Here is a 72,089-nt window from a genome sequence, read left to right as displayed (position 1 = left end):
TAACTCTCTATTCACATTTTCTAGGATTCATGAAAATGTATGTATTATTTTTGGGCCATATTTTAAAAAAATTTCTTGATTCCCTTTCATGTTTTTAGTACATAGCCATCTTATTTGTGAAAGAACTCTAAAACTAGAGGACTAGTGAGCAGAAGCGGATCTTCCAAATTCCATTATGAAAGAACTGAAGCATTTACAGTCATTCCAAACAAATAATGCTTTAAAGATAAAATTACAACATGCTTCTTAAAGTAAATACAAAAGATCGAGTGATAATGCCTTTGAAGAACCCTTTCTTCACATATTTCCCTCGATCAGTCACCAATGCGTCCAAATATCACGAACGCAATGATCAACTGGAAGATCCTCGATCACCAGCGAGTGAAACTTGATCCTCGATCCTCGAAAAAAACAAGACACCACCAAAAGTTTACCTTAGTATTCTGAGTGTGAGAATCCATGAGTTGTGTGCTCTGTATGATTTTGGATAGAGGGAAGGAGGATGTAAACGATCGAGTAGACAGTCGAGTATGCGATGAACAATCGTATAGAGAAAGAAGTTTATCGTAGACTTGTTACTCGATCTTGTAGTCTCTCAAGCTATCGTCTAGTATACTTGGGGCTATCACATAGTCACACTATTAGAAATCCAATAGAGATTTCTGTAAGATGATTCGTTTGAATGAATTGAAAAACTATTTTTCTTTTTTATCTCACAGTTACCATAAACCGTTCATAACCACCCACCAAGGTTGGTTATTTAGAAAAAGAAATATTAATGATCATATAATTAATAAATTATAAATAAATACAATAACTAACTTATCATATTATATTTATAACCTATGGTTTTAATATTGCAACATATGCAACATATAAACTATAGTTCTTTTCCTGTTTTATGGTATTTAATATAAATCATGTTTATATTAATTCCTCCAATCAAATACATTATATCAATTATATCATATATAATTGAATCAATTTAATTATACCATATATAATAAAATTCCCTTTTGTTAATTTGAACACTTCAAACTAACCCAAAATCTAATTCTCAACTTAAATCCATTGAGCTATCAAGGGGACCTTATGGACTTGTAGCTTGAAGCTCCAATGGTACGTGAATAATTGACTAAACTATTTAATCATGATATCCATCATCCGTTAAGTGTCGAGCACTCCACTAAAGATCGACAGTTTCACTCATCGCACTACAGATATATTTCTGTGTCCATTGGATATAACCAATCAATAGTGTGATGACCCTTCATAAATCGCTCGTAAGTACAGTTAGGTCAATTTACTGTTTTGCCTCTGTAGTTACATCAACTCCTTAAGTACCACTCATTCCTCTAATGAACAATAAATCATAGTCCCACTATGACTAGGTCCTCTCTTCCCAAGAGAGGGTGTGACCACTATGTTCAAGACCCGGAATCAGCCCTTGAGGGAGTAATTTATCTACTTACCCCTACTTCGGAGAAGGAGTGAATTCCATCTTGTGTAGCTGAGTTCCCAGCTCCCCAATCAGGTGAATCTCCAAAATGGTAGGCTTGTTGAGTTGGCAATCTGGCCACTCTCATCCATACAAAGCAAAGGACTGCCTTCATGAGCAAGAGTTCCCAACTCACTCAAGATTCAGGTCATGTCACCTATGGTCATCCTAGTGAAATGTAAATCTCTATTATCAACGGTGTTATATAAAGAGACTAATCATTTCGTGGTCTAGTATTATACAAACTCTTTATGTAAGATACCTCGCTCGCATGTCTCCACATGAATGATCAGGATCAAATCATTTGTAGTACTTTACAACACTTGTAACATCTATAAAGCGGGTCGTATCTATAGTATCACCAAGATAAAGTACCCAACCTTATCCATATACACAGACCATTTAGGTTATTAAATTAAACAAGATCCACTTGTATGTCTATACATACTTGTTTAAATTTACATAAAATAACCTCGGATCTTAGTTTATTTAATTGAGTAAATTATTGTAAAATAACACTTATTTTATTAATAACAATATGTTCATACAGAGTTTACAAACTACGAGACTACAAGAAGATTTAGGACACTATTTCCAACGATCTCCCACTTGTCTTAAAGCTTAAGGAGACTAGTGTACAATACAGAGATAGTACAAAATACAATAAACTAGGGTATACACTATACCCAGTAACATCTTCCACTTGCCTTAGACAAGGTGTCGCATATCCCTTAGACCCAGACTTTTTAGATGACTCTCGAACACTTTAGCCGTGAGAGCCTTTGTAAACGAATTAGCAACATTGTGCACCGACGCGATCTTCGGTGGCTTGATGCACAATCTCCCGGATCAAATGATATTTTCATTCTATGTGTTTTCCTCTTCAGCGACTCCGAGGTTCCTTAGAATTTTCCACAGCACTGTTATTATCACAATAAAGTGTGATCGGCAAAGACATATTTGGAATAACTTCCAAATCAGTAAGGAACTTCTTAAGCCAAACAACCTCTTTAGTAGCTTCACAAGTAGCTACATATTCGACTTCCATATTTGAGTTCGTCATGCATCCTTACTTGATGTTTCACCATACTATAGCTCCTTCATTCAGAGTGAACACTGACCCTGATGTTGACTTTCGAGAATCTCTATCAGTCTGAAAGTCAGAGTCCGTGTATCCTATAAAGATCATATCCTTATCCCCATACACGAGCATATAATTCCTCTTTCTCCGAAGATACTTGAGGATCATTTTGACGGCCGTCTAGTGATCTAACCCGAGGGTCTATGCGATCGAGTAGCCAACACAACACGATTGAGTAAACTATTTACTCGATCGCGTAGCATAAGCTATGCGATCGTTTAGAAAATACTATGCGATCGAGTAGAATTTTTCTACATAATCAGATAGCCAAATCTAAACGACCGTTTAGCTTAAGCCACACGATGCAACCAATGATTGGTCTTCTTCCTTGAAGTAAACAACATCTCTATGTGTTTGAAGCTTCATCACAATGACTCAAACAAGACAAAAACTTGAACATAGACTCAATTGCTTGTTAATTATGCCCAAAAACGCAGAGGCCCTTACAAATTAACTTTGGAAATGTTAAGAAAGATTTAAACAGAGGCAATTATCCCTAAACATCCATAAACAAAATCCACAACCACAGTTAACGCTTAAATGCATTGCAGAATTCATAAAACCCACCAAGACTGTAAATGAAATTTAATACATCAATGAAATTTGGAATATCAGAACATTCTGGCTCTAATACCAATTGAAAGAACTCTAAAACTAGAGAACTAGTGAGTGAAAGTGGATCGTTTCAAACTCCATTATGAAAGAACTCAAACATTTACAGTCATTCCAAACAGATTATGCATTAAAGATAAAATTATAGCATGCTTCTTAAAGTAAATACAAAAGATCGAATGATAATACCTTTGAAGAACCCTTTCTTCATGTATTTCCTTCGATCAGTCACCAATACGTCCAAATAACACTAACGCAATGATCAATTGGAAGATCCTCGATCATCAATGAGTGAAACTCAATCCTCAATCCTCGAACAAAAAAAAGACACCACCACAAGATTACCTTAGTATTCTCAGTGTGAGAATCCAGGAATTGTGGGCTCTGTATGATTTTTTATGGAGAGAAGAAGGAGGTAAACAATCGAGTAGACGATCGAGTATGCGATTAACAATCGTATAGAGGAAGAAGTCTATCATATATACTTACTACTCGATCGTGTAGTCTCTCAAGCTATCGTCTAGTATACTCGGTGCTATCGCATAGTCACTCGATTAGTAATCTGGTAGCAGTTTCTGTGAGATGATTCGTTCGAATGAATTGAAAAACTATTTTTTCTTTTTATCTCACAGTTACTATAAACCATGCATAACAACCCACCAAGGTTGGGTATTTAGAAAAAGAAATATTTATTATCATATAATTAATAAATTATAAATAAATACAATAACTAACTTATCATATTATTTTTATAACCTATAGTTTTAATATGGCAACATATGCAACATATAAACCATAGTTATTTTCCTATTTTATGGCATTTAATATAAATCATATTTATATTAATTCCTCCAATTAAATAATGTATCAAATACATTATATCAATTATATCATATATAATTGAATTAATTTAAATATATCATATATAATAAAATTCCCTCTTGTTAATTTGAACACTTCAAACTAACCCAAAATCTGATTCTCAACTTGAATCCATTGAGCTACCAAGGGGACCTTATGGACTTGTAGCTTAAAGCTCCAACGATACGTGAATAATTGACTAAACTCTTTAATCACGATATCTACCATTTGTTAACTGTCGGGTACTTCACTAAAAACCAACAATTGCACTCTTCACACTATAAATATATTTTTGTGTCCATTGGATATAACCAATCAACTTTTGGGTTTTATGTCCTAAAGCTTTTAGTTTGTAAAAGATAAACATATTCTATAGTCAATAAACTTACTATTGATTCTATAAATTGCATACATAACAATCTAAATCAAATAAATTAAGATCCACGACTATTATATGAATACTTGAACTTTATATAGAGACATAGAGATATATAGTTCGAGTAAATAACTAAAATGATCTATAGTACATGATTAAGGTTGGTTACCTTATTTTTATAACGCTATTGGATGCGGCCTACTCTGTAGCTGTTACAAGTTGTTGTAAAGATACTACAAACGAAGTGATCCAGATTCGCTCATGTATTGACATGAGGAGTGAGGGCATTCTATGCATTGAGTTTGCATAAGATCGGACTAAGAAATAAGTCATTCTTACTTTATAACATTGTTTACTATATAAGACTGACTATTTCACTTAGATGACCTATGTAACTCGATCTTAATCTTAAGTTAATTATGAACTCCTGTTTATTCGAGATATCCTTAGATTTGCATAGGTGAGGGTTGGCTCAATAGCTTCGGCTCAATAAACCTCTCATTTCAAGGATAAGACTAGGTAGATAGCTAGAGACATAGGGTGCAAGACAAAATTCATGCCTACCCATTTTAGGAATAGGAGAAAGGTTGTTCTCTTAAGTATTGAATCCAGGTCTTGAACATAGGGCCCCACCCTCTCATTAGGGTGAGAGGGATCTGGTTTAGTGACTGAATTACAAACCAATTGTTCATTAGAGGATCAGTAGGAACTTAAGGAACAAGACATAATCTCGGGGGTAAAACAAATATTTGACACAGTCGTTATTACAAACAACCTGTGAAGGGTCAACTTACTAATTATGGTTAAATCATGTGGAAATAATATATCTATAGTGAGGGAAGTGCAACTATGGCCTTTAGTAGAGTGACCCATTAGTTAATGAATAGGGATTAATTCGGTGTAAAGAGTTTAGCCAATTAATCTTGGATCGTAGAAGCCCATGATTTGTAGGTCTACGAGGTCCCCCTACTAGCTTATAAATAGATTAGCTTAACGTGATAAGTTAATTTGAAACGTTCAAATTAGAATTAAGGGAATTAGTAATTATATATGTTATAATTACACGTTTTAGAAGTAGACAAAATTAGAGAATTAATTAATATTTAAATATGATTTAAATATTAAATTCATGAAGATGGAATTTGTTTAAAATTAATTTAATTATTTATTTATTAATTTTATTTAGAAAATTAGTTTTTCTAAAATTAATAAAGTTTTCATTTTTGAAATCATTTTGTAAAATTGAAAAGTTTGAAAAACACGAGTTTGAGAAAAGATGGTTTCCTCTACTACACCTAACCAACTAGCTTACTCAATTTCCCACTTGCTCTTGCTTCAATTCACCAAGCATGAACTGCATCTCATGTATCCTTCTTCTATGCATGATTGTCCTGCAATAAATAAAGAAGATGGAAGTGGAAATCGGGGATGCAATCTATTAGAATTTGCTGAATTTTTGCTGAAAACTTGTAAGGTTGAAGATGGGTTTTTTTTCAAGTTGCATCGGTGGTGTTCTTCTCCAAATTCCTTCCATTCAAGCTTATCTTGAATCCCACAACTCAATCTAAAGCTCCAAGAGAATAGTGGGGAAGATCTTGAGGTGGTTTACAACAAGATATGGAGAGGATTTGCAGCTGATTTTGAGATTGAAGAAGTTCTACAAAGGTATTGGCTGAAACCCTCTTATTATTGTATGAGCATGTTTTATTTATAGCCAAAATTAATGAATTAGAATGCTTAATGATCCTTGTTCCTTCTGTTGCATGTCGATATACTCATTCATCAACAATGCGATGACCCTTTACAAATCGTTCGTAAGTACAGTTGGGCCAATTTACCTTTTTGCCTCTGTAATTACATCTAACTTCTAAAGTACCACTGATTTCCTTAAAGAACAATAAGTCACAGACCCACTCTAACTGGGTCCTCTCTTCCTAAGAGAGGGTGTGGCCACTATATTCAAGACTCGAAATCAACCCTTAAGGGAACAATTTATCTACTTACCTATGCATCAAGGAATGAGTGAATTTTGTCTTGTGTAGCTGAGTTCCCAGCTCCCCAATTAGACGAATCCCTAAAATGGTAAGCTTGTTGTGTTGACAATCTGGCCACTCTCACCCATACAAATCAAAGGACCGCCTTCATGAGCAGGAGTTCTCAACTCACTCAAGATTTAGGTCATGTCTCCTATGGTCATCCTAGTGAAATATAAGTCTCTTTATCAACGGTGTTATCTAAAGAAACTAATCATTTCGTGGTCCAGTCTTAGACAAACTCTTTGTATAGGATACCTCGCTCACATGTCTCCACATTAATGATCAGAATCAGATCATTTGTAGCACTTTACAACACTCGTAGCATCTACAAAGTGGACCGTATCTATAGTGTCACCAGGATAAGATACCCAACCTTATTCATATACTACAGACCATTTAGGCTATTAATTTAAACAAGATCCACCTGTATGTCTCTACATACTTGTTTAAATTTACATAAAATTACCTTGGATCTTAGTTTATTGGATTGAGTAAATGTTTATAAAATAACACTTATTTTATTAATAACAATATGTTCATACAGAGTTTATAGACTACGAGACTACAAGGAGATTTAGGACACCATTCCCAATAATTTGAAGTCTTGAATGCTTAGGATTGGGTTATTTAGTCCATATGCTTGCTGTCACCCCAAAAGGCCTAGGTGAGAGTCATTAAGATTCTTAGAACTCAACCTAGTAATGCATGCTTAGGTTGTTGCAAAACTCTTGTTGCAGAGTAAAAGTCGCTCAAATAAAAGAATGTTGTACAAAGGCAAGGCATGTTGTAGAGTAAAAGAAAGTCTTATGTGTTATTTTTTGAAGGAGATTATGTTGGGTTTTATGTCCTAGAAACTCGCAGTTTGTAAAATGATAAACATTTTCTATAATCAATATACTTGTTATTGATTTCATAAATTGTACGAAAGTCTAAATCTAATAAACTAAGACCCATGACTATTTTATGAGTACTTGAACTTTATGTGGAGACATAAGAGTGGATCGGATTTGAGTAAATAGTCAGAATGATCTATGGTAAATGAATGAGGTTGGGTACCTTATTCTAGTAACACCATTGGATGCGGCTTACTCTGTAGTTGTTACAAAGAGTTGTAAAGTTCTACATACGATGTGATCCTAATTCATACATGTTATGACATGAGGAGTGGGGGCATCCTATGCAATGAGTTTGCATAAGATCAAGACCAAGAAATAAGTCACTCTTACTTTATAACGTTGTTTACTGTTTAAGACTGACTATTTCACCTAGATGACCTAGGTAACTTGATCCTAATCCTGAGCTAAATGTGCACTCCTGTTTATTTGGGATTACCTTAGATTTGCATAGTTGAGGGTTGGTTTAACAGCGTCAGCTCAATAAGACTCACATTTCAAGGGTAAGACCAGATAGATAGCTGGGGACATAAGGTGCAAGATGGAGTTCACACCTACCCGATTCTTCTAATTTTTTTTTATAGACCTAAAAATAGCAAGATCGAAAATAAATACCTCACCCTCAAATTTAAAATGCGGCAATGTCCTCATTGCTAAAAGATTGAAAGAAGTCATGTGATTTTCTTAGGAAGTTTAGTAAAGAGTCAGTTTAAAAGAAAGCTAGCAGACCACTAACTTCTAGAAATATTTCATGAGGTGACTTTTCTAAGATTAAGTTGACTCTAATGTATACGAAAAAATAGAAGCATGTGTTTCATCTTGAAATCATAATTGGCAAAGAGAAAGCATGTGACGACTTAAAAAATTTTCAATGTTAAATGATTGCGGTAATCAAAGAGGATGCAGTGATAAGATGTTCAAAATTAAAATTCGATGTGATAGTGTAGAATTTGGAATAAAGTCAAGGAGAAATACAATCCCCAAATTTACATTGTCGCCCGTATTATTTGTTGACGCATCCTGCTTTGCGGCGATCTTCTTTCTTTGCAATGCGGTGACGAAATAAAGTGGTTGCGTCTTCGTGTAGCGCCTTCTCAATCGTGTACCTTGATCGTTTGCAAAGAAAACATGGAGAGGGTCAAATAATATTAAAAAAAAAAAAGAGTTAACGAAATCGCTTACCGCAATCGTTCAACACGATTGCTTTTTTTTTTTTTTTGAACAATAAACAACTAAACGATAATAGATAATTGACAAGGTGATGAAAGTTCATGAAGTATTGATGTAGAAAAAGGATATTCAAAAGCTTTGCGTCCCTGATGAAGTTGAATAGCATAATGACTCAGGGACTGCTTATTTTGTGGTGCAAGCTGGACTTTTTACGTCCACGACAACATTTTCTTCTTTTCTCTGTCCTCTAAAATCCTGACTGCCTTAATCTGGAGCTTTTTCCCATTAATGTTCATTATGATTTTCCCCTTGTGCACATCAATTTGAGCGCAACCAGTCGAGAGGAATGGTCGTCCCAATACGATGGCAAGATGAATTTATCAATTGAGATTGCGGCATCTTTCAGCTCTCCTTCGGGATGTATTCGGGATCTGTTCACAAGTACGAGAGTCTCTATCATGAGCGTGAGTGTGCCAATATTCAATCGTTTGAAGATTGATAGCGGCATTATGTTTATACTCGCTCCAAGATCGCATAGTTCTTGGCCACTGTAGACCCCTCCAATAGAGCATGGTATCGTGAAGATTCCTAGGTCGCACATTTTTTGTGGGATCATCGCATTTTGCGTTACTGCCACTGTCGCGATCTTTTCTTCATCATTCTGCTTCTTTTTCAATCTTTGCGGAGATGGTGAAGCTGGACTTTTTCTATCTCATTATCTAGAGGCTTGAGGATGGACGCAACTTCTGGTTTCATTTGCTCGGGCTTTTCTGAATTATAAGTCAATAGGTCCTTGGTTGTTACTGCATTCAAGTTGGTCGTAATGGGTTACTTCTCTACCTTCGCAGTCGTTTTCTCACTTAGCAAGGAGACTGCTAAGCATTGTTCCTTTCATGTACCCCCAACGTTGCGAGGGAGCTCAGTTGAGCTTGGAAAAGCTCCTTGCGGTCTATTTTTGAGCTCGCTCGCAATTTGTCCTAGTTGAATTTCGAGATTTCGGATGAATGTTGGTTGATTCTGAAGCACTGATTCATTCTTCTCAATGTACTGCTTCAATAAGCTCTCTAAGGACAAGGATTGCGGTGTCTGTGAGCTGTTGGCTTGGTTATGCGTAGGACTGCTAGTTCGCGGGAAAAATCCGAGTGACCCTTCTTTTTGCGCCACTGGTTGGAAGCTTTGTTATTGATTTTTCCCCAGCGAAATTTGGGTGGATTTCTCCACCCAGGGTTGTATGTATCGAAATAGGGGTTATTTTTATGAAGCATATTGACTGCGGATTTTCTGGGCATTCTTCCATTGGATGGCGTCTTCATAGATGACACAACTTGCGGCCGTTTTGAGTAATTGCGTTGACTTGCCCTTTTTTTGCTCTCGGTTGTTATTGTGATGCTTGAATTAAACTCATCATCGCAATCATTTGGTTCTGAAGGGATGCCGATGGCCCTGTTGTTCACGTTCATTGTCTTTAATCCTTAATCTTTGATCACTTTCTTGTCAATTCCTCGTGATTTTTGGAAATGCGATAAAGTATTTTTTGGCCTCTCCTCATAATGTTTTGTCAAGCAGACCACCAGCTGTTGTCGCATTGGCAGTGCTCTGTGAGCGGGATTATAATTCGTGATAAAGATCTCCATTTGCAAGCAGTCTGGGTAATCCATTGTGTGGACAATCTCTTATCAGCTCTTAAACCTTGTCCAGCGATCGCTGAGCGATTCGTCCATGTCTTGTTCAAAATTGGTTATTAATTTCCTTCTTCTGGCGTTCTCAGTAGGTGGAAAATATTTCTTCATAAACTTCTCTACAACTTGTTCCGAGGAAAGTGATCTCCCTTGATTCGAGAAAGTACGCCCATTTTCGTGCCTAATCACACAGAGAAAATGGAAACAAAGTTAGTCGACTTCTTCGTAGAAATATTCGAAAACACAAAAGTGTCAGATTTTATGAAGCTCCAGAGGTGGGCATGTGGGTCCTCGCCACTCCTTCCTCCGAACTGCCCTGCAGTCTGGATCATCTGTAGCATCACCGATTTCATTTTGAATCGAGGTCCATCAAGGGTAAGGCTCAATGATTCCTGGAGAGAAATCGTAGAGGTTTGGTGATACGTAGTCTCAAATGGGCCTATTGCAATCGTTTGCCAGTAGGATTGGACTCGCCATGACATTGTTTTCGTTTGATGTTCCGTTTCCAGGTTGCTCCGCCATATCGTCGTTATCTGGTTGTTGTTGTTGGTGGTTGTTTCTTAGTCTTCGTCGAAACATCCTCTCAATCTCCAAGTCGTAATTCGCCAGAGATTGAGAGCTGCAAAGAAATCATAAAAATTACCGTTAGCACATTGAATTGCTGAAGTCCCCAACAACGACGCCAAAAACTTGATGCGTTATTTTGTGTGATGAAATAATGGAATGAAATGTGGTGATGGAAATACGTTGAGCAACAAGTTTTCTCAACGGAATCCAAGTATAAACCCCACTGAGTTTCCTAGTAAGTCCAGGGTCGAACTTAGGGACTAGGGAAAATGGTATGCGGTGATAATTTTCAAGAAGACTTTGTGGTAATCAGTAAATCAAATAGTTGTTTTGGGTTGTTGTTTGCGGTATAAAATAAATGTATGCGGCGGATTTGAGAAAAGATTGATTATGCGGTACATACACTGAGTATGCGGAGGAATGGATTGAGAAGGTCTTTAGCTAACGTTTCCCGGGAATGCGTCAAACTATGCGATCATGCTACACTCATGCGACAACAAATCATTTTCCAATGCAAAAGTCGTGCTCTTAGTTCTAGGCCACATGTGTTGAATGTAATAATGTCCATAAAGATTATTCCTAAGTCTCTACTTTTTTCCTATGCGATGATGCAAGGTGCACACAAAGATAAGGTGACCGCACACAATCATTTCCTATCTCTAGGATGCATGCGATGCGTTAATAGCAAACAGTGTTTATTCCTAAGTTTCTATATCTTTTGATTATGCGTTCTAATCTGACTCTCCCGAGCCTAGATTCTAACCTGACTTTTCCAAGCCTAGATTCTCTCCTTAGACTACGCTCCCAAGTATCTCTAATGGACGAATGATGCATACATAATACAAGATAATCACATAGAATGAAGATCCCCAATTATACTAACTAAGTGCTTCTCAACCCATTCGACAGATTTAGCTACTCATGCGTAATAAACAGAGAGTGAACAGATATAAAGAAGTAAATTCCATTTCTATAGATAAGTCTAAGTACAAAATGACAATGGAAGATAAGGATAGAGAGCCTGGTAATAATCCCTTGCTACCCAAGGCTTTTACATTATCAACTCTATTCTGTTCAAAAGATATTCCTACTTCTGCAAGAGTTGGCCCTCTCTTTGATCTCAACGCTTCCAGAACGCTTCCAAGTTCATCAAAACGATCATTCGGCACAATCTCGCTTCTCTCGCTTCCGCCTTAAATAAAAGAAAAACTAAGAATAAGGCTATTCTATCTAAGGAAAAATTTTCTAACTATCCGAACTCCTTCACTGAAGGTTGCCTTCGGTATTTATAGAGCTTTGGAGTGAAAGACTGCTTCTCTCTTATGATTGCACTGATGGGATGGCATTAATTCTCTGTCTAATGCACCGAATATTTGTCACCAAGAAGTTGAGTGTACTTGCTACAGTAGTTCATTAGTGGTTTGTCAACTTAATTCGGACTCGACCGTCATCAGTTTTCTGTCCCATCGTGATTTATTATGCTTTTCACCCAGATACGCCCACCAAGTTGCGGCAGCTCTATACGGAAATCCTTTTGAGCAGATATTTGCAAGCACAAATCATCGCAAAGCCTTGCGGTAACGCTGCACTCGACCATTGCTTTCTTGCGATCGCATTTTACGCTTTGCGTCAATGCATATTCTGCACAAAAATACAATAGTTACTTATTTTTATGCGATGAACGCATGCGACGTAATGTTATAAACTTAATGCTTTTTGGACGCAATCTTGTATATTTTATCAATGCAAACCTCCATTGTTTAATAACTTAGCACTGTAACAACATGCATTTCTGCCCGTTATCAAATATGTTTAATGCATGCATAAATATAACTCTTATATTATACGATGCATGAGCATGTTCTTAAGTTAATCATGAAAACTATTATATCATAACTCTTACAATATATAGATGATGCATGAACAATGCATAATCTATGGTGGGATTTAAAACTACATAGCATATGATATAACATATAATTAAAACATACATCTTATGTACATCCATAGAATTAATGAACCGGGATGATTAGTCTCATAAACCGGATATTAAATCTATCTATTACATTAAACCACTGAGTAAACTAGTTCACAAGCGAATCCAGTCTTGAACTGTCCGGACGAAGCCTTTTTCCTGATTGTTTAGCAAAAGTGGTCGAGTAGCCATGATCGTGTAGCAACGATCTAGTACCTTTGACTATGTGATGAAGCATAAAGGCCACTCAATCATGCAGCACACCAAGTTAACATGCAAGTCTAAACGATCATGTAGACGACTACTATGAAATGACGCATGATCGTCTAGAGATCGAAGAACAAGCGCTAAGTAACATTTACCCCACGATCATGTAGTCAGTGACTATGCGATAAAGCATACTGACCTACATGATCGTTTAGTGCGCGCGCGTCTACCTTGTAATGAGTATCCCATACTCAATGATTGCTTACCCCATCGTTTACACGATCTGACCAACACTTGGTCTTCTTCTTCCTTGAAGTAATATGCATCACCATGCCTTGAAGCTTAATCATAAGCGACTCACTACAGATATAATTGAACTAATTTAATTATATCATATATAATTAAATTCCCTCTTATTAATTTGAACATTTCAAACTAACTCAAAAACTGATTCTCAACTTGAATCCATTGAGCTACTAAGGGAACCTTATAGACATATAGCTTGAAGCTTCAACGGTACATGAATAACTGATTAAACTCTTTAATCACGGCCATTAACTGTTGGACACTCCACTAAAGACTGACAGCTGCACTCTTCGCACTATAGATATATTTTTGTATTCATTGGATATAACCAATCAACAGTACAATGACCCTTCACAAATCGCTCGTAAGTATAACTGGGCCAATTTACCGTTTTGCCTCTGTAGTTACATCTAACTCCTTAAGTACCATTGATTCCTCTAATGAACAATACATCATAGTCCCACTATGACTAAACCCTTCTCGGGCCAAGAAAAGGTGTGGCTCCATCTCATGTAACTGACTTCCCAGCTCCCCAATCAGACGAATCTCCAAAGTGGTAGGTTTTAGTCGACGGTCTAGCCACTCACACCCATGCAAATCAAAGGACCACTCTCATAAGTAGGAGTTCTCAACTCACTCAGGATTATGAACATGTTATCTATGGTCATCCTAGGGAAATGAAAATCTCAATTATGAACGATGTTATATAACGAGACTAAACATTTCGTAGTCTGGTCTTATACAAACTTTTTTGTATAGAGCATCCCCGCTCGAATGTCTAATACACAAATGATCAGGATCAGACCATTTGTAGCACTTTACAACATTTGTAACACCTACAAAGTGGGCCACACTTATAGTGTCACTAGGATAAGGTTTCCCTCCTTTATCCATATACTACAGACCATTTAGGTTATCACTTAAAGTACGATCCACTTGTATGTCTCCACATACAAGCTTAAGTTACAACGATAACCAGGGATTTTAGTTTATTGGTTTGTGGTTAATTCAACTAAAATATCTCATATTTCATAGACTGAAGTGAATAAAATATCTCATATTATAAATCACAAAGTGTTTTTTCATACATGTGTTTACAAACTACAGGATCCTACAAGATTTAGGGCATCAACCCTAACAATCTCTCACTTGTCCTAAAGCTAGTGGGGTGTACAAGATAATTACATTACAAGTACACAAAATAATAAACTAGGGCACAAACGCCCAGTAATACATCTCCAATTTGCCCTAGTCCAGTCATGGTCGGTTCTATGACCCATATTCTGCAGGTGACCCTCAAACACTGTAGCTGTGAGAGCCTTTGTAAATGGATCAACAACGTTATGCTCTGAAGCTATTTTTGTGACAATCACATCAACTCGATGTGTAATCTCTCGGATGAGTTGGTATTTTTGCTCAACGTGCTTACTGCACTTATGACTCTGAGGCTCACGAGAATTTGCCACTGCACCACTATTATCACAATAAAGGGTGATGGGCCTAGACATGTTTGGAAAAAACTTCCAGATCAGTCAGGAACTTCCTAAGCCAAACGACATCCTTCGCAGCTTCACAAGCCAATATATACTCAGCCTCCATGGTGAAGTCAGGGATGCACCCCCACTTGGTGCTTCACCATACTAAAGCCCCTCTGTTAAGAGTGAAAACTGATCCTAAAGTGGATTTCCTAGAATCTTTATCAGTTTGAAAATCAGAGTATGTGTATCCTGTAAGTATCAAATCCTTAGAACCATACACAAGCATGTAGTCCCTCGTTCTCCGAAGATACTTGAGGATGTTCATTGTGACCCATTCCTGGATTAGATTGATATCTACTGACTATCCCCACAGCGTAGCAGATATCAGGTCTAGTACATAACATCGCATACATCAAACTGCCGACGATAGATGCATAGGGGACTCGTCTCATTTCCTCAACCTCTTGAGGTTTCTTAGGGCACTGTTCATTAGACAATGTAACTCCATGCTGAAAAGGCAATAGGTTCCTCTTGGAATTCTGCATCGAGTACTTGATCAACATTTTGTTAATGTACGACGTCTGAGATAGTGCTAGCATTTTGTTCTTTCGATCTCGAAAGATTTGAATTCCAAGAACAAACCTAGCTTTTCCCAAATCTTTCATTTGGAATTGGGTCGCTAGCCAGTTCTTAACTGAAGTCAGCAAACTTACATCATTCCCAATGAGTAGGATGTCGTCTACATACAATACTAGAAAAACTACTGAATTGTTGATGATTTTCTTGTTGACACAAGGCTTATCAACATTTTGGTCAAAACCATAAGATTTGATCATAGTATCAAACCTTATGTTCCAAGATCGAGATGCCTATTTTAGTCCATAAATGGATCGATTCAGCTTAGAAACCTTTTGCTCTTGACCTTGGGCTATGAATCCCTTGGGTTGCACCATATAAATGGTCTCTTCAAGATTGTCATTCAGAAAAGCAGTCTTGACATCTATTTGCCATATCTCATAGTTATAATATGAGGCAATGGATAGGAGGATGCGGATAGGCTTCAACATGGTAATAGGAGAGAAAGTCTCCTCATAGTCGACTCCCTCTACTTGGGTATTACCCTTTGCCATAAGTCTAGTCTTGAAGGTTTGCACCTTCCTATTAGCATCTCATTTCCTCTTGTAGATCCATTTACAGCCTATAGATTTAACCCCATTAGGTTGATCTACATTAAACAAGAGTCGATTAAACACTAAAATAAAGATCACCTCTCCATTAAAACACTACTAGATTTCACATGCACCACAATTGTCACACACGAAAACAAGCGTCGTCACCAAGATGCACAGACGATTAGAACTATTTTATACGATCGATTGCTGACCATGAATTCCTATAAAAAAGACTAGAACAAAGATCAGAAGAAAGGAACGACCACCAAAGTTCCTTGGCCACCAGACACCTCCAAGAAAATGCACAGTAGTCTTGGGAGCTTTCCGGCAACTAATGCAAAAATGTCAACAGAAACTCCCTTTCTCTCTCGATTTTTTCAAGTTAAAATGATATGATTGAGGATTCGACCTAAATTTTAGTCTTAAATTAATTAGTATTAATATGAAGTATTAAAAAAATATATTAAAAATATTGAAATATGGACGAACTTCATGTTTTTTAGTAATAAAAAGTGATACGACCTAAATATTAAAAAGGTCTTTTTTTGGAAAAGGGACATTAAAAATTTTACCCACCATTATAATTAAATTTTACTTGTAACTTACTAATTTATATCTAATAACTGCATCTCTAACCGACAAACACTTTCCGTTTTGTTTTGATATATTTAATTAAATCTTTTAATTTATGATTACTTTTTTTAGAAAAAATTGAGCTGTTACAAATAAAATAAAATAATAAATATTGTAAAATGTACAAATTACTCATAAATTTTATAATGCAGAATATTGTTTCATAGTATGAATATTCTCCCCACAGCATGGAAATTCTTATAAATAAAAAATCTTAAAAATATTTATACTTTATAGCAAAATATTCTAAAATACTTGTATTTTGAAAGTTTTTGCTATAAAGTATAAATATTATTTAAAAAGACTCATCAAAATTTTCTATGAGATATACATGATAATTTGGTTTTTTTTTCTCATAACCAAATAAAATGGAAATCATATAAGTATTGTGCATTATATTCAATTTATATTTTAAAATGGGCTATGGGAAGAAATATTTGATTTTCCCATTTGCCCCTTTTAGTGATTACTTATAAAGTTATATGATGTGGTTTCACATCTAAATCGTCAAATTAAAAGAACTCCTTATTTTTAATTTTCACATTAAAATGATTTAAGAAAATATTCACCATCACATAAACCATTATTTTTTCATTTTAAGATTTTAGTTTGTATTAAATTCTTTTCCTTTCACACTAATGATTCCTCTTTAAATCTCTCATTTAAATCTTCACGATAAAATAGATTTTTTTAAAAAAAAATATTCGTTGATTAAAAATAAATTACTTATCTTTGATTTTAAGACCGTTTTTAAAAAATATTCATCATCACACTAACAAATTCAAAAATTTTGATCTATTTTTTTAATATTCATCATCATATTAACCAATTCGAAGTATTTAGTTCAAAATAAATTATTTATCTTCGATTTTAAGATTTTGATTTTGATTTTTTTAAATGATCTCTCTATGTCTATATAAGCCCATCTTTTTTCAATCTATCGATTCTCAAATCTTCCTCTCGATCATTCTTTTTCACCTTTCAAATTTTCAGCAATAGATGTATTCAAGGTCTACAAGCAAATTACAGGTTTTTTTTCGTTCTTTTCGTAATTATTATCTTAACATGAATTAAGCTACTGATTCTCACATATTGAAGAGGGTGGAGAAAAAGTCACTACTGTTTCTCACATATTGAAGAGGTAGAGAAAAAACCACTACTATTTCTCACATATTGAAGAAGGCAGACAAAAGACTACTATTGATTCTCAATTTTGTAAATACAAATGCACATCAATGAATTTAGTTGAGTGGTTGTACTTCTTTTTTGTTTCTTTTTTCAAGTTTGTCGTAAAAACACACCATTTATACAAATATTTAAGGAAAATAACTATATTTTAGGTATTTTCACTTACACAAAACATAAAATTTGATTGCAATGAAGTTTGAAATTAAGAAAATACAATTGCAAATCTGCACATCAAAATATGATTTTAGGGTTCCTCAAATAGAAAAGCAATATTTTGGTTTACATTAAAAGATAATAATAATAATAGAATAAGAAAAAATAAACGAAGAGAGTGTAATATATTAAAAAAAAAAAAAATAGAAAGATCACATAATTTTTAAGAAAATAGAAAAAAAAATTGTTTTGGTTGATATTAAAGATTCAAACTAAGAAGAATAATAGAATTAGAAAATTAAAATAATCTTTTTCTTCCCTCAATTTGATTTTCTTAATTTGATCTATTTTAAAATATAAACTTAGATCTAGTTTGGATTATTACTTTATAAATTTATTATTAAATTCTAAATTTTTATAATTATTTATTGGTTTAAATCTTTAAAAAATCATTCAATCTTTAAAAAATCATTGGTTTTACTTTAATCATATAATGATTTGTCTTTGATTTAAAATTAAATATACTTTAATCTATTTTTTCTCTTTAAATTTATTGAATTAAACTCCTACATTCATGTGCCTCCTCATTTTTTAATTTATTTATTTTTAGATTGTTTCGATTTTTTTTATCTATATCTATCTATACTATACTATCTAAAAGTGTATGGAGAGAAACAATCGATTTTCCCTTTTGCCCTTTTTAGTGATTGGTTATAGGGTTATATAACATAATTTGACATTAAAACCATTAAAAAATTATTTATAGTACGTAATTTGACATTAAAAAAATTAAAAAATAATTTATAATTCATGTTTAAATTTGTAAAGACCCAACCTTTCAAGTAAGGACCGTTACTCATAATACACATTTAAAACCAAATATTTTGACCATAAAATTTATTAAAACAATAAAGACAGTTTTTCAAAATAAACTAAAAAAATAATAAATAACAATTATGTAAAACCTTTGTTTGCGGCTCCTAAAAATATTTACAAAGAAAACATTCAAAACATTACATTTTCTGATTGACATTAAATTCTAGTTCCAAACATTCAAATGAATAAAAGAATTCTAGTTCCAAACATTCAAATGAATAAAAGAAACATACACTGAGTGGAAGCCGTTTCTCTTGTTCCCATATGGCTCTTTCACGGGTATCGTGATTGCCTGAAAAACATAAAACGAAGAATGAGTATAACAATACCCAATAAGAGATTCAGAACCCTCTAGGTAACTTGTTAACTAGTCTATTTAGGTATCGGTGTACACCCATATCATATTAGTCGTGGTGACCTGAAGGGTCACATATCAATCATAAACGTGATCCTAAAAGAACACGCATCAGTCATAGTGTGTAACCCGATAGTGCATAAATCGTGAGCTCGAGGGCACACGTATCAGTCATCAGTCGTAAACGTGATCCCGAAGAAACACACATCAAAACACACATCAATCATCAGTCGATCTCAAAGGAACACGCATCAGTCATAGTGTGTAACCCAAAGGTACAGAAATCAGTCATAAATATGCACATATAAAGTTATGGTGTGGACCCAAAAGAGCATAGAATCAGTCGTATGTGTAAACCTTCCAAAAACTACAAGAACCATTTAAACTTAGCATACATCAATTCACATATAACTCCCAGTCATTTATCTTAGGGATAAAATTACCGGTACGTCCTCAATCAACTTTATATATCATCACAATCAATCTAAAATAGACAGTTCAAGTGGTAAGGACAACTGGTTCGAAGGCGAATTAGTAGAAAGACACACACCTCGAATTGAAATTCCAAAACTAAATCAAGAAACAAATCTCTAACAAAAACTTGAATTAACGTTTCAAATGCTTTGTTTGTTCCAAATTTATTCAAAACTTCATTCAAAGATTCAAATCTACACATAAACCATAATTTAGGATTTAAAATCCAATTCCCAACATTTATAACTAATCCAAAAAGTTTCATAGTCTTAATACTCACCGAATAAAAATTCGGTGAACAACGGTGACCGGTGGACACACAACGGCGAACAGCTAAAAAAAAATATGAAGTAATCCTAATCCTAAATTATTAGATAGACTAGATTTCTTTTTTGAATAACTTGAAGTAATAGATAGATTAGATTTGTTTTTTTAACATGACACTTTGTCTAATTAGGAAATCTATAGAAAATCAATAATTAAAGGAGTAGATAATTAGATTTCTTTTTAATAAGACATTTTCTCTAATTCGGAAATCAATATTTTAATTAATTAGAAAATCTATAATCCAATTAATTTGGGAATCCATATTCTAATTAAATTTCATAATCTAATTAATTTAAATTATATCCAAATTTCTTTTATCAACTCAATTTATATTAAATATCTTCACTAATTTGGGTCCAAACTCCAAAATTAAAGAAGATAAAATTTGAAACCACAAATTTTTTTTTCTTTTTTAAATTTCAAATTCCTTTTAATTTCCAAAATCTCAATTCTTTTCCTTTTCTTTATTTTCAAATCCTTATCTAAAATAATTCAAAAATTCCAAATCTTTTATCAAATTAATCTCAAACTAATTAACTTCTTAAATTAACTTAATTTTGGCTCCAAACCTTTTTTAAGGAGCATACAATCCAATAGTTGAAATAAATTGCATCATTCCAAATATTAAATTGATCCAATTTTTTCTTAAATTGAATTAAAATTCTAATTCTTTACAAATATCTTTAAATTAATCATCTTACCTCCCAAATTAAAGTTTTAACCTAAATTTATTGAAATAACGATCAAATATTTCAAGATGATTTAATGAAAAATACCTGAAAATTCGAGATGTTACATTTTTTCCTCAAGAAACTTTCGTCTTGAAAGTTCTAAATCAAAACAAATCTCTACATACTAAATCCTTAATCTTTCGTCCCCAAGTACCTTCATCAATCATTATAGAGAAGCTCTTAGACTTTCATGGCCCATGCATACTTCCTCTTCATATTGGTAATGCCTCTAAATTAATTTTTTTAGTCCCAATTTATTAAAAATAATGCCCCAATATTTTAAGATAATTTCAAGAAAATTACATGAAAATTCGGAGTGTTACAAAATTAAATCAGTAGATTTTCATAAAGAAAAAGTTACCAGTCACATATAAATTATTGATTTAAATTAGGTTATTTTAGTATTTGATAATCAAAATTTATGATTTAAAAAAATTACACATAACTTAAATTGATAAATTTAGTTCTCTCTCCTATTTGATTCTAATAAACCCTAATTCGAGTTTAAATTACTAAATAATTAGTAGAAAACTTAAAAAAAATTATAGATCAATATATAAAATTTATGATTAAAAAATTACATATATATTAAATTGATTTAAATTTGTTTATCTCTAATATTTGATTTCAATAAATCATAATTTATATTTAAATTAGTTTATGCTTAATAGAAAACTAAAAACAGTTATACATGATATCCATTTTATCTATCTAAAAAGGGTTATGATGTATTTAAACCATTAAATACTATATCAAACTTCACGTCAAAATGATTTTCTAAAAATAATATATTCACCATCATATAAGCAATTTAAAAGATTTGATTAAGAATAAATATTTTAATTTTATGTATTAATAGTTTTTTTTCTTTTAAATATTCACCATCACCTTAACCAATTTAAAAGATTTGATTCAAAATAATTTATTTAGGTTTTATTTTAAGATTTTGGTTATTATTATTATTATTATTATTATCATCATCATCATCATCATCATCATTAATTTTCACGGTAAAATGATCCTATGTCTTTATAAGGCTACCCTTTTTTCACTCTTCCACTTCTCAAATCTTGTCGGTAAAGTGATTTTTGTACGTTTTTTTTTCCTCTCTTTCATAATATGAATTAACCTACCGATTCTCATATTGAAGAGGTGAAGAAAAAAAACATTATTAATTCTCACATATTGAAGAGGGTGAACTTGTGAAGACCATTGCGGTCAAGGTTCAACCAATTTAATAGTTTTATAAGTTTCTGTTTTTTCATTTTTTTTTACTTTTCAATTTTATAAATACAAATGTACAACAATGAATTTAGTTTGAAGATACATTTGATTCATATATTTAAGAAAAAAAAAATTATTTTAAGATTTCTCATCTGCATAAAAATATATATATATATATATTGTTGCAAAAGTGTAAGAGAACACATTGTAAATATGCACATTGAAATCAGATTTTAAAGTTTCTTAAATAGAAAAACAATATCTTGACTAAACTAAAAAATAATAAAATAAAATAAATTAAGAGAGAATTATATATAAAAATATTTAGAAAGATCACAAAGTTTTTAAAATAATTTTTTTCGTCAATTTAATTTTCTTAATTTGATCTATTTCAAAATTTTAATTTAGATTTAATTTCTATTATTATGTTATAGATTTATTATTAAACTGTAAATTTTTGTAATCATTTGTTGTTTTTAATCTTAAAAAATATCATCAAATTTATTTTAGACATATTATGATTTATATTTGATTCGAAATTAAATCTACTTTAATTTAAATGTTCTCTAGATTGTTTATTTCTAGATTGTGTTGATTTTTTTCTATTTTGTATTAAAAATCTAAAATTTAATAACATTTATGTATTATTATCCAAAAAAATATAAATATTTTATCATAAAATCCCAATTTTATTGTAGTATTTTACTTTTAGAGACTATTGATTTATGGAAAATTTATATAAATAAAAATTATATTAGAAATTAAGATTTTCAATTTTATAAAATAAAATGTATTATAATAAAAGTATTAAATTCAATCATATTTAAAAATTAAAAAATTCAAGTAAAAAATTTCTGTCTATCTTGTCTTCCTCTTTTATCTTGAAACAACATCGATATTTTTCGTACGATTATCAATAAACATTTACAATTCTTTTTTTATGAATGTAAAATAAAGAATAAATAAATATATATATATACACATATACATAAACCCAGCAAATATATCATATTTATTTTTTAGGGTAATTATTTTAAATGAAAAAATTATTGGAAATATTTTCAAATATAACAAAATGTCATCTATCTGTAACGATCCGACTCCCGAGCAGTTATACCAGTGACATTTTGCTATATTTGTAAATAAGTTGATTCATTTTCCTATATTTGAAAATAGTCTTATTTTTTAACTCTCTCTGCTTGTTCAGTTTTGCAATTTTCTTATTAAAAATGACTATTTTATTCTCTCACGATTAATTTGTTAATTACTTAACACAGGGATTGTAAACCTTTGAATTTTTCCCTAAGATATTCCAAGTTATATCGCTTGTAGACTTGGTTTAGGGTACGTAGAAGGACAAGGGTTGGTGTATGTGTTGACCTTGGAAAGGGTTGGAGAGGGAAGGCTTAAGATGGTAAGGGAAGCTTTGGCTTGAAGAAGTGAATGCTAGTAAGATAGACTTTGTGTTAGGAAGATGATACATATAAAGGGGGATAGCATGGAGTTGAATTGCTAAGTGTTGCAAAAGGGGCAACCATGCGTTGGAAGTGTTCATAAGGGAAGTAAAGTACATCATGTCTTGAAGTTAGCTTGGTAGGTCATGTGTGGGACAGAGGAAGGTTGGCCGAGCTAGGTGGAGGCATGGGGAATCTTGTGTTGGAGATAAGGAATGGTCGAGAAGAAGTGTGGCTTATGTGTGGAAAACAAAGGAAATGAGGCCTTGGCTATATGCGAAAGGCAAGGAATAGAAGGCTTTAGATTTTCATTCAAGGCTGAAAGGAAGGAGTCAGATGATGAGAAGCCTTGCTTTGGAAGTTACCTACGCGATGAAGGCATGGCCTTGCCATGGGTTGGGAAAGGCTAACTATACAAGGAATTTAAGCATGCCATGCGATGAGAGGTAAGACTAAGAGATGTTGGTCGGTGTGAGACATATGCCTTGCATGTAAGATGAGGTGGCTAAAGGAAAAGTAAGTCAATTGTGAAGGAAATGCCAAGTAAACGCATAGATGTCAAGATATTAAACAAAGAAGGCATGCAAGAAGAACTATAAAAATAACTTGCAAAGAGGAAGTAGGTTTGGCCATTCTACTCGAACAAAACGAGGGATTCTACAACCATTTGAAAGCTGAATGAGTGAGGATGACGCCTTAAGGCTGCTGTGAAGAATCTCCAATGGATTAATGTTGAAAACTCAAGTAAATTGAAGGTTGTGCAGATTCAGGACTCTATCGAGCAAGTTGTGCTATTTGGTGAATTCTTAGCTTTCCAAGAAGAACTAAGAGCTCCAATTTTGAGGTTAGTTATTTCAAAGGCTTTGTAAGAAGTTCATAGAAGGAAGTTTTGGGTTTTAATGAATAGATTTTAAGTTATATGTTCCGAAAGTTGAATCTGAAAATTAGAAGTTGAAGAAGCAAACAGCTGGTTAATGGCTGGAAGAAAGAAGTAGTTTGAGTAGTTGGCTCGAGAAGGAGATTTTAAGCCAAGTTGAAGCTCTTGGAGCATAGAAGTTGTTCCTGAGCTTCCATGGAGAAATTTGGTCGAAGTAATGCCCAAAAATGAAGGAAACTCAAGGAAGGTTTGAGTTTCAAAGCAATCAGAGCACTTGAGGATTTTGATGCATTTTGAATTCTTGAGAAAAAATTAGAAGCTCAAATTTGGAGGTAAGCTTCCTAAAAAATTTATTAACAAGTTTCATGAAGGAAGTTTTATTTGATTCAGGCTGGAATTAAAGTTATAAGTGCTAGAAAATGAAGAAAGATAGAAAAGGGGTTGCCGGCTAAAGAAGAGGAAGGCTAGCATTGAGGGGCTGCTGCCGGTGGGCTAAGTTCAATGCATAGGTGGTAAGGGTTGCATGAATTATTATGCCCACACCTACACACTATGCATACAAGGAAACTGCTATAGTACACCCATCGCCCATGCACCCAACACAAACCATGCGCCCAACTAAGCTGTGCGGTCAAGTGTGTTATGCATTGGAAAGGCCTTGGCTTAAGTAAAGTTGGATGGTTGAAGAGGAATTCAAGGTCTAGAAGAGTTTAAAAGGTAGCTAAATAAGAGTGAGTGGCTATTCGAAGGAAATCAGACATGAAGATTTCCATAAGCAACGGAATCATCGTTTCAAATTACATTTGTATTTGAACATACACAATTACAATCAAGAAATGGAAACTTACAGGTCATACACAATACGGAATTACAACATGCTTTACCAGATAATCAAGGGAAAGATTAAACATATCTTTGAAGACTCATCTTCAAAATCCCTCGATCATGAATGCTCGTTCAGTCTCTAAGACAGAAACTCTCGAACGCTTGGACACTACAACCGTAACACAACCCGATCAATCAGCAAACATGAACTCAACAATCTCTAGGATCATGAACCCAATGAACGGCCTCCAAAAACCTCGACCACAATCGAGTTGAGTAAGATACCACCATAATAGCTACCTTGGTATTCTCGGTGTGAGAATCCAGAAGTGTGAGCTTTGTGTGGGCTTGGTTAGAGAAAGAGACCAGAGGAGTAACAATCGTGTAAAAGATTGAGCAAGTGGGAGATAACAAAAGTTTATCGTATAGACGAATGCCCAAACGTTTAGCAAATGACTAGCTATCGTATAGCAAAAGCCCCGCGATCGTTTAGAAGACGACCAACTGAGTGAACTATTGTGAAGTGTCACTCCATGATCATTTATTCTCTCTTCAGCTATTGTTTAGTGAATCCTATTCACTTGACAATAAACTGTGAGTGAGTATCCGAGAATAGCAACTCTCACAACAACTACTAAAATTAGGAAAATATTTTTTTCTTTTATCTCATGGTTACCATGAAACCACCAATAACCTCTCACTCAATTGGTTATTAGAGAAAAATATATAATTATCAAATAATTAATATTATTATAAATATATATGATAACCAACTTACCATATTATATTTATAACCTCTAGTTTTAATATTTCATCTCATGAAACATATAAACCATAGTTTTTTTTCTATTTCATGGTATTTAATGTAAATCTCAATTAATCCTCCATTTGATGTATCTCAAACATCCAACCGATCATATCATATATAATCAAATTTTCTCTTGTCAATTTGAACATTTCAAATCAACTCGAAGAACTGATTCTCAACTTGAATCCATTGAGCTACCAAGGGGATCTTACGGACCTGTAGCTTGAAGCTCCAATGGTACGTGAATAACTGACTAAACTTTTTAGTCACGGGATCCACCATCCGTTAACTGCCAGGCACTCCAATAAAGATCGACAGCTGCACTCTCCTTACTACAGATATATTTTGTGTCCATATCAACCAATCAATGATGCATAACCCTTCGTAGATCGCTCGTTAATACAGCTGGGCCAATAACCGTTATGCCTTTATAGTTACATCTAACTCCTTAAGTACCACTGATCCCTCTAATGAACATAAGTCATAGTCCTACTATGACTGAGTCTTCTCTTCCAAAGAGAAGCTATGGCGACTTGTTCAAGACACGAAATCAGCCCTTAAGGGAGAAATCTATCTACTTACCCCTGCTTTGGGGAAGGAGTGAATTCCACCTTGTGTAACTGAGTTCTCAACTCCCAAATCAGACAAGTCCCCCAAAAAGTAGGCATGTTGAGTTGGCAATCTGGTCACTCTCACCCATACTAATCAAAGGGCTGCCCCAAAAGGCAGGGGTTCCCAAAACACTCAAGATTAAGGTCATGTCATCTATGGTCGTTTAGGTGAGATGTAAGTCTCAAGTATCAACAACGTTATATAAAGAGACTAATCATCTCGTGGTCTGGTTTTATACAAACTCTTTGTATAGGACACACCTACTTGCATATCTCCACATGAATGGTCAAGATCTACCATCTGTAGTAGTTCACAATACTTGCAAACCTCTACAAAGCGAGCCGTATCCATAGTGTCACCAGGATGAGGTATCCTTCCTTAATCCTTATACTACAAACCTATTTAGGTTATCACTTACGGCATGATTCACTTGTATATCTCATATACATGCTTAAGTTTACATATAATAACCATGGAGCTTTGTTTATTGGATATGAGTAAATGAAAAATAAAATAACTGTTATTTTATTCATAACAATGTGTACAGTTTACAAACTATGAGACTTCGGGAGAATTAGGACACTAATCCCAACAAACTCCCACTTATTCTAATGTCTCGGGAGACTAATGTACAATACATGATAAATACAAGTACAATATACAATAAACTAGGGCATACTTTATACCTCGGTATCATCTCCCACTTGTCCTAGACAAGATGCTACATGTCCCGCAGACTCAGACTCTTCAGATGACCCTTGAACACTTTAGTCGTAAGAGCCTTTGTAAACAGATCAACAACATTGTGCTCCGACGCAATTTTCGTGACTATCACATCACCTTGATGCATAATCTCCCCGATCAAGTGATATTTCTGTTCTATATGCTTGCCTCAAAGATGACTCCGAGGTTCCTTTTAATTTTCCACAACCCCACTGTTATCACAATAGAGAGTGATCGACAAATCCATATTTAGAACAACTTCCAAATTTGTAAAGAATTTCCTCAGCCAAATAGCCTTTTTAGCTGCTTCACAAGCAGCTATGTATTCGACTTCCATAGTGGAGTCCACGATGCATCCTTGCTTGATGCTTCGCTACACTACAACCCCTCCATTAAGAGTGAACACTGACCCCGATGTCGATTTACGAGAATCTCTATCAGTCTAAAAGTTAGAGTCTGTGTATCCTACAAAGATCAAATCCTTAGCAACATACACGAGCATGTAGTCCCTCGTTCGCCAAAGACACTTGAGGATCATCTTGACCGCTGTCCAGTGATCTAATCTTGGATTGGACTGATAACGATTGACAATCCCTATTGCGTAGCAAATATTGGGTCTGGTACACAACATTGCATACATTAAGCTTCCAACAGCTGAAGCATAGGGAATCCATCTCATCTTATCAACTTCTTAAGGTGTCTTAGGACATTGATCCTTAGACAATATGATTCTATGCCTGAAGGGTAACAAACCCATCTTGGAATCCTGTATCCTTTACCTGATCAACATTTGATCGATGTACAATGTCTGAGATAAGGCTAACCTTTGTTCTTATGATCCCGAATGATCTAGATCCCTATAACATACTGCGCCTCACCTAAATATTTCATTTGGAACTGGGCAGTTAGCCACTTCTTAATCAATTAGAAACCTTACATCATTCTCAATGAGTAGGACATCATCCATATATAGTACCAAGAAAGCTACTGAGATGTTGATGATCTTCTTATAAACACAAGGCTTATCAACCTTCTGGTCAAAGTCAAACGATTTGACCGTACTATCAAATCTAATATTCCAAGATCTAAACGCTTGTTTCAGCCCATAAATGGACCTATTAAGCTTGCAAACTCTTTGTTCTTGATTTAGAACTACGAACCCCTCTGGTTGAGCCATGTAAATGGTCTCCTCAAGATTACCATTAAGAAAAGCAGTCTTAACGTCCATTTTCCATATCTCATAATCATAAAATGTGGCTATGGACAGGAGTATCCAGATAGACTTGAGATGACAACAGGTGAGAAATTTTCCTCATAGTCCACTCCTCCGACTTGGGTATAACCCTTTGCCACGAGTCTAGCCTTAAAGGTTTGCACCTTTTTACCTCGCTTTCGCTTGTAGATCCACTTACACCCTATAAGTTTTACCCCATCAGGTTGATCCATAAGCTCCCAGACTTGATTGAAGTACATAGACTCTCTCTTCTAGTTCATGGCTTTAATCTATTCATCCTTGTCAACATCATCCATTGCTTGCTTAAAAGATAATGAATCCTCGACCCATCATTAGAAATGACATTTTTGGCTTCAGTCAAACCCCATGTAGCGATCTGGTGGGTTCATAACCCTCCCATTACGTCGAGGCAATTTCAACTTTTGAGTTGGTTGATTAGATGTACCAACATCAACAACTTTTGTTGATCTATGGCCTGTTCAACAACTCTTATTGAACCCTCAATAGTCTCAGTCTCACTAGAAATCTCACGTAAAACAAGTTTACTTCTTGGTTTACGATCCCTAATGTGATCTTCTTCCAAGAAGATAGTATTTGTAGAAATAAACACTTCTTTCTCACTCGAATCATAGAAGTATTCACCCCTTGTTTCCCTGGGGTAGACTACAAAAGGGCAAACTTTCGAACGCGGTTCCAACTTTTTCGGGTTAGTACCAAGCACATGGGCTGGACACCCCCAAATCCTGAAGTGGCGTAAACTACCTTTACAGCCTCTCCACAGTCAAAAGGTGTTTCAGAAACACTTTTCGAGGGAACATTGTGAAGGAAATCGGACACGAGGATTTCCATGAGCAGCGGAAGGATCTTTCCAAATTTCAATCGTATATGAACTTTACAATTACAATCACAAACGGAAACATACGGTTATGTGAAATACAGAAATTACAGCATGTTTTACTATAGATCAAGGACAAGAAATAACAAACCTTTATAGACTCATCTTTAAGTTCCTTGATCAGAACGCTCGATCACAGTAACACAGCAACACATGAAAGTTCGTCCAACGTGACTGCTACATTGCACGAACACCGCGCACTCGAACTAAGCGATCGCCAAGGTCACGAACACCCCGAACACCACAAACGGCCTCCACAGAACCTCGACNCACGAACACCCCGAACACCACAAACGGCCTCCACAGAACCTCGATAGTGTCAAGTAGAGTATGACACCAACAAGAAGGTTACCTTGGTATTCTCGATGTGAGAATCCAGAGGGTAAGCTCTGTGTGGATTTGGTTAGAGGCAGAAAACCGGAGGAACCACAATCGATTGAGCAAGTAGAAGATGGAACAACCTATCATATAGGTCAATGCCCAATCGTTTAGGAAAAGCTATGTGATCGTCTAACAAACGCTATGTGATCATTTAGCTCATCGTCTAGCTAAGTGTCTGTCGTATAAGAACACTCCACGATCGTTTAGCTAACTCTAAGCTGTCGCTTAGTAAATCTGATTTACTTGACAATTTCTCCGTGAGAACTTTCCGGATTGGACATTTCAAATCAACCTTGCAAATATTATTTCTTTTCTTTCTAAAATTAGGAAAACATTTTTCCTTTTATCTCACCGTTACCATGAAACTACCAATAACTTCCCACTCAATTGGTTATTAGAGAAAAAGAAATAATTATCCAATAATTAATACTATTATAAATATAAATGATAATTAACTTACCATAATATATTTATAACCTATAGTTTTAATATTTCATTTCATGAAACATATAAACTATAACTCTTTTTCTATTCCATGGTACTTAATGTAAATCTCATTTACATTAATCCTCCACTTGATGTATCTCAAACATCCCACCGATCATATCATATATAATCGAATTACCTCTTATCAATTTGAACATTTCAAATAAACACCAAAATCTGATCCTCAACTTGAATTCATTGAGCTACCAAGGGGACCTTATGGACCTGTAGCTCGAAGTTCCAATATTACGTGAATAACTAACTAAACTCTTTAGTCACGGGATCCACCATCAGTTAACTGCCAGGCATTCCACTAAAAACTGACAGTTGGACTCTCCTTACCACAGATATATTATGTGTCCATCTTAACTAATCAATAGTGCGACAACCCTTCACAGATCACTCGTAAGTACAGCTCGGCCAATAACCGTTATGCCCCTGTTGTTACATCTAACTCCTTAAGTACCACTGAATCCTCTAATGAACATAAATCATAGTCCTACTATGACTAAATCCTCTCATCCAAAGAGAACCTGTAGCCACTATGTTCAAGCCCCGGAATCGGCCCTTAAGGGAGCAATCTATCTATTATCCCTGCATCGGGGAAGGAGTGAATTCCATCTTGTGTAAGTGAGTTTTTAGCTCCCAAATCAGAAAAGTCTTCAAAAAGGTAGACATGTTGAGTTGGCAATATGGCCACTCTCACCCATACTAATCAAAGAACCGCTCTCAAAAGCAGGAGTTCCCAAAACACTTAGGATTGAGGTCGTGTCACCTATGGTCATTTAGATGAGATGTAAGTCTCCAGTATCAACGACGTTATATACAGAGTCTAGTGATCTCGTGGTTGACACCCCCGCTCGCATGTCTCCACATGAATGGTCAGGATCTACCATCTATAGTAGTTTACAACACTTGCAAACCTCTACAAAGCGGGCTGTATCTATAGTGTCACCATGATCAGGTATCCTATCTTAATCCTTATACTACAAACCTATTTAGGTTATCACTTAAGGCATGATCAACTTATATATCACATATACATGCTTAAGTTTACATAAGATAACCATGGAGCTTTGTTTATTGGATATGAGTAAATGTCAAAATGAAATAATAGTTATTTTATTCATAAAACAATGTGTATAATTACAAACAATGAAACTTCGGGAGAATTAGGAAACAAATCCCAACACATTATTCAGAATATAGCACGTAGACTCCACTGCAAAACCCCAAAACAAGTCTGAAAGATGAGCATAACTCATCATAGACCGAACCATGTCCAATAAGGTTCTGTTTCTCCTTTCTGATACACCATTCTGCTGAGGTGTACCTGGTTCGAGAGCTGGGACGTAAATCCATGTTCTATCATATAGTTCTAGAATTGGAGATCCATGTACTTTCCACCACGATCAGATCATAGTGTTTTTATCTTCTTACCTAACAAGTATTTAACTTCAACCTTATACTCCTTAAACTTGTCAAGGGCTTAAAACTTACGTTGCATTAGGTAGAGATACTCGTACCTTGAATAATCATCTATGAAAGAGATGAAATATTCATACCCACCTCGAGCCCTAACACTCATTGGACCACAGAGGTCAGAATGTACAAGCTCCAAGGCTTTCTTGGCTCTATAACCTTTTCCAGTAAAAGGACGTTTGGTCATCTTTCCTTCGAGGCATGATTCACACACCGGCAAGGAATTTTCTTCTAAACTCTTTAGAAGTCCACATTTCACCAACTGCTTAATCCTATTGAGGTTGATGTGTTCTAACATTAGATGCCAAAGGTGGGTGTTTTCCTTAGGAAAAACATTTAGTCTTTTAGCTGTTGTCACTACACTGAACATTTTAGTGTTAAATAAGGCCTTTATGACAAACGACCTTAGTACATACAAGTTACTTTCCATTGAACCAAAACCAATCTCCATTCCATTCTTGAAAATAAATACTTTACTCTTAGAAAAGAATACGATATAACCTTGTTCAATGAGACAAGAAACCAAGATTAGGTTCCTCTTGATATGAGGTACTACAAAAACATTATCTAGTAACAGATAACTTTTCTTGTCCAAAAATAACTTCATCCTGCCTACAGCAACAACTGAAACAACCTCACCAGTACTGACTCGAAGAGTCATCTCTCCTTGTGGTAACGTTTGCCAGGAACTAAATCCTTTGTAAGATGAACTGACGTGATTAGTAGCACCCGAATCAAGGATCCAGGCAGAATCATCATTCTTTACCAAACAAGTCTCCAAGACCAATTAATCATATTTACTGTCTTTAGACATCCTCTTCTTTTGGAGAGTAATGGGATAAGTATCAGAACCTAAATAAGCTCCAAGTTCAATGTCGGAGAACACTTTTCATCGATGAACTTCGACAGAGTCAGCAACACTTGCTTTCTCTTCCTGGAGTTTAACTTGAGAACTGACACTACTGGTATTGTCATCTATCCCTTTGTGCGCGAAAATTAAGAACTGGCGTTCAAACAAATCATGCAATGAGTCCATGATCTCACATTCAATAACCATGTTCTTAACATTTTTGGCCAAAGCATCAGGTATGCTAGCCAATATGTGAAGTCAGGCCAATGAATTAGCCTTCATCCACAACCTATATGCATTACGAACACTTCGCGGTGCATCAATGGTTGAGACTTGAGGACATTCCTCAAACATGACAAACTTAAGGTCGTTTACCGCAAAATACATTTTACAAGACTCTTTCGACTGTATAAAATTGATCAAACTAGAGGCATTTATCGAAAAATCAAACATGTTGCTGAAAACAAAAATACATTGTCCTACGTTAGGTTTTAAACAAATACCCGTTGAAAAAACATACAACATCCAATATGATTTAGCAAAACTAACATGAACCCCGTGTGACATCTAGTTTCGCAATGACGCTCCAAAGGTTTAGGACAAAAGTCGTCGAAGGGTGGTCAATTTATCCCTCCTCTGAATTAAGACATTCTCAACTATCCACTAATACTAGAACAACTCTGGCTCCTATAATGACTAGCCATCATTGATTTAGTCAAGAAATCATTAACTTACATAATAATTTCCTGTAATTGTGACCCGCCATTTTAGGCCCTAGAGTTCTGCCACAAACAGCCAATCCGAAGGGAAAAAATCCGATTGGGGCAAAAATTAAAGTGACCCTATCCATTTATAGAGTTCACCTTGATATTAACCAACTACACAAAGCCCATTCGAAGGGGGACACTCCCAGGGCACCACAAGGAAGTACAGAATGATCTCATGGTATGAGCCAATGAAGGAGACCGTAGGACGTGTTGACACACACCTTTCACCCACTTACTATAAACACTCTCTCCGTCCATCTTGACATTAACTCATGCAAACACCATCGAAGGAGGACGCTCTCAAGGCACCACAAGGCCAAGCATGAATCTCACATCGTGAACATTCAGGGAGAAATGTGAGTGGAATCATTGACATATCAGATACATCTCTTCCTCCTACTGAGTATTTTTTAACAAGAGTTTAGTTTACTTAGAAAAAACACGATTAAGAATTTTAACTAAGTGACTATTTAGGTTTGCCCAAGAGTAATATTTACCTTGGATAGTTGAAAATTTTGTGATAATCATCTATTAAACTCTTTAACGGAGTCTTTGACCAACTATCGTATGCTTGCAGAAAATCTATCTAATTCACCTTTTCAAGTAGGTTCACAGGTAGGGGTGTTCCATTTCTGTCAGCTTAAGTACCCCAGCCTAGACAGTACCCGCCTTAGACAAAAGGTCCCTTATAGATAGATCTAATACAATTTTAATCTTTTATGTCAATTAACTTAATCCTATTAAACCGATTTAAAAAGATTAAACTAGGTTGCTAATCCCATTAGAACATTGAACTTAGGTCTATCTCAATCTAATTTTAAAACTCTTTTAAAACATGAGTTCACCCTAAGTCCGCATGCAACTCTTTCTTATCGATTTTAGTTCTAATTTCCATTATAACGCTTATAATAGAAACAACCAAAACCGTTCACAACTTTAAGCAAACACATACAAAGCCTTCATAACATTTACAAACAGCCTAAGTGTCATGGTCCATGCATTGTTCATTCATTGCTACTTTTTATATAACACTTATACAAAACAACAACAAACCAAGCAAACATGCTTTCATTCACCCTTATACTATAATGCTTATAATATAAAGATGATGCATGAATATACTTGAGACATGCATAAATATAACTCTTATATTTCGTGATGAATGTGCATGCTTTCTTGTAATTTCATCATGCCATATTATAACACTTATAGTACATGATGCGTGAATAATTTCACAACCTAAGGTGGATTTTCTAAAATATGCTACTCACGGGGCTTGCCAGCTCATGCTTTCCAATATTTTATTTCCCCTCCCTCCTCTAAGTAGCAGGAGAGTTCCAAGGTCGCAGGGTTACTGCTAGGAATGGTTTAGTCCGCAACCATCTTAAAGTATTTTATAGGTTGTAACAATGTCGTAGTTCTGATTTGTAGTTGGTAAGCCTCTATGGAGTTAGATTCCGAGCTTAGTCTGTAATAAGATTGTATTCAGGGTTGTAATGTTATGAGTGGAGTTTATTGTTGTGATGTGTTAAGTTATGTTCTGTGTTGGTTATGTCACTATACAGGTTTACAGGTTAAAGTTTAAGCTAAAACAAGTTAAAGTTATAAGTTTAATACAGGTATAGTTGACAATAGATGTCATAAAAGGGTTTGTATCTACTGTCCTCACATTTCCTTTCATGTTAAGAAGGTAGCTTAAGAGGGAGTATGTCAAGTTGGTATCAGAGTAAAGATTCAGGGAAATCTGAGGGGTTATGTGATCAGGAAAAGTCTAAGAGTTAGATGTTTATGGGAGACCTGAGGGATTACACTCAGGGAAAGTCCAAAGTCATGTGTTTAGGGAAGCTTGAGGGATAAAAGTTGGGAAGGAAAGTCAATTGTTATGAAAACCTGGGAGACTTAGGAGTCAGAAGAGACAGAAGTGACTCGAGAAGTCAAACGATTTATGGATACTGGGAGTCAAGTAAAGTCAAAGTTCAGGGTTTTAGGTAAAACCTAAGGGTTATAGTTCAGAGGTTAAAATGAAATAAGAATTACATTGGGAATGTCAATGTGTGCTTGGCATATGGTTAAAAAGGGAAATTCAATATCATTAAAGGTGTCGTTTGTTGTATAGTAGGGAGTCATTCATAAAGGTGGCGACACAAAAAGCAATCCAAGATTGGAACTCGATATGCTACTGAAGCGCAAAACAAGGAAGCAGGGGATGAAACAAATCATCTTGGGGCTAGTACTGTGGTAGATGAATAGGTACTAGATCATTTTGCTCAGAGGTTAGTTGAAGGGTAAGGATCAACATGGTTGGATCCAGAGAAAAAGTTTAGAATAGAAAGATTGAAGTCTCTAGAGGCGACTACTTTTGAGGGAACAACAAACCCAACAAATGCTGAGGTTTGGATAAACTTTATAGAGAAATGTTTCAGGGTCATAAGGTGCCCAAAGGACAAGAAAGTGTCACTTGCTGTGTTCTTGCTCCAAAAGAGAGCAGAAGACTGGTGGCGAGTGTTGAAAAGTAAAAAAGGTAATGTGGAAGAACTTACTTGAAGTGAGTTTAAGAAAGTCTTCTATGAGAAGTTTTACCCACAATCATTTTGTGATTGGTAGAGTCGGAGTTTATCGTCACTCGTAAACCCTTGCTACATAAATCAAATTTATAAATCACCGAATGAACTACTTATAATAACTGGTACTACAAGTGGCAAGTCGGGATCAAACCTCAGGGAAGCGCAGAAGATTAGTTCATCGAAGCTTGTTTATAGTTAAAGAGGTAAAATTTAGGGGTTTGGTATAGATGAAATAGCAGAGTGCATAAAAGAAATAAAGTGCAAGAAAAGTAAAGATAGAAATACAATTAATCGAGATGTCTTATCTTAGAGGGATGGATTCATCCAATGTGATTAAGATCATTGAACTAACATATGACTTAAACTTCTTGTTTATCTTAGCCCGATTGATTGGAATTCCAACCAATGGTCCTAATTGTCAAATTAATTGAAATTCATAGAAAATGAATCCGCTCCATACAAATTGATAAATTGCATTAAATTCTAGGGATGACACTAAGATGAGTGTCGACTTTCAACGTCTAATCAAACATTTAGTTTGGTTTCTCTCTAGGTCGATAAGACAAACTACTATTCATTATAGACAACGATTTGCAAGCCTAACTAACCTATTGCTTCCTTTGAGATTAACTTATAATTAAATGTCACATATTACAAGCCAATCTCCAAGCATTCAAATCACACAACAAATCATTGGTCGTTAGTCAATAATAAAATCATACAATTTATAAATGTAAAACTCGGATTGAAATCCATAAGCAAGTTCATATACATCATGAAATCAGAATCTCTCAAAATAACATTGAGTTCCTCCAAATCTCTAAGCTAAGAAACCAATATCTTACCTTCTCATGGAGGATGAAAAGCTACAATCCAACATCTACTCGATTAACTAATAAAGAAACACCCAAAGAGGACAGTGAAAGAGAGAAGAGAAGGAAAAATTGACTAGAAGCCTGAATGTGGGTGTTCTATCTGCCCTAAATTAAAGAGACTTATTTATATTGCAGTCGCAGCATTGCGACAATGCCCTATCTCATGCACATGTCCTTTTCAAGTTTGTAGCATTGCAACACTGCCCTATTTCTTCACAAAACAAGTAGTTTCTGCCTTGTAGCATTGCATAATGCTCGGTTGAGCGTTGCAATGCTTCATCCAGGGGCATTTTTTTTTTCCTTTGACGTCCTTTTGAAGTCCAGTTACTCAAATCAACTCCTAATTGCTCCAAATTAACTCCAAACAGCTCGTAACAACTGATTTTACCTCCAAGATGCTCAGTACCTATAAAATCACTAAATAAACACATTAAACATAGTAATGACGTAGAATTATGAAAAGAAAAATAGCACATTTTTTGTCCTATGAGTGATGCAAAGTAAAATGAGTTCCTCAGACTCGTACAAGGTTCCATTTCGGTACCGAAGTACGAGCAAGAGTATATAGAACTATTTAAGTATGCTCTTCACATAATAAAGGATGAGTTTGAAAGATACAGACAGTTTGAGTAAGGCCTAAGGAAAGAAATACGTACCCTTGTAATAGCTAGTGCATGGTGGAATGAATTCTCCAAACTAGTGGAAGCTGCTATGAAGATAGAAAAGAGTCTAGCACAAAGAAGCAAAGAAGCGGAAACGGAAGATGATCACAGTGGATCTAAGTCTCTAAGTCTAGCAAGGAGTGCAGGGAGTAAAGGAAAATGATTTGCACTAGGAGTTTCTAGCAAAGGAGTTTCAAAGTCCAAGCATGGTGGAACATCAAGTTCAAAGATGAGCACAGGTAAATAGGTTCTAGAGATAAAAGAAACCGAGCAACTGGAAGGGTATGTTGCCAGTTTCAAAGGTAGACCTCTGTGTTCTGAATGTAACAGATACCATTGGGGACTGTGTTCTAGTGGAACTCGGATTTTATATAAGTGTAGACAAGTTGGTCACTTCAGAAGAGAAAGTCCCTGATGACAAAAGGACATGACTGTGCAAGAAGGGTCTGAAGGCACAGAAGATGAAAAGTAGTAGAAAAGTTATGTCACTACACAGTTTTATAGGTTAATGTCTAGGCGAAAATAGGTTCAAGTTCTAATTTTAATACATGTAGTGGACAATAGATTTCATAACAAGGATAATAGAATTTTGAATACATGAAACAAACGTGTTAAAATAAGTATTTTTGTGAACCAGTACTAAGTGACAAAATAATACCAAATTCCAATAGGATGATTCTTTGAAGTTATAGCATAAAAATAGTGCTAAGAAAGACATTTATTACTAAATTATTATATTTTTTCCTACCTGAATATTATGGTTTTTATTTCTAGAGTAAGAATATATGAAATTAGAGCTTACGAAAATTATATAAAATAAAAAGGAGGTTACATTGTTAAAGGCGGTGAAGAAGAGCTGCAACCAACAAACCACCATTCTTGATTCTTGAAGCTCTCGTTAATGGCGGTTCAAGTGCAAATGAGGATCGGACTCCATCTCTTTGTCGCTTTCCTCATGATTTCCCTCTTCTTCACCAAAACCTCCTTCGTTTCCTCCATTCCTACGGAAGAGCTCGAAGCAATGCTCTCCATTGTCAGAGCTCGAGGCTACAATCTCTTCTCCAACGCCATAACCACTTCCGACCTCCAACTCGATCTCCTCACCGCCGCCGCAAACGCGTCCTTCACTTTCTTCGCTCCAACCGACTCCTCTCTCTTTGCTCTCGCCATGACTCAGTCCGCCGCCGCCTACACCGCAACTCTCCGCTACCACGGCCTCCCTCGCCGCCTCTCTGTTTCCGATTTCAACCGCTTGCCTTCTCAGTCTCCGATCCAGACTTTACTTCGCTCACAGTATGTTACTCTCACTCGCCGCCTCCGTGGATCTCGCTCCGACGCCATTTCTGTCAACGGCGTTAACGTTGTCCTCCCTGGATTGTACTACAGCCGTCACGTTGCCGTCCATGGCTTGGGAGGAATTCTAAGTCTCCATTCTCAGATCGGATTTCCGTACGATTCTCCGCCTCCTCTTCCGCTGTTTCGCCCTAGCGCTCCGAGTAGCTTTCCGCCTGAAAACAGAGATTTCACCGCTCCGGCCGCTGATCGTGTATTTCCACCGATTAGTCCAAGTAATTCTTCAAACAAAACTGTAGATCTTCCATTTAATCGCGTATATCTTGGTCCTCCGCCGGAACGATCGAATTTCCAAGTCGAACCGCCGGTAATTTCCTCTGTTTCTCCATCGACCAGTCCTGTAGTTCCGCCAGTCATTTCGAATGATTTAACTCCGTCGACGCGGAATGAGAAGGAGATTACGCCGACACCGTTGATGAGCGGCTCGGCAGCGTGGATGATAAAATCGGAAGACGGTTTGATCGGAAGAACAGTGGAGGAGGAGTATGAGCCATTGGATTGGATGGCATTTGGATTCACTGAAGGAAATTCAAAAAATGTTGATGTTGAAGATAGTCATCCTCGTCCAAATGTGTTGCAGCGTCTTTGAATTTAGACATTGCAGAAGGTATGGATTCTTTCTTGTAATCTCTTCCATTTATGGCTTTTAATGGCAGATGAACTTCATTTTTGATGCACAGAAATTAAGAGTACTGTATGGAAGGATTTTGTGTAAATTCTTTGTTTGATCTGAGCTGCGTTTTGAAGAATCGAATCACAAGCTTTCCCTATTCATTCTTTCCTTTCCCTCTTCTAACAGAATTATAGCAATTATTGCCTTTTCAAAATATCAAAATTATTTTAAATTAATAAAATTGTTCATAAACTTTTGTCAAAATAATTTTATATACTTGTAACAATTTTGTTTGTGTAGCTTATAATCATATTTCAATTCCAACCAGTTTATGTCTACATTTGATATGAAATCTTATGTAATCTCATTAAAACCTATTGACTAAATTATTATTGCTTGTTTGTGTACTCTAACTAGGAATATAATACATGTTTTTTTCGTTTAAAATAAATTTAGAAAATCTATTTGACCTTTTTAGAAGTAGAAAAAGGGCAATTAATATTAAATTAGAAGTTTAATTATATGGTTGTTAAATACGTTTTCTATTTTAGGAATTTATTAGATATAAATTTGAAAATTTTTAAAGATGGGACTTGTAATTTAGGTCACGTTTGGTAATCATTTCATTTTTTGTTTTGATATTTTAAAAATTAAGTCTATTTTATCCTCATTTTTACAATCATTTGCATATTTTTTTTTAAGTACAATAGTTAAATTCTCAGCCAAATTCTAAAAAAAAAACATATTTTTTTTAAAGTATAATGGTTAAATTTTCAGCCAAATTCTAAAAAAATAAAATAAAAAATAATTATTTTAAAAACTACTTTTTTGAGTTTTCAAATTTTGATTTGGTTTTTTAACCATTGGTAAAAATGTAGATAACAAAATAATAAATTTGAAGATGAAAGTGATGTCTATAAGCTTAATTTACAATACGGGATCTTAGTTTTTTTTTTTTTTAAAAAAAAAAAAGAAATTAAGCCTATAGACTTTACTTGTTATTTACTTTTTATCAATGGTTTGAAAAATGAAGCTAAATTTTGAAAATTAAAAAATGTAGATTTTAAAATATTGTCTTTATTTTTATATTTTGACTAAAAGTTTAACTATTGTATTTAAGAAAATGCAAAACATGGTAAAAAGGAGAAGAAATAGACATAATTTTCAAAAACAAAAATAAAAACGAAATGGTTAGAAGGTTAATGTATCAATTTTTGTTTAGAATTTTGATATCTTAATATTATTTTAAATATTGCCATGTGAATTTTCTTTTTCTAATTTTAACGATAAAAGTCAATTCAAATATTTTAAAGCTAATCGACAATTATTTTTGGTTAGTAAAAACTAATCCATGTAAATACCTTAATCTTAAATATTTTTTAGAAATTTAATAAAATTACAATTACAATTTTAAAAGATAAAAAAATCCCAACTAAAAATCCTAACCCACATTATCTTTATTAGTGTCGTTCTGTTGAGGGAGAGAGTGTCCAATCTTCCATTCTCCAATCATAGCATATAACCCAACTTTGTTACGTAGTAAATTTTTTTCAGTATTTTTCAGTAGTAGAAATGGCGTAAATGGTACGATTGACTTTAGATGTACAAAGATAAATATAACTCAAGATGTAAATATGAAAACAGCGAGAAAAAATATATATTTATAGTAGCAAAGATTGAACATGACTTATAGGTATTATATTAAGAGACACGTCAAAAACTTATCTGAAAGAAATTTTAAAAAATCTTGATTTTCTTTCCTAATTAAAATAATTAAGGAAAAAATAAACGAATATTAGTTATTTGTAATATAAAATGGTAGATCTTGCATGGCTAAGCTGGATACTTGAAGTTGAATTATAATAATATTACAATGTTTAGAGTAAAGTATGTTTTTGTTCCTAGAGTTTAAAATTAATGTCTATTTAATTTTGGAATTTCCAATGTTACATTTTAACTATGAGGTTTGAAAATGATTCTAAATGAATCAAAAGTTGTTTATTAGTTAACTAACAAAAACAAAAAAGAAAAATTCTTATAAATAGAAAATTCTAAAAAATATTCAAAAGTGCTTGAATTTTTTGACTATAAAGTGTAAATATTTTTAAACATTTTTTATTTAAAAAGACCCCGATGACAAAGTGACATGTTTATGTGGCAAATTGGAAAATTTTATTAATTTTATATTATGTTTTTCTATTACATGGATTTTCATTTTTTTTTTCATTCTATCGGTCCCTTCGTCTCTCCCCTCCCTCCTTTTTCTTCTTTTCCTTCCTGTTCTTCATCTTCTTCCACGGGTTTGTAATTTTTTGCTATTTGAGAGTTCTTTTATGCCTTTATTCTTCATTGAATATTAATAATACAGAAAGAAATAGTATTTAAATAGAATCTCCAAACTTTAAAGCCAAAAAAGAGAGAAAGAGAGCCTAGTGTTGCAATAACGATGTTAAACTATAACAACACTGCATTCATGCACGTTGAATTGTTTGAATTAAGAATATAAACGATCAAACACTACAAGAAAAGTTATTTTTATTAATACCACTAAAAGTATAGACAATGCTTAGACACGTCACTGTATACGTCATAGTAGTTGCATAGCTAAAGGTTTTAGTGACATATTTACCAATGTGGATCTATTACTAAATACCCACTTTTAGCAACACATTGATTGTTGCTATTTGTCTATATACAATGATGTTCCAAATTTGTCTATGAAAGTTGAGCTTTAGCAACGTATAAGACTATTGCTAAATGTGGCTTCCTTGTTATTGTAAATATCTTTTGTAACATAGGTAAATGTTGGTAAAATTTATATTATGTGCCACCATTAAATTTTAGTTTACCTTTTTAAAATTACAATTTACTGACGTTATATAAAACATTGGTAAAAGTATGTTATTAATTAAAAAATAATATCCAATTTAATATATAACCTTGTTATTAAATTTATAATCTAATAATCTTTTGAACAAATTAAAAATCGACTAGTCATATTACAATTAAACCAAAAAATATAAGTGAAGATACATATTTCCAAGGTCATACATTATCATTGAAACAAAATGAAATAATACCAACTTGATCACAAGTTTGCATGACAAATTATATCAATCTACTTTGATCAATCTAAGTTATAATTCTCAAGTTACATTAAGTAAATGATGAATAAAATTAATATCAACACTAGCTATCACAAGTTTACATAATAAAAATTTCAACGTAATGTCTTTGAAGTATAAGAGGTCATTTTTAAACAAAAGTATAAAAAACCAACCCAACTTCTTTTCATTTACTTCTAAATTCAACTCCTTTTTTTATCTCCCTTTTTACCCCTTTAGAGACATCTGACCAATGTTCAAATCGAAGAGGTATTGTTTCACGTACAATGATTTCAATAGTAGAGTTCAATTTGGATGAGTCCTTACAAATGAGTTTTCTATCTTCGAGTTCAGTTTTAATAGGAATGTGACCATTTGTTTGGACATATTTCTCAAGTGCAACCCCTCTAGTTGCTCCTCAACCTCCTACTTCACAATTAGAATCTGTATGAGAATGATCAAATATTAATACATTTAATGTTATAAGAGAACTAGAATATTTATTCAAAGAAATGAACACATACCTTGAGACACCCAATTTCTCGCTCACTAATAGAATCTTCATGACTATTGTTTATATGTTGCATGTTTAAGTGGACTTGCTATAATTTTCTGGTCCAAAATTTCATTGCAACATCCTGTAACATAACAAAAGAAGAAAAGATAATACAAAATTCATATGCATATGTATAAGTTTAAGTAATTGTATATAACCTTTCAAATAGTTTTATAAGTCACTATCACAACTTTCATCATGTAACAATGTGTGCTCATTGACTCATCACTAGAATGATGAAAATCAAACTTCTCTTCATCAACCAATGCTTCATCAGTTGATGCTTCTTCATTACTTTATATAGGTAAAATCTACTTGATCTTCAATAATCAAAAGTTCAACATCTTCTCTGTTAAAGGTTTGTGAATCTAGGTTATCCTTAACTCGAGGATAACATGTGGGCATGGTTTCATCTGACATTACTTTTATTTCATTACCTTCTATTTTTGGAATACCCCACACACTTCTTGGTTGAATGTGTTGAACAATTTTTTAATCTTGACCAAGTTTGTAATCATCTAAGTAAAATACTTGTACTGCTTGACTTACAAGGATGAATTACTCATTCTTGTACCATAAGTAATGAGAATTTATCGGTTAAAACCATAAACTACATTAATTTTATGTTTTTGTGAATTGGTATTGTATCATTCACAGTTAAAAAGATTAATTGTCTTCATGCAAATATATTGTACCTTATTATTTCATGTAGTTCACCATATAAATTGATTTATCTGATTTCATCATCACCATACACCATAACTCTGCTATTTTGAGTGGTCTAACGACTATCCCGATATTTGTATGAAAGCGAACTCCATTTTTATACACTAACTATAAGATCGAGCACAATCATTCAGACCACAAGCAAGGACATACAGATCATCACATATCATTTTATCATGATGCAACTGTTAGGTAGGCAGATTAGATAAAATAAAGTTATATAACTCAAATACATGACTACAAGCAATGGCATACCTTTAATTTGAACCAAGTAGGTGAAAGGATTGAATCATGGGCGGAAGTGAATAAACACTTCTACTTTAATTTAATTCATGAATCACATAACACAAAAAAGAGGAAAAATAACAGGTTAAGCATGCTTATATCAAGTTAAAGGGAGGAAAAATATTACCTTTGTAGACTTTCCTTAGTGTCTTCTCCAACTCTTCATCGAGATCACGTGCTTCTTCAAATACCAAATGAACACCACCCCAAGAGTCACCCCACTGTTCCCTTGGGACAAGGAAAAGCTTGTAGGAACCATTTTGTTTTTGGAGAAAAAGGGAAAAATGAGCAAAGAACTTCTCTGTATTTTTCTTGAGTGAAAACTTCTCAAGAGTAAGAAATCTCGTGAGAGAGATCGATCAACTCCTATATTTCTCTTCCTTTCATGTTATTAAGAAAAGAAATAACTATGAGGAGAGTTAACTCCCCTCAACTTTCTTTTACTCCCCTATTATAATTACAAGGGAGTTATTTGATTTAATGTAATTGAATTATATCAAATTAATTTAATTATATGAAATCAAATTAATTAAATAATGAATTTTAATTAAATATCACATATTTAATTAAAACCATCTCTCCTATAACCTATAGTTTCAATATGAATCTGATTCACATTAAATTTTAACTTATAGTTTTGATATGAATCCAATTCATATTACAATATTTGAATCTCATTCAAATATTAATTCTCCCATCTTATAAAGATTAATTTTGCATTTTATTCAAAATTAACTTGATATTATAATGTATCCCCATACATTATATTAATCATATCTAATGTAATTAATACACATTCCCTTATTCAATTTGAACAATTTTAAATTTTCCAAAACTATAAATCCTTGCATTTACTTGTTAGTGGCTTGTAAGGGATCTTATGGACCTACAGATTAAAAGCTCTAATGATTTGAGATTAATTGATTAAACTCATTAATTAAATTAATCAACATTTAATAACTATGGGTCTCTCCATTAAAGATCCATAGTTGTTCCCATCGTACTATAAATATATTTCTATGTCCATGGATATAATCGTTATAAGTAAGTCGATCCTTCACGAGTCGTTCGTAATTATAGTTGGGTAAAATTATCATTTTACCTTGTAATTGTCTCTTGCTCTTTAAGTTCCACTGATCTTCTAATGAACGAAATCTATTTATAGTCCAACTATAAACAAAATCTCTCTTGGGTCAATGAGAAAGAGGGGCTCAATTGACCTGGACTCAACATATAGGGGAACAACTCATCCGCTTTATCCTAAAGTAGGGAAGGAGTGAATTTCATCTTGTAAAACTATATTCCCAACTCCCTACTCGGTCCTATCCTCAAAATGGTAGGCTTATTGAGCGACAACATAGGCCACTATCACCCATAAAAATCAAAGAATAGATTCTTGCAGGCAGGAGTCCATAATGAAGAAATCAAATTTCTCATGGAAGCGAATGATTGCGGTGCAATTGAGATTCATTTTGAAAAATGCTTAAATACAAAGAAGCAAAAATGTTACTATTATAGGATAAACACAAGAATTCTAAGTGTGCATTCTACTGAGAGTTTGAAGAAGAGAAAACTCACCCTTGACAAATTCTTTCTTCACGCAAATCCTCTTCTAGTGTCACAAACACAGGGACTATCCTTCTTCCAACGAACAGTAGAAAACTTCAGTAAGCAAGGATACTACCACTCAACCACCTCGTTAGTCTCAGGACATAAGGAATGATGGATGTGCGGGCTCCAACTTTGTTTTTGGCAGGGGGAGTGAATATAGAGAAGATGAGATAATTGAGGGTGTTTTTTTTTTCTGCACGTTTTGTAAAAAACTCTCTCTTGTTTGTATTCTCAATAAAGTCTAAAATGGAAAGGAATGAGATGGGAGTTAACTCTAACTCCCATCCACGTGAAGAATAACTTTCCTATAATGGGTAGTTATTAATTTTATAATATAATTTAATATAAAATTATATTATGTTATAATAACAAACCTTATAATATGGTTGATTAAATAATTAACTTAATTAATCAATAATATTATATGCTTTTTAATCACATTAAAATGCACATCCCTCTTATAATCTATAGCTTTAATATGAATTATATTTGTATTAATTTTAACCTATAGTATTATATGAATCTTATTTATATAAATAACATTTGAATCTTATTCAAATATTTATCCCTCATATATTATATAATTTTAATTATAAATAATATTGATAATTAACTATATATTATAATGTATCAATATATTGTACTTTACATTAATCATATTAATATAATTAATAGCTTAAATTCCCTTAAATATTTGAAAATTTCAAATTATTCAAAAAACAATTATTCCTTGTTTTTATCCTTAGTGAGCTAACAAGGGGATCTTATGGACCTAAAGAGTAGAAGCTCTAATGATATGAGATTAATCAATTAATCTCTTTAATTAGATTAATCAACATTCATTAACTACCAGGTACTCCACTAAAGACCGATAGAGTTGGTTGATTAATTTGTGCAATAACCCATTAACTTAAGATCCAAGGTCATCTGACGTAACTTAAACATATATATGAAGACATACAGATGGATCATGTTTAAGTGATAACCTAAATGGTCTAGAGTATATGGATAAGGTTGGGTGCCTTATCCTGGTAACATTACTGATACAACTCACTTTGTAATTATTACAATTGTTGTAAAGTACTACAAATGATTTAATCCTGGTCATTCTTGTGGAGACATGTGAGCGAGGATATCTTATACAAAAGAGGTTGTATAAAGATCAAACCACGAAATGTTAAGTCTCTCTTTATAACGTCGTCGCTAGAAGAGACTTACATTTCACTAGGATGACCATAGGTGACTTGACCTTAATCTTGAATAAGTTGTGAACTCCTACCTTTGAGGGCGATCATTTGATTTGTATCGGTGAGAGTCGTCCGATTCGCCGACTCAATAAGCCTAGCATTTTGGGGAATCGTTTGATTGAGGAGTTAGGAACACAACTACACAAGAAGGAATTCACTCATTCCCTATAGTTAGGGTAAAAAGATAAATTGCTCCCTTGAGGGCCGATTCTGGGGCTTGAACAATGAGGCACCTTACCCTCTCCTGGCCCGAGAGGGGTTCAGTCATAATTGGACTATGACTAATTGTTCATTAGAGGGATCAACAGTACTTAAGGAGTTAGATATAACTATAGGGGTAAAATGGTAATTTGACCCAACTATACTTACGAGAAATTTGTAAAAGGTCTTTGCACTGTTGATTGGTTATATCCAATGGACACAAATATATCTATGATGGGAAGAGTTCAGCTGTCGATTTTTAATGGAGTGATTGACAGTTAATGAACGTCGATTAATTTGATCAAAAGAGTTTAATCAATTAATCTCGTATCATTGGAGCTTCAATCTATAGGTCCATAAAGATCCCCTCGTTAGCTTAATGAGAACTGATGAGAATCAAATTAATTTTTGTTTAATTTGAATTGTTCAAATTAATTAAAGGGAATTAATTGTATAAGATATAGTTGAATAATGTATATTGATATATTATATAGTATAATGTATGTTGATACATTATATAATTTTACGAGAGAAATAAACATTTGAATATGATTCAAATATCAGTTTAAGGAATATGATTCATATAAAAACTGTGTTATAATTTAATGTGAATATGATTCATATTAAATTTATATATAGTTTTATGAGAAAAATAAATATCTGAATATAATTCAAATATTAATTATATGAATATGATTCATATAAAATGTATATGTTAAAAAATTAATGTGAATATGATTCATATTAAATTTATATAGTTTTATGAGAGAATTAAATATTTGAATATGATTCAAATATTAATCATGTGAATATGATTCACATAGAAACTATATGTTATAATTAATATGAATATTATTCGTATTAAATTTTTATAGTTTGATGAGGGGGTTGTTATTTGAATGTGATTCAAATATTAAATTATATGAATGTGATTTATATAAAAATTATAGGTTATATTATGTGATAAAATGTAAACTATAGGTTATATATTAGATGTGATATAACATATAGATTAATATTTATATATATTAAGTTAGTTAATACATATATTTATTAGGGAAATTATTTCAATTGGTAAAACTATTGAAAATATTTACAAGATATAACAAAATTTTAGAACTATCAATCATAAGCGCGGATAAAAATTGATAGACTTCTATCAGTGTCTATCAATGTCACTAATAGATACTAATAAAAGTCTATCAGTATCTATCCGCGTCTATCGTTGATAGTTCTAAAATTTTGTTATATTTTGCAAATATTTTTGTTCATTTTTTTATATTTAAAAACAACCCTATTTATTATATAATTTGATTGCGGGAGGAGTTACAACTCCTTCAACTCCTATCTCGCGTAAAGAAAGGAGAGAAAGAAAAAAGGTTCTCTCATCTTCATCTCCTTCCTCCTCTTATTATTTCTTTATTCTGTAAAAACATTTTTTTTTTCCTCAGAATAATCTCTCAACTCTTTTCTCCTTCCCTCATGCCAAATTTAAGTGCAAACTCACACCTTTAACGGTTCTTGTCCTTGAGAATAATCAAGATCCATTCATGGTGGTGTTTGTTCTTGTTCATTGAGTACGTCGATGTCGAGTTCGTGAGATCGGGAGAAGATGACTCAATTTGGAGAGGAATGCAAAGAATTTGTCTTCAAATGTAAGTTATTTCTTAATCCTTTCCTCTTCAATTGCATGGCAGTAGGATGGTTAATAGGTTTTGTTTACCCTGTGTTTCGTCCTCTAATTATTATTCTGTAAAATCAAAATTGGGATATGATATTTTTCGCTGCTAAGTATTTACCTATTTTTCAATTGGTATCAGAGCCAGGTTAAGTCTCAAATTTTAATTTTTGGAACTTTAATTCAGAGTTCTGGTGGATGTATGATGTATTTTGAATGTATGGGTTTTTGCATATTGGATGTGAGACCGTTACTAAACACATGTATGCATGAAAATTAAAACATTCAATATCATAAATGATAATAAATAAGTCTGAAAACAAATCTTAATAGTAAGTTGAAAACATGAAAATAGATTTAAATATCATGAGCCGAAACATAGAACTGATCCCCAAATTATGTGGTTTGATTCAAAGTCAGTTCCAAAGCTTGTCCAATCTAAAGACAAATAAAACCAGACACCAAAACTTACCAAAATCAAACCTTTGTAACATCATACAACATGATAAAACTCGAATCTATGACCCAAACATAATGAGTTTTATCAAAATTAACCCAAAATCAAATGAGTAATCAAGATCCATTTAAGAAAATTCATAAAACCCACCAAGATCATACCCAAAACCAAGTTTTTCGACGAAACTCACAAATCCAACGAACAAAAGCAGAAGTCCGGCAGCGGTGAAGAGCAATTTGGCGGGGGAGACCTTCGATGGTGATGGTGCCCTGGGGAGGACCCGGACTAGTGGCGAACGGCTGCTGCAACTGTAAGTTGCGGACACGCGCTCCTCGACCCGGATGTGCGGTGCCGATGAGCAGACGACCGACGGTAGCAGATCGCACAGCGCCTGAGCAGGACGCGACCGATGGTAGCTACTCCTGACGGTGATCTGGTTGTAGTCAGTGGTGAGAAAGAGGGAAAAAGAGTGTGGGTCGGTTGAGGGAAGGATAATAGGAAGAAGATGACCTCTTAGGGATTTGTGCGGCTCAAATGGCTTAAATGGCTTAATTGGCTTCCTTTACTCTTAATATAAAATAAACATATTTAATCCCTTTCCTTTTTCCTCTTCAAATTTCAAATCTTTTTGAGATTTCAAATCCAAATATCTTTTCAAAATTCTAAAATAAAACCAAAATTTCCAATTTTAATTCAATTTTCCAAATTAAATTAAAATTGAAACCATTTGACATAAATTTCAAAATTTTTTCCTAATCAAATTTTAACTTCCAAAATTCTTCTCGAATCAAATATTAAAATTGAATTATCTTCTCACACTAACTCAATTTAACCTCCAAGAATCCAAAATTTTCCTGAAATATTACAAAATAACTTAATTTAAATTACGAAGAAAAAAATTAGGATGTCACAATCTTCCATCCTTAAGAAACTTTCATCCTCGAAAGTTTATTCCTAAAAAAGCTATGGTTACAGGGCTCTCATCTCATTCTCCCACTCCCAAATAGCCTCATCGAACTAGTAATTCTGCCACAAAACTTTTACAAGTGTTATCTCCCTGTTGCGTAGGAATTTCACCTCCTTGGCGAGGATTCTTACAGGCTTATCTTCACAACTCAAGTTTTCATTCAACTGCAATGGTTCAAGTTCCACCACATGGGATGGACTTGTCACATACTTCCTCAACATCCAAATGTGGAAGACATTATAAACTGAAGACAGTGCTAGAGGTAATGCCAATCGGTAAGCTACAGAGCCAATTCGCTCTAAGACCTCGAAAGTCTCAATGAACCTCGAACTCAGCTTCCCTTTCCTGCCAAACCTCATAATACCTTTCATAGGTACTACTTTCAAAAACACCTTGTCACCAATTTCAAATTCTAGGTCCTTACGTCTCACATTGGCATAGCCTTTTCTTGTCTACTTTGAGCTGTCTGCATACAAGCCCTGATATTCTATATTTCCTCATTCGTGGTTTGCACTAGCTCAGGTCCTAGCAATTTCCTCTCTCCTACCTCATCCCAACACACAGGAGACCCGCAGCTCTTTTCATATCGGGCCTCAGATGGTGACATTCCGATATTAGACTGGTAGCTGTTATTGTAAGCAAATTCCATCAAATGCAGGTAAGAGTATCAACTCTTTGAAAACTCTAACGAACAAGTGCACAACATATCCTCCTATGTCTAATTCAAATGTTCTTTTTGAATAAAAGTCTGTGGGTGAAAAGTTGTATTAAAATCCAATCCAGGACTCTTCCAAAAACTAGATGTAAAACAAAGGGTCACCGTTTGACATAGCTGAAACTAGTATCAAAAGAGGTGTGTCAACCCCTTCCATATATAACTATGAAACTCAAGATGCTGAAAATCAACAATGCTTTAACACATTCACGTTGAGAACTGTGAAAACTATCATGAGCTTAAGAAAGTATCATCCACTAAAAACATATATCTGAACCTACCATATTATCATAGGAAATTTTCATACAAGCGATGGAGAAACTGGTCATACTATATAATGTATCATCTGAAGAAATGTAACAGAACAAGTCGACTATGATGTATTTCTTAGGGTTTACATATTTGAGAATAACTCTGTCTAATTAAGTCTCGCATCCATGAGAAACTCATCATGAGGCTCTATTCTGTCATGGGCTATAAAACTTGCTTGAGCCAATCCTCATATTATTCTTTAGCCTTAAAACAATCACATATCATTACTTAGACCCTATTGCGGATGAGTCTAAAATTCCCTCTGAAAATGAGGTTTTGAAGTCCCTGGATGCTAAAGCGTCAGTCAATTGTTAACACATTTCCATAACCTCATAATAACCGTAATTGATTCCTTAAGTCAGTTTTTACGATAAAACCTTCTTGATTCATAAGTCATAGCTTGATTTACTCGTACTCCATAGAGCTAGTTAACTCATTGCCAATGGTGACATTGGATGATCCAACTTACTTACTTTTGTGCATATACCACTTTTGTCTACATCGAGTTGGATAATTTCCTTTTTCAATCAAATTGATGGTCTTGCTAGTTCATGTTTCGATCTTGCACACTATGTCAAAATCCCTTAAATCTTACTAATGCCCTTAATGGTTTACCTCGTAACTAATGAAACCTCAACATACCACGTCATTAGTTCTTGAACATCTACTGTTACTAGTAACTCCATTTTAGCTCATCTCTTTTCAATCTTTTATTTTGGTAACAGATTCTTGTGTTAAAACAAGGTAACACACCCAATCATTTATGTAAGCTATCTTTCCATCCAACACATATTGTCCCAAAGTTTCACATGATAATGAGGTATTCTTCTTTTATACCAGAACAAATACCTTGTAACCCCTCGTATCAAGCCTCTGAACCATACTTAACTAAGAGTTTTGAACACATTGCATTTTTTTCCCTTTCCAAAAGAGTAAACTTTCTTGGATACTTTTCTCTCCTTCACACTTATCTTTGATAAAACTACTAAATTGAACACATTACATTACATCTCTTTACTAGATTATATTTTACTTAATTCCTCCATAAATCTTATCTCTCCCACTAAAAATTTCCATCTTATAGAATTCTTCTTTGCCAATTTGCATACTTTTAAACTCCAAAAGACTTTTTTTCCTCAAATTTTCCTAACTTGGATCTCCTCATCACAATACCGCTTTGGGTTTAGTCTAGGTATACTAAAATAGTCCTTCAACCTAAACAAATAACATCTTACCCCTTTAAGTCCAAGGTCGTGTCCAAGTATTTTAGTTTCCTTTAATGACGTCTACTAAGCTAGATATTCCAAAAGAATTCTTCATATCATTACACGTACTTTACCTAGTCCATCAAGTCGTAGTATTAACCAAATGATTATGATTTATGAATCCTTTCTAAAATTCTTCTCGAAATGTTGGGTTTTTAATATCTCAAAACCTTTAATAAATCTATAGACTCTTCTTCCTTTCCTCCTTATTCATAAAACAACTTTTAACCTTATACTTGAGTACTGGCCTATGTATTTATACTACCACTGATTGCACTATCCAACATAAAACATAACACTAGTCCTTGATCAATTCTTGTCTCGACAATTTTATCATTTGGCTTAAACATTTAAATATCTTCATTCCTAAATTGTCATAACTCTACATAGTTTCATCAACTTTTAACATCTCTGAACTGAGGTATATATTTGTTCATTTCTAACATAATTTCCATGAAATAAACTAGTGTCAAGTGACCTCATAATTTACTCTATTTTATTTTTCTCCTTTTGTAGTGTCGTACCTGATAATCCTCTTATAATAACTTCTAACGAGTCACTGACCTAGTATTAGAACATAACTGGTGCATCTAAGCTAAACAAATATTTTTAATCCACAACTATCATAAAACTTGTAATTGATAAGACATACCTGGCGATGACGAGGAATACGTTCATGGGCCACAGGGACAATCTGGACTTACATAGTAAGTCAGTCTACATAACCCAAAACATGGGCTCTGATACCAACTGTAACGACCCGACCCCCTAGGACTCAAGTTAGGCTGTTACTAAACACATGTATGCATGGAACTTAAAATGACACCCTTTTATAGTGAAATACATGCTAAATAAATAAGATAAATTCAAAAGACCTTCATTAAATTCAAATATTAAAAACAGACAATAGTGTATCCATAAATCATAAATGATAATAAATAGGTCTGAAAACAAATCTTAATAGTAAGTTTCAGACATCAAAACTAAAAGTTAAAAACATGAAAAGAAATTTAAATATCATGAGCGGAAGCATAAAACTGCTCCCCAAATTAAGTTTAACAAAGTTGTGGTTTGGTTCAAAGTCAGTTCCAAAGCTCAATTTATGTGTCCGTGTCCAACCTGAACATAAATAAAACCAATATTTAATAACTAAATTTTCAACAATTACCCTAAATCCAAAAGGGCCAAAGGTACCAAAACTTACCAAAATCAAACCTTTGTAACATCGTACAACATGCTTTCAATCTTCAAACTCCGCTAAAACTCGAATCTATACCCAAACATAATGGGTTTTATCAAAATTAACTCAAAATAAAATGGGTAATCAAGATCCATTCAAGAAAATTCATAAAACCCACCAAGAACTTACCCAAAACCAAGCTTTCTGACAAAACCCATAAATCCGGTGAGCAAAAGCAGAAGTACAGCAGCGGTGAAAAGTAGTTTGGCGGGGGAGACCTTCGACGGTGATGGTGCACTGGGGGAGGACTTGGACTAGTGGCGAATAGCTGCTACAACCTGTCTCTTATACACATCTAGATGTGTATAAGAGACAGGCCTAGTGGCGAATAGCTGCTACAACTGTAAGTTGCGGACACGAGCTCCTCGACCCAGATGTGCGACGACGATGAGCAGACGACCAACGGCAGCAGATCGCACGGCGCCTGAGCAAAATGCGACCGACGGTAGCTACTCCTGACGGTGACCTGGTTGCAGTCGACGATGAGAAAGAGAGAAAAAGAGTGTGGGTGGATTGGGGGAAGGATAAGAGGAAGAAGATGACCTCCAAGGGATTTGTGCAGCTCAAATGGCTTAAGTGGCTTAATTGGCTTCCCTTACTGTTAATATAAAATAAACATATTTAATCCCTTTCATTTTTCCTCTTCATATTCCAAATCTTTTTGGGATTTCAAATCTAAGTATCTTTTCAAAATTCTAAAATAAATCCAAATTTTCCAATTCTAATTCAATTTTTCAAATTAAATCAAAATTGAACCCATTTGACATAAATTTCAAAATTTTTTCCTAATCAAATTTTAACTTCCAAAATTCTTCTCGAATCAAATATTAAAATTTAATTATCTTCTCATAATAATTCAATTTAACCTCCAAGAATCCAAAATTTTCCTAAAATATTACAAAATAACTTAATTTAAATTACGATGAAAAAAAGATTGGGATGTCACAGGATGGTTTCGAAATTGACCTAGAATTTACTACTTTAAAGGTGATTAAAGTTGTAATTGCATGGTGTTTTAGGCATTTAAATTCATGTAATTGAGTCGGTAATTACCTATATCGTTCGTGATAGAGTTTCGACTTCGATTCGATGAAATTTTGGAGCACGAATGGAGCAAATCAGATAAATGGGTGAAGTTGAGTAGGCTTTCTGCCTTACATCATTGCAACGGTCCAGCCGTAGCGTTACAATGCTGCGACAACATAAAAGCCAACGTCATAACGCTGGCATCAAAACGTTGTGACGCTTCGGATGGTTCGTGCCCGCATTAGGAAACCTCTAGATTGTGGGTTTGAGCCTCCCTAGTGGTTTCTTTGCAGTTTTTTCATTTTTTTTCATTATTAATTTGTAATAATTAATTAATTAGTGTATTTTCATTAATTAAATTAATATAAGTGTTATATTATTTTAATTAATGTTTAGGATTCTAATTTCGATCTGAAATTGTTGTTTTATTTAATTATACATATGATGTATGATTTTAATTATTTATATATCATATTGTATGCCATACAGTATAAATCTCACCATAGAATAAACATAAAATCATGCATCGTTTTAATATAAAAATCATTATATAGTTGCATCATTTTAATATAAACCCTAATAGTTTCTTTGCAGTTTTTTCGTTTTTTAACTATTAATTATTTATTGTATTTTCATTAATTAAATTAATATAAGTGTTGTATTAATTTGTAAATTAATGTTTAGGATGACAATTTCGGTCCGATATTACTGTTTTATTTAATTATACATATGATGTATGATTTTAATTATTTATGTCATATAGTATAAATCCCATCATAGGATAAAATTAGAATCATGCATCATTTTAATATAAAAGTTACATTATATAGTTGCTAGATTAAGTTAAGCATGTTCATGCATCATATTTATTATAAGAGTTGTATTATGTGAATGCATGCATAGTAACATGTCCATGCATCATACTTTATTATAAATATTATATTTATATGATGTATAATATAAATGTTATATTATGTGATGGGTGTGTTATTTATTTTCATTATTTGATAATATAAATGTTATGTTATATAATGAAAATGAAAATGCATGAAGCATGACATACCTTAGAAATCTAATTGTTATACTTTTATGTATGTCATTAGATGCATGGCTTAGGTTTTAATTGTTTCATTAAACTTTATAATATTTATAAGATAAATGAAATTAAAATTAAAATCTATAATCAAGAGTTGCATGCAAACATAGGTTAAAATTAATTTCACCTAGACTTATGTTAATATATTTCTAATATGATTAGAAATAGGATTAATCTCTTAATTCCCTTTTAATAGGATTAAATTGAAGTAAATAAAAGATTAAATTTTTAACAAGTAAGGGATATATATCTTAGGACGGTTTTGTCTAGGCTGGGGTATTTAAGCTAACGGAAACGGAACACCCCTACCTGGGAACTGACTTTGAAGGTGAATTAGATGGATTTGTTACAAGCATGCAATGAGTGATTAATGTTTATCAAAATTTTTATGAACATAAATGTTTTGGGGTTGGTGCCCTAAATCTCGTAGGGTTCTATAGTTTGCAATTGTATTATACAACTATTTTAATTATTTAACAAAATATGAGATATTTTATTTAACATTTAGTAGCATTAAACCCACAAATCAATAAATTAATATTTAAGGTTATCATCTGTGGCTTAAACATGTATGTAGAGACATACAAGTGAATCATGTTTAAGTGATAACCTAATGGTTTGTAGTAAATCGATAAGGTTGAATACCTTATCCTGATGACACTACGAGTACGATCCACTTTGTAGACGTTACAATTGTTGTAAAGTGCTACAAATGATCTGATCCTAATCATTCATGTAGAGACATGTGAGTAGAGGTATTATATGCAAATGAGTTTATATAAGACCGGACCACGGAATGAATAGTCTCATTATATAACATTGTGCATAATAGAGACTTACATTTCACCAGGATGACCATAGGTGACATGACCTGAATCCTGAGTGAGTTGTGAACTTCTGCTTATGAAGGCGGTCCACTGATTTGTATAGGTTGGAGTGGCTAGATCGTTGACTCAATAAGTATACCATTTTGGAGATTCGTCTGATTGGGGAGCTTGGAACATAGCTACATAAGACAGAATTCAGTATGTAGATAAATTGCTTCCTTAAAGGCTGATTCTGGGACTTGAACAATATGGCGCCACACCCTTTCCTAGGCCATGAGAGGTTTGGTCATAATTGGACTATGACTTGTTGTTCATTAGAAGAATCAGTGATACTTAAGAAGTTAGATATAACTATAGGGACAAAATGGTCATTTTGGCTAGTTGTATTTACGAAAAATTTTTGAAGGGTCATCGCACTGTTGACTGGTTATATCTAATGGATATATTTGTAGTGCAAAGAGTGCAGCTATCGGTCTTTAGTGGAGTGTCAACAGTTAATGTATATTGAGTAATTTAATTAAAGAAGTTTAATTAATTATTCAAGTACCATCGGAGCTTCAATCTACAAATCCATGAGGTCTCCTTTATAGCTCAACAGGGATTTATGAGAATAAATTTTGGATTAATTTAAATTGTTCAAATTAATTGAGGAATTAATTATATGTGATATACGTAATTTAACTTAATTATGATGATATTAATATGATGTATTTGATACATTATAATATAAAGTTTATTTGAGAGAAAATAAATATTTGAATATTATTCAAATATTAACTATATGAATTGGATTCATATAACTAAATTCAGTTTAAATGGAATTTATATTAAATACTATGCATTAATGAGAGAATTAAAATTATAAGTTATATTGTATTTAATACAATATTAAACTATATGTTATGTGTTATATATGATATAACATATAGTTATATATATATAATAAGTTAGTTATTATATATATATATATAATTTATTTATTTATTTAAATTTAAAATTATTTTTTTATTTTAATTTTATTTTTAAATTTAAAGGGAGGGAAATAACTTCCCTCCTCTTAATTCTTTCAATCTCGAGTAGTGAGTGGGAAGTTATTGGGTGAGATTTTTTCTTCTTCATAGAAGAGTTGTGAAAAAAAAAAGTTTTTTTAGTATACAAATAACTCTCTGCAAAAAAAAAAAAAAAAAAAAAAATCTTGGGCTTTCTCTCTCTCAATATCTCTTTCCTTCTCTTCCAAAATCACATCAATTTTATTTTGACTCATTGCAGAATCATATTTCTCTCAATTTGGTTGAGAATGTCTCAATCCAGTAGAGGAATGACTGACTTCCCTACGGTGGCATTTATTTTGACTCACTGTAGTATCATATCAATAAGAATTTTACATTTATATGAATGGGAATCATATTCAAATTCATGGGTTCATTTTTAAATTTCTTTGCTGAATTAGAATAGACAATAGATTGAATATAGTCGATTAACATGTTTTATATAATTCATAGTTATGTCATTTTCTCTCAAGAGTTTTATTTTTTTTTTATTACCGATGTAAGCCAAAGATTTGACAAATATGTTACTTTTAAAAGTGTCATTTGCAAATAAAGGCGGTGTAATTTTATCTTTCAATTTAAAAAACGTTCTCAAAAGAACCGTTGTCAATTCATGAAGTGTTCAAGAAAAATCTTTGCAGTGAAAGCTTACTTTTATCTAGATTACATATGATGTATCAGAATCATAAGATAAAGTTATGACAAAACATATTGTATTTTAGAGTTATTGGAAGCTAAATAACCTACAAAGCTAAGTATTATCGACAACCAAGAAAATAATTATAATGACTAGAGTTAATGAGGAAAAAGTTTCATAATTAGTTTGGATGTCAGTTGTTAAGAGATTTTGGAAATGTCTCAAAAAGAAGAAAAATGAGTACAAGTAAATCTAATTTACTAAGTTCATGGTGGAGAATACAGATTAATAGTTGAATAATGATTCACTATAAAAAAAAAATTCATTACAATTAGATTGTAAATCTTGGCGAATACTTATTTAAGTGTAATAGTTCTACTAATTGACAAAAGGATGCTCATCTCAGTTAAAGTAATGGGAGGCATTAAAATGTTATTTGATTTTGTTGAATATGGTGCTTTACCACCATGAGAGAAATTCCATTTCTCCAAACTTTATTACTAAATATTTCATTGTATATGAATAGTTAGTGATAAGGCATGTTTGTCAAAAGTTGTTTTTGAAAACATGTTCAACTTAAATTAAATGCATTTTTGTGCATTAAAATGTAATGATGTTTATTTATGATGAGTATGGTGCTTCTATCACCATGAGAGATATTAAATTTCTCCAAGGAAAATTACTAAAATATTTCATAACGTATGAATAGTTTTGGTAATTAGTCATGTTTTCAAAAGTTGTTTTGAAAATATGTTCAACATTAATATACACATTTTTTTGTGTTAAAGGTTAATACATTTACTACTCAACTATGAAAGTGTAAGGATTATTGAATAAAAAAATAAAGACAAATTCTATTCTCCTAGAGGATACATGACTTTGGTTTTTAGAAATGACAGTTACGGGTTATTCTTTAAGAGTTAGAGTTAAATTATTACCTGTCAAAAGCCTTGCTGAGTTACATTATTACCTGTCAAAAGCCTTGCTTCTCATGCCGATGTGTCATTAAATCTTATTAGATAAGGTTATCTAACCAATGTGAGACTTTCTTTCTTTGACTCAAGTGGTTTTATGTTAGAAAGCATAAGTCTGATTTCATAGATAATCTATTAATATGATTGATGAGTATTTCTGAATAAATGTATCTTGTTCTAATGCAACTCAGGTCTTATATTCTTTGAAATGTTTAAAATAAATTAGACTAAAGATTAAATTACTTAGGCAAACATATTGTGATATTATGATCTGATCATAATTAGTACCGAATATTTAATGTGCGAATCCTAATTGACAAGGATGAGATGAGATCTCGACTTAGAGCATCCAGTAAAATTTGGGTGAAATTATGATGCAGCAGGAGAAATATGATTCGAAGGAACTCTAAATGTAGAGAACCAATGAGCGGAAGCAGATCGTTCCAAACTCCATTGTGAAAGAACATACACATTTACAATCAAACATAACGGTCATGCATCAAGTCTAAATTATAGCATGCTTTAAAAGATTAAAAAATAAAGGATCGAGTAAACATACCCTAAATTACAGCATGCTTCAAAAGATTAAAAAATGAAGGATCGAGTAAACATACCTTTGAAGAACATTTTCTTCTAGTATTTCCTTGATTGAACTCAGCAACGCGTCCAATAACACGAATGCAACACGCTCTGGAATATCCTCGATCAGCAACGAGTGAAACTTGATCCTCGACCCTCGAACGAAAACTCGACACCACCACTAGGATACCTTGGTATTCTCGGTGTGAGAATCCAAAAGGTGTGAACTCTGTATGGATTTGAAAAGGGGAAGGAGGAACTAGACGATCGAGTAAACAATCGAGTAAGTGGGAGAAAGAATAAGTCTATCGTATAGACTTGGGTACTCAATCGTTTAGTAACGAGTATCTATCGTATAGAACAACTCGATTGATAGTTTACTCTCTCAACTAGTTATCGTATAACCTGATCTTTTTACGCGTTCAATCACCAAATGAAAATTCTTTTCATCTATATCCAACCAGTTGCCATAAACCATCTATAACCTCCCATAAAGGTGGTTATTGGAGAAAAATATAACTAAAACTAATTATCTCATAATCAATTTGTTATGAAAAAATATAATAACTAAATTATCATATTGTATTTATAACCTATAGTTTTAATATTACATCACATGCAACATATAAACCATAATTATTTTTCTCCTTTATGGCATTTAATATAAATTATATTCATAATAATTCCTCCAATTAAATAATGTATCAAATATATTATATCAATTATATCACATATAATTGAATTAATTTAATTATATCATATATAATCAAATTCCCTCTTATTAATTTGAACACTTCAAACTAACCCAAAAACTAATTCTCAACATGAATCCATTGAGCTACCAAGGGGACCTTATGAACCTGTAGCTTGAAGCTCCAATGGTACGTGAATAACTAACTAAACTTTTTAATCATACTATCCACCATCCGTTAACTATCGGACACTCCACTAAAGATCGACAGTTGCACTCTTCACACTACAGATATATTTTTGTGTCCATCGAATATAACCAATCAACAGTACGATGACCCTTCACAAATTGCTCGTAAATACAGCTAGGCCAATTTACTGTTTTCCCCTGTAGTTACATCTAACTCTTTAAGTACTACTGATTCCTCTAATGAACAATACACCATAGTCCCACTATGAGTAAACCCTTCTCGGGTTAAGAGAAGGTGTGGCGCCACATTGTTCAAGGCCCAGAATCAACCCTTAAGGGAGAAATTTATCTACTTACCCCTACTTCGAGGAAAGAGTGAATTCCGTCTTGTGAAGCTGAGTTCCCAGCTCCCCAATCAGACGAATCCCCAAAGTGGTAGGTTTGAGTCGGCGATCTAGCCACTCGCCCATGCAAATCAAAGGACCGCGGGATTACAATCATAGGCAAGAGTTCACAACTCTCTAAGGATTAAGGTCATGTTACCTATGGTCATTCAAGTGAAATGAAAGTCTCTATCATGAACGGCGTTATATAATAAGACTAAACATTTCGTGGTCTGGTCTTATACAAACTTCTTTATGTAAAGTATCCCCGCTCGCATGTCTAATACACGAATGATCAGGATTAGACCATTTGTAGCACTTTACAACACTTGTAATACTTAAAAAGCGGGCCACACTCGTAGCATCATCAGGATAAGGTTTCCCTCCTTTATCCATATACTGTAAACCATTTAGGTTATCACTTAAAGCACGATCTACTTGTATGTCTCCACATACATGCTTAAGTTATAACAATAACCAGGGATCTTAGTTTATTGATTTGTGGTTAATGCAACTAAAATATCTCATATTTCATAGACTGAAGTGAATAAAATATCTCATATTATAAATCACAAAACTGTTTGTTCATACAGATGTTTACAAACTATAGGACCCTACGAGATTTAGGGCATCAACCCCAACATGATCTTGTTCAACTTAGTACATTTTACATTCTTTGTTGAGTTGAGTCCTAATGTTTTTAAATTACACTGATGTCTGACTCCATTAAGGTAATGCGATATAGATTGCATTGTTTTGAACGTTATTTCTGCCAACATGTTTGTCAAACATAGTTGTATCATAGAAGTGTTATAAAACTTGTTTATGACATTTCAGGTTTTAGGTAAGTTGAAACACTTGTGTCAAAAAATCCTTACCGAAAGAAATGTTCAAAAGATGCCAAAGTAGTCCTTTGCACATTCCAAAGTAAAATGATGTGTTTGTGTGAAAAATACTGATTCAATTGAAAAGTTTAAAGGGTGTAGCCTTTGTTGATGAATTTATTTCAGGTAACATCCCATGATAGTTAATAAGTGTTATTAACCATTTGTTTCATTTGAATGTAAACTTCTAATTGTCAAACAAATAAGTTTTCATCATAGTGAGAAATTCTACCTAGTTTTACAGTAGAGTCTTCATGGATTCATTGTTGCATATGAGATACATAAAAATAAAAACATTCTTTTATGAAAAGGAGTTCAAAGCATCTATACAATTTCAAGAATTTTTTGATATAGTATCATAATCAATGACTTTAAGTGATGACAGTATTCATGTACAGAAAAAAAAAATGGAACATGTATATTTATCTGTTTTATATGTTGGGATTGGTGTCCTTATTGTCCCAAAGTCTCATTGTTTTGTAAAGATACACATTGTTCAATAAATAAAATTAGTGTTATTTAATTCTGACATTTACTCATATCCAATAAACAAAGCTCCTTGGTTATTTTATGTGAACTTAAGCATGTATATGTGATATACAAGCGGATCATACCTTAAGTGATAACCTAAATAGGTCTGTAGTATAAGGATTAAGGTGGGATACCTGATCCTGGTGACACTACGGATACGGCCCATTTTGTAGAGGTTTGTAAGTGTTGCAAACTACTACAGATGGTAGATCCTGACCATTCATGTGGAGACATGGAGCGGGGGTGTCCTATACAAAGAGTTTGTATAAGACCTGGACCACGAGATGACTAGACTCTGTATATAACGCCGTTGATACTAGAGACTTACATCTCACCTAAACGACCATAGGTGACACGACATCAATCTTGAGTGTTTTGGAAGCTCATGCCTTTGAGGGTGGTCCTTCGATTACCATGGGTGAGAGTGGACAGATTGGCAACTAACATGCCCACCTTTTTGGGGACTTTTCTGATCTGGGAGCTGGGAATTCAATCCACAAGACGGAATTCACTTCTTTCCCGAAGCAGGGATAAGTAGAGAGATCGTTTCCTTAAAGGCTGATTCTGGGGCTTGAACATAGTGGCCACAGCTTCTCTTTGGAAGAGAAGACTTAGTCATAGTAGGACTATGATTTATGTTCATTAGAGGGATCAGTGGTACTTAAGGAGACAGATTGTATATACAAGGGGCATAACGATTATTGACCCAGCTGTACTTACGAGCGATATGTGAAGGGTTGTTGCACTGCTGATTGGTTAAGATGGCACATGGTATATCTGTAGTAAGGAGAGTTCAGTTGTCAATCTTTAGTGAAGTGTCTAACAGTTAACGGATGGTGATCCTGTGACTAAAGAGTTTAGTCAGTTATTCATGTATCGTTGGAGCTTTGAGCTACAGGTCCATGAGGTCCCCTTGTAGGCTCAATGGATTCAGTTGAGGATCAGTTCTTAGTGTTGATTTGAAATTTTCAAATTAACAAGAGGTATTTTGATTATATATGATATAATCAGTATGATGTATAAGATACATTAGTGGAGGATTGATGTAAATGAGATTTATATTAAGTACCATGGAATAGAAAAAGAACTATGGTTTATATGTTTCATGAGATGAAATATTAAAACTATAGGTTATGAATATAGTATGATAAGTTGGTTATCATTTATATTGATAATAATATTAATTATTGGATAATTTTATTCTTTTTCTTTTTAAATAACTAAATAGTGGGTGGTTATTGAATCATGGTAACCGAGTTTAAAAGGAAAATGGTTTTCCTATTTTGAAAAGTGGTTTTACAAATTTTTTTTAAAAAAAAATGTTGAGTTTTCTCTACGTGCAAAAGAAACTCACGAAGTCGTCAAGTAAATACATATTTACTAAATGATGATTGGGCGAGCTAAACGATCGTGCCAGTAGAGCTAAACAATCGTGCAGTATTTACTAAACGATCGCATAGTTTTGCTAGACGATCGCTGGCCCAGGTAAACGATCGTATAGTGTCTGTAGAAGACAGACCGAGCTAAACAATAGACTAAACGATCGCATAGCTTTTGCTAGACGATCGCATAGCTTTATCTAAACGATTGGGCATCGATCTATACGATAGGTTTCTGCCATCTCCCACTTGCATAGTCATGTACGCGATCGGTGTTTCCTCCTTCGTCTACCTCATACCAAGTCCGAACAGAGCCCACCCTCTGGATTCTCACACCGAGAATACAAAGGTCACCTTGTTGGTGTCAGACTCAACTCGTCGAGGTTTTCTGGAGCTCGTTTTGATACTGTGGAGGTCGTTCGTATTGCGGAGGAGTTCATGACCGAGGAGATCGTTGAGGACGAGCGTGAAGTGTTTATGATGTGTTCATTGCGGTGTTGCAGTCGTGTAGATCGGGCGCTTGAGGCTGCTGTTGTTCAAGCGTTGGTGCGCAGCGGAGCGTGGAGACGCTTCTACCATTGTACGTAGAGTTTGATCTCTTTATGCATTTGTTGTTCATGCTGTAATATCTGCATTTGAATTGTATAACCATTTGTTTTGAAGTTGACTGTAAATATATGTTCATTCATGATTGTAATTTGGAATAGTCTTGTTCCGTTGCTCATGGAAATCTCAGTTTCGATTTCCTTCACTATATTGATATTTACTCATTATGAATGAAGTAAAAATCAATATATAATTTTTTACTATTCAACCAATTTCAAATAGTTGATTTGAAGTGATTTTGTATATTAAAAGTCCACATATACAAATGTTTAGGACATGTTTAATTTGTCTCATGCATCTTACATTTACAAAGTAGTTCTTTAATGTTCGATGCGATTGCTAAAGATGGAACGATAATGTACCAATCTACAATGACGTTGATATGCCTAAGGAAAATATTTCCTAAGACAGCTCAAATGTTAAGAAAATATCAATTTTACATGAGACTTCATTAACATTTAATATATAATTGGTTGGTTTAATCGGGGAATTCGATGGGTTGACTATTGAGTGTTGAAAATTAAAACTTATGAAGAATGAAACTTCAGTATATATAGTTTAAGATTTAATTTTTTACAAGTTACACTGTTTCATATTGGATTTAGAGAAATCTATGTTTTATCCTAGATGGTGTCCATTGGACTGAGAGACAGTATTTTGCTTGTAAACCAATTACTATGTTCAAGGTGTCTTGAGATATTTGAAAACTGTTTCAGTTATAATTTAATCTATTCACTTTATGCGATGACGTGATTCAAGGATTAGGTTGGAGACCATATGTAAGCACCTACTGGAAGGAATAACATGGAATGTGGGTACATCTTGTTGGTGAACAAATGGTTCTTGCTGACATAATTGTTTGAATTATATTTCGACTCTCTAGGCTAAAGTGTGAGAGGATCTCCTAGACTGTCTAGGACTACGAGAGATGTCTCTAGTGTGCTAAGACAAGTGGGAGAGCATGTAGGTTATAGTGTATGCCCTAGGATACATGTCTCACTGGCTCATATTTCTGCGGCTTTAGTGCAAGTGGGAGATTGTTGAGGTGTATGCCCTAAAGCCTCATAGTTTTATGTTAGTTGAATTAACTTTTTATTAATTTTATAGTACTTGTACAATAATCCAATAATCTAAGATCCAAGGTTTTCTGATGTAACTTAAACATATATGATAACTAGTAGAAAGACAAGTTATTGTAGCCTCTTCTTTAGAATTATGAGGACTAACAAGTAGAATATGTGGTGATTATACTAAGAATTCATGTGAAAAGTGAGCTTGCGTCGATCAACATAGGAAATCTCTGCTAACCCAATATTTTGCGTTATTCTACGTCGAAATGTCTATTTTTGTAGCTATCGCAAGAATCGATCGCATGCGGTGAATCCCAGACCATCATAAGGGTGATCGCGTACATTCATCGCATGGATGTTGTAGCTATTGATCGCATGTGTTCATTGCATAGATGTTGCGGCTATTGATCGCATGTGTTCATCGCATGGATGTTGCGGCTACAAAGTAATAATCATCATAGAAGGGTGATTGCAAGGTTGGTGGAATGCGATGGTACTTCGGCAAAAACGAGCATGAACACATACCCTGGGAGTACCGAAAAAGATGATATTGATCGCAAGGGTAATCCCAGCTCACCACACTTACGCGTCGCACACCTCTCCGTGGTCAGCCATATGCTTATATCTCTATAATGCATGATTGTGTTGAACATAAGATTATTCCTATCTCTAGGAATACTGCTTACTTTGCTTAGTGAGTTCCACTACTTACCTTCTCGGACAGTTAGTCGCCGCTAATCAACTCATAGACAAGCATTGTGATCGCTCATAGACAAACGTTGCTACAGCCTCACACTAAGCAAAGAGGATTAACTCACTAGACTCGCACAACGTACACCTCTCGGTGGTTTGCTACATGCTTCATATGTCTATGCTGCATGATTGAGTATGCGATAGCGCTTGTAATCTTACTTAGTTCGATGCAATGAAAGTATAAAGAAGAAGAAAATGAAGATGGTGTCGAAGGAAATAGAGAGATGCATTGATTACAAAATGTATTAATGTCTTAAGCCAAAATGTAATACAATACAGAGATACGAAGAGAGATGAAGGGCTAGATGTAGGCAATCTCTTGCTTTCATCAGATGTGTGTCAAGGTTGTCGGTGGTGCCATGGAAGGGCAGTGGAGTAGTCCCTTTCGAGATCTATCTCCGGCAAAGCTCCGGTCATCACTCGGAATGGGTGAAGGAATGAAGAACTCTGAAAGAATGTCTTCTCATGCTCTCATCTGTGATCACAAGGATCTGGCTTAAGGCAGAAGCTCGGATACTTTGAATTTGGGCTCTAAGGCTCTATTTATAGAGCTCAATCGCTGACAGCATTAATAGTCTGCTCTGAATCTCTGCCACTAACAGCGTGATGGTCCAGCTCTGAACCTCTGCCACTAATGACGCCGTAGGTGAAATGTTAACATCATCTTTTCGATACTCCCAAGGTATGCGTTCATGCTCGTTTTTGCCGAAGTACCATCGCATTCCACCAACCTTGGGATCACCCTTCTATCATGGTTATTACTTTGTAGCCGCAACATCCATGCGATGAACATACGTGATCACCCTTGCGATGGTCTGGGATTCACCGCATGCGATCGATTCCTGCGATAGCTACAAAAATAGACATTTTGACATAGAATAACGCATAATATTAGGTTAGCGGAGATTTCCTATGTTGATCGACGCAAACTCACTTTTCACATGAATTCTTAGTATAATCATCGCATATTCTACTTGTTAGCCCTCATAATTCTAAATAAGAGGCTACAATAACTTGTATTTCTACCAGTTATCAATATATGTGAAGATATACAAGTGGATTATGTTTAAGTTGTTGGGGTTGATGCCCTAAATCTCTTTGGGTTCTGTAGTTTGTACTTGTAATATACAAATAGTTCATTTATTTAATAAAATGTGAGATGTTTTATTTGACATATAGTGGCATTAAACCCACAAACCAATAAACTAACATCTAAGGTTATCATTTGTAGCTTAAACATATATATAGAGACATACTGGTAGATCATGTTTAAGTGATAACCCAAATGGTCTGTAGTATATGGATAAGATTGGGTACCTTATCCTGGTGACACTACGAATATGGCCCACTTTGCAGATGCTACAATTGTTGTAAAGTGATACAACTGATCTGATCCTGATCATTCATATAGATGAAAGGAAACCGACAAAGGTTTCGCAGTGGAAGCAAGGATCGTTCCCATTTTAGTTTTCACAGAATTCAAAAATTTTACAGATTAGAAAAATATGCATTAAGAAGCATAAAATTACAGCATGCTTTTGAGGGAGAATTTGGGAAGAAGATGACACTTACCCTTGAGGCCAATCAATTCTTCACGTATTCCCTCGACCCAGATCTTTTTCTCTTAGATCTCCAATTTGAAATCCAGAATGGACACCACCACAAAATGGAACCTTCTGTATTCTCCTTAGGGATTGAGAATAAGCAGAAGGCGTGGGCTCTGCTATGGATTTTGGAAGAGGGAGAAGAGATGAGAGGGGAAGGATTATGCATTTTCCCAAAGAGAACAACTTGGAGGAAGAAGATGAAGAATGAATCCTTCAACCAACCAACCCCACTGCATGTTTTTATGAGAAAATTAGGGGGAGAGAGTTGTAACTCCCTCCCTTTAATTAAATTAAATATAAATTTAATTTAATTTAATTTAAATTAATATGTATAATAACTACCTTATTATATCAAATATAACACATAACATATAGTTTTATATTGTATCAAATACAATAAAACCTATAGTTTTATTTTCTTTCTATAATGTATGACATTTAATATAAATTACATTTATACTAAATTCAATTATATAAATCTCATCCATATAACTAATCTTTGAATCATATTCAAATATTTAATTCCTCTCAACTATTTATGGTATTTAACATAAATCATATTTATATTAAATTTAATTATATGAATCTCATTCATATAATTAGTATTTGAATCATATTCAAAATCCTCTCAAAATACTTTATATTATAATGTATCTAAAACATCATATTAATTGTATCACATATAATTAATTTAAATATTTATATCATATATAATTAATTTCTCTCAATTAATTTGAACAATTCAAAATAATCCAAAATTAATTCTCAACTAAATCCTTGTTGAGCTACAGAGGGAATCTTATAGATCTGTAGATTGAAGCTTCAATGGTACTTGGATAATTAATTAAACTTTTTAACTAAATTACTTAACTTTCATTAACTGCCGATCATTCCACTAAAGATCGACAACTATACTCTTCGTACTACAGGTATATTTCTGTGTCCATTGAATATAACCAATCAACAGTGCGTTGACCCTTTACAAATTGCTCGCAAGTACAATTAGGCCAAAATTACTATTTTGCCCCTGTAGTTAAATCTAAGTCTTTAAGTACCACTGATTCCTCTAATGAACAATCCAACTATGACCAAGCCCCTCTAGGACCAAGAGAGGGTGTGACCACATTGCTCAAGACCCAGAATCAGCCCTTAGGGTAGCAATTTATCTACTTACCCCGACATCAGGGAAGAAGTGAATTCCATCTTGTGTACCAGTGTTCCCAGCTCACCAATCAGACGAATCCCCAAAATGGTAGGTATATTAAGTTGGCAATCTAGCCACCCTCACCCATACAAATCACAGGACCACCTTCATAAGCAGGAGTTCATAACTCACTCAGGATTCAGGTCATGTCACCTATGGTTCTCCTGGTGAAATGTAAGTCTTTATTATTAACAACATTATATAAGGATACTAATCATTTCATGGTCTGGTCTTATACAAACTCTTTGTATAGGATACCACCGCTCACATGTCTCTACATGAAAGATCAGGATCAGATCATCTATAGCATTTCAACACTTGTAACATCTACAAAGCAGGTTGTATCTATAGTATCACTAGAATAAGGTACCCAGCCTTATCCATCTACTACAGGCCGTTTAAGTTATTATTTAAACAAGATTCACCTATATGTCTTTATATACTTGTTTATATTAGATAAAATAACTTAGGATTTTAGTTTATTGGATTAAGTGTATGCTCTAAAATAACAATTATTTTATTAATAACAATTTGTTTATACAATGTTTATAAACTACGAGAATATAAGAGATTTGGGATACCAATCCCAACAATAGAGACATGTGAGCAAAGGCATTCTATACAAAGGAGTTTATATAAGACCAGACAACAAAATGACTAGTCTCATTATATAACACTGTTCATAATTGTCACACCCCGCCCCGAGCCCTCCTGAGTCCGAGGGGAGGCGTGAAGGACTGTAGATACCAGCATTTTGTGATACCTACTGCCCATCTGAACCTCTTTACTCTCATAAAACTTTAAGCCAAAGATGTAAACAATAGCTGTTTGATTAAGCTCATTTTATTACAAACAGTACAACGTTTCTACAACTCTCAGGCTTAACCACAAAGTTTACAACGACAATTATTAAAACCGAAAGTGTGACTGTGGTTGTGGTAGACCTTGACCTTAGTAGCACCCTGGAACTCTTCACCCTTTGCTACCTGGGAAGAAAAACATGAAAGAAGAGAATGAGTTTCAAGAAGCAAAATGAGTGGTAAGCAACTTCTAAAGTCTATTTCAACTCATAAAATAGCAAGCCTATCGTAACTATGAGGTTAACATTCAAACCTCAGCTTTGAATGAGTCTATTCTCAACTCTATCTACATGCATGGTAGATAGTTAAACTGATACTACTCATGATAAGTCTGTTCTCAAACTCTACCTACACACATGGTAGATAGTTAAACTGATACTGATCATAAACGCTTTCTCTTATGCATTCCCTATGTTTCCTATATGCACATAGATCCCCGCTTATGAGGTCAGAAGCTAGGCTTTCGGCCCTTTGACCATCCCACACGAAGTTCTTCCGACAGGCTCAGGAACTAGACCTCTCGGTCCCCTGACCATTCTGTGAGGTTCTGCTCCCGGGCTCAGAAACTAGGTCTATTGACCCTCTGACCATCCGAATCACAAAATCTCATTCTCATGCTAATTACTCACTCACAGCATAAGCATATACATATACTCTAACAGATATGCTTAAAACTTAAAGGAAATGACCACTCACCTTGGTCATTAGGAACCTTTCTCTCTAGAAGTTCCTTGGTTCCCTCAGACTCCCTTTTGAACCCTAAACTCTAGATTCAATTTTAAGCTCCAATTACTCGTAGTTTCAGACCTTATTTCGAGATATTTCCTTCTACAAACATGTTCTAAAATGTCTCAAGAAGTTTACCTTAAAATCCTAGCTCTGAACATCAAGTGGTTTGGCCGAAAGTCTCAAATCATCAAGACTGGCCCAAGCTTACCCGATAGCTCGACCCTTCTGTCTTTTTCTCACTCTCCATCCTGATTCATTGGAGCTTCTTCTCTGGCAGCCCTATCTTGAAAACTAGACTCTTTGAGATTTCAGTTGGCTTGGGAATCACTCAACACACGAGTAGTCTGGGAGAACTTCGCGTCCTAAATTGATGCTACTTCCAGACGTCACTGTCTGACAACATCTCCTTCTCTTGTAACCTCTTGATCAACGCAAGGTTTCCTCTGAAACTACTCTCAAACACTCTTCCTAATGTTTTTCAAGAGGATTTTGGGTTATGAACTGAAGAGACACTTTGTACTGGTATTTATAGACCAAAGGAACCAATCCTTCTCATCTTACAAAGCTTCCAGTGCATGACACCTTCTTCTTAAGAAACTTTTGGAGTGTCTGCCTTATGCTTTGCTACCACCTACTTCCTTGTCATTCACCTACTTCCATGCCACTCACCTACTTACATAAAGTTTGAGTTGTCTTCTTCATGCATAAGAATTCTTTGCATGGAACTCTATTTGTCCACCTCCTACTAATTCAATCTCAACCTTCTCTTGGTTCAACCACTTATTCGAGTGAATTCATAAGACTTGCATAACGCAAGCCTCAGCACCGCATAAGCACTTGGCCCATCATGTAGCTCTTGCACCCATCGCATAGCTCCATCGTTTAGTTAATCTCTCGCTGTCACTTAATATTCATCCCTCTCGCTGTCGTTCATCTGTCTCTTATACACATCTAGATGTGTATAAGAGACAGCCTTTGGGCAATGCCTCTTGCCAACGCTTCGGCCAACATGCATCCATACCTCACAAGCTCAACGCATGGTTTTCCTTGGCTTCAATGCTTAATCTCTTATAACCTCTACACTTAGCCTCATTAGATCCTGTCTCTTATACACATCTAGATGTGTATAAGAGACAGCACAAGCTCAACGCATGGTTCTCCTTGGCTTCAATGCTTAATCTCTTATAACCTCTACAAACTTAGCCTCATTAGAGCCTCTTGTGTTAATGTTTCCTAACATCAAATGCATGACTTTATT

The 72,089-nt window shown here is 34.0% G+C and overlaps 1 protein-coding gene across 1 annotated transcript; it reads left to right on the top strand.

Moving 5' to 3' along the window:
* The first annotated feature begins 38,200 nt into the window (after positions 1–38,200).
* Positions 38,201–39,535, top strand: LOC120078327. Its single transcript, XM_039032566.1, has one exon. It carries the CDS (start codon positions 38,329–38,331, stop codon positions 39,367–39,369), a length of 1,041 nt encoding a protein of 346 aa, XP_038888494.1. The 5' UTR covers positions 38,201–38,328; the 3' UTR covers positions 39,370–39,535.
* The last annotated feature ends 32,554 nt before the right edge of the window (positions 39,536–72,089 follow it).

The sequence above is a fragment of the Benincasa hispida genome, chromosome 5 (genome assembly GCF_009727055.1).
Source record: "Benincasa hispida cultivar B227 chromosome 5, ASM972705v1, whole genome shotgun sequence".
NCBI classification, from domain to species: Eukaryota; Viridiplantae; Streptophyta; class Magnoliopsida; order Cucurbitales; family Cucurbitaceae; genus Benincasa; species Benincasa hispida.
This window is presented reverse-complemented; position numbering and strand designations above follow the sequence as displayed.

Coding starts and splice junctions, on each gene's coding strand:
- LOC120078327 (XM_039032566.1), top strand. CDS start 38,329: ATGGCGGTTCAAGTGCAAATGAGGATCGGACTCCATCTCTTTGTCGCT.